This window comes from Quercus suber, unplaced genomic scaffold (genome assembly GCF_002906115.3).
Source record: "Quercus suber isolate HL8 unplaced genomic scaffold, Cork oak 2.0 scaffold_37, whole genome shotgun sequence".
NCBI lineage: Eukaryota > Viridiplantae > Streptophyta > Magnoliopsida > Fagales > Fagaceae > Quercus > Quercus suber.
In genome coordinates this window covers 724,082-787,619 of record NW_027069502.1, presented here as the reverse complement: position 1 = coordinate 787,619, position 63,538 = coordinate 724,082, and the positions used below count along the sequence as shown (strand labels likewise).

General features: G+C 36.4%; 2 protein-coding genes and 1 long non-coding RNA gene across 4 annotated transcripts; 2 read left to right on the top strand and 1 right to left on the bottom strand.

Moving 5' to 3' along the window:
• Window positions 1-13,410: 13,410 nt before the first annotated feature.
• LOC136066494 (uncharacterized) lies at window positions 13,411-13,995 on the bottom strand. Its single transcript, XM_065770858.1, has one exon. It carries the CDS (start codon window positions 13,993-13,995, stop codon window positions 13,411-13,413), a length of 585 nt encoding a protein of 194 aa, XP_065626930.1.
• A 25,129-nt stretch (window positions 13,996-39,124) lies between these two features.
• Window positions 39,125-42,997, top strand: LOC112020978 (protein TRIGALACTOSYLDIACYLGLYCEROL 3, chloroplastic). 2 transcript variants are annotated; one of them, XM_065770898.1, is made up of 6 exons: window positions 39,125-39,888; window positions 41,003-41,131; window positions 42,234-42,329; window positions 42,477-42,554; window positions 42,643-42,704; window positions 42,814-42,997. In XM_065770898.1, the coding sequence occupies exons 1-6, from the start codon at window positions 39,685-39,687 to the stop codon at window positions 42,980-42,982; spliced, it is 738 nt and encodes a 245-aa protein (XP_065626970.1). In that variant the 5' UTR covers window positions 39,125-39,684; the 3' UTR covers window positions 42,983-42,997. The 2 variants fall into 2 exon arrangements, with proteins under 2 accessions (XP_065626970.1, XP_065626971.1); XM_065770899.1 differs by having other exon boundaries at window positions 39,127-39,888; window positions 42,643-42,690; window positions 42,814-42,890.
• A 14,899-nt stretch (window positions 42,998-57,896) lies between these two features.
• On the top strand, window positions 57,897-59,190 carry LOC112013166 (uncharacterized). The gene is made up of 2 exons (XR_002883064.2): window positions 57,897-58,638; window positions 58,736-59,190. It is a non-coding gene; the product is annotated as an uncharacterized LOC112013166 (long non-coding RNA).
• The last annotated feature ends 4,348 nt before the right edge of the window (window positions 59,191-63,538 follow it).

Here is a 63,538-nt window from a genome sequence, read left to right as displayed (position 1 = left end):
TTTGGAGACATCATATCAAAAGGCACCCCCAAATTTGGACCCACAAAGATGCGTGCTCTAGAACCACATTGTTTGCACTCATACCTGTCCTCCACCGAGTGAGCATCAAGAGTTGATTATCGAAAGTCCATGGTCCTCCCCTCAAAATCCGTTCAAGTTCATACTCTGACTGAAACTTGAATTGAAATAGATTGTTTCCAACCTCAGCAATCTGCAGCTCCTTGTCAAGCCCCCACGCTCTTCTTAACGTGTTTTTCGCCGCCCTTCTATTAAAGGGCTTGCACGTTAAGAACTTCCCTATCAAGCTTAGAACACAGCTATCTATCCCCTCCATCCTGCCCTCATCAGAGACTTGTATATCCTCTTCCTCTTCAGACGTTAACTTCAGACTACCCATGCTTTCAATAACATCCTCCGCCATATTCCCTGCTGTACTTACTACAACATACAACCCAAACTATAGTAAAAGCAAAGGTTAGAAAGAATTGTAGAGTTTGGACAAGGTGAGAAGAAAAAACCCTTGGAAGAAATCCAAGGGAGGCAAGACTTGTTTTTCACGAGAGAGAGAGCTCCTACAGGAGGAGAGGTAATCACAATTTATTCACTTTTCATCTCTTTGATTGTTAGCGTATTTGAAAATGGTTTAAGTAATTAAAGTTTGTTATTGTCATATATATATATATATATATTAATTACATAGTTATATTTGATAAAGTAGCATGCGTGACAAAAAAAGGAGTAATAGAAAAAGTGTTAGTAATTTAATGAAGGAAATCATTCATAATTTATGCATATTTTAAATATGAAACTATACTATTTGTCCCTAAAGTTTACCTACTAAGCACTTTTAGTCTCTAAAGTTTCAATTGACCACTATTGAATCCTAAAGTTTCTAAACTAAATACAACTAGTCCCTCCACAAACTTCTGTTAGTGTTTTTTTTTTCTTATGTGTTTAATGGAAAGATGAGTAGGCAAATTTTAAATGATGTGATAACATTGTTTAATTTAAAAATCCCAAAAATCTACCCTCTCTGCTTACCTCCCCCCCCCCCCCCCTCTCATTCTCTCTATCTCTCTGTAACTTTCAGCAAAATCAATGTTAGATCTTCAGAGATTGTAAGACAAGGAGGTCTACAAACTAGATTTCCATACATTGGAGCTAGGGGTGGCAAATGGGCAGGTTGGGTCATAAATGGGTTAGGTCATAAATGGGTTGGGTGTGTAATTACCCATTTATCCATTTATGACCCGTTTATATATAAATTAATTATCCATTACTAACCCAACCCATTTAATTAGTAACCCATCCATTTAACCCAATATGACTTAAATACATTTAAAACTACTTGAATACCCTCTTGACCTCCAAAATTACCAAAATACCCTTAAATACCCCCAAAACCTTAAAAAATGACCAAAATACCTCCAAAACCTAAAAATGACCAAAATACCCCCAAAACCCAAAAAAAAATGACCAAAATACTCCTAAAACCCAAAAATGACCAAAATATCCCTGAAACCTAAAAATGTCCAAAATACTTCCAAAAACCCAAAAAAAATGACCAGAATACTTCCAAAACCCAAAAATGACCAAAGTACCCCCAAAACCCAAAAAATGACCAAAATACTCCCGAACCCCAAAAAATGACCAAAATACTTCCGAAATCTAAAAATGACCAAACTACTTCCAAAACCCAAAAAATGACCAAAATACTCCCGAAACCTAAAAAATGACCAAAATACCCCCAAAACCTAAAAATGACCAAAATACTTCCAAAACCCAAAAAATGACCAAAATACCCCAAAACCTAAAAATGACCAAAATACCCCCAAAACTCAAAAAATGACCAAAATATTCGAAACTCAAAAAATGACCAAAATACCTCTGAAACCCAAAAAACTAGATTTCCATACATTAGAGCACAACCAATTCTAATAACCTACATAGCCCTACGTATATGCAATACCTAGAGCAGATCTCTTATTGTGAGCATTAAAATTAAATTTTTGGAGCAAACTTGTTCTCATGTGGCTGAGTGGGCATTGAGTTATAGGGCAACTGAATTTGATGCAATTCACACCCTATGCATATTATTGGGGACCTTTAATATGGACGTTGGACGAGGTGAGATCCGTATTATTCCATAATTTTTGTTCACCATCGCCTTTTATTATCACCTGAAACTTTGTCTCTACTTTGTGCATCTATAGATCTAGTTGCCTATATGGCTTATACTTTGTAGTTTATTCAATTTGCAAACAAAATGAAAGTTTCTTGGCTTTCTGTTTTATGAGTCTTTGAGTTTGAAGGTGGTGACTGGATCTAACCCGTGTGGGAGAATTAAGATTGTTTAGTTACAAAGTCTTACAGATTAACGTGAAACTTATTTGGTTCAATAGTAATTGCTGAGTTGGCTTGTATTTGTTTATTAAGACATGTCTTATTTTTATTGGGCCATCTCATACATATTGCAGGAATTGCATGTTAAGCAATTGATGTGTTCTGCTCCCTTAAAAATGCTTCCACGTCATTAAAAATATGTCTACTCATTTTTTTGTTAAACACCTAAGCAAAAAAACTAATGGAAGTTAGTAAAGTGACCAATTATGTTTAGTTTTGAAACTTTAGGGACCAACAGTACTCAGTAAGTAAATTTCAAGGACCAATAGTATAGTTTCTCCTATTTTAAAAGGAAAAGTGTTCAAAATTTGGAGGCCATAGCTCAATTCTCTATCCAAAATACTGAAACAGCACAAAGGTGTGAACTTAATAGATATTGTTTCTTTGAACATGATTATAGCTTACAATTATAGACATAAGACATGTCTTAATAAACAAATACAAGAAAAATTTATTGAGTTAAAGTTAATTATATAGTAATACTTTTTTTTAAAAATAAAGAATCTTGTTATAGTATTTTACTTGGCCCTCCCAAGGAAAATTTTCCGCCATTGTAACTAGAACTAAGTGATATCAAATTTGAAATGCCAATGGTATGGTAGATAAGAAATTTGATGCCAAGTGTCCCTATATTTTAAATGAGTCTTAATTTGTGTTAAGTGTCATTTCATTTCATTTGTAAAATTCTGCATGTATAATACTTCTAATTCTATTAAAACTATTTTGTCAATTTTTTTTTCTAGGAAGAAAAATCTTTTATTCAACCAACAAAACAATAAGATCCATATAAAGCTTCCTTTGATTCGACCTGAGGCCCAATGGGTGGATTCGAATAGCTAAGGCGATCAGATTTGGATCTATGCAATTCAAACCCAAATTTCGGGTTGAGTTGTGGTAAGGGTTTTGGAACCTGACAGATCTGACTCGACCAGATTCTCCTGATAAGGTTTTAGATTTTTCCTATGTGTCTTCCTTTCATTAGTGGAAAATCTCACCTTATTTTCAAAAAAAAAAAAAAAAGGAAACAACTATAAAATAGTAAACACTTTATCATGCTCTTTCATTCTCAGATTTGAGAATTCAGATTCTCTCTTTTTGGGAAAAATTCACAAAACACTCCACTAATGATGTATTTGTAAAACTCTAAACCCTAGAAAGTTCCTTAAATTCCCCCATTTTGTCTTTCATGTTTCCTTTCCATGCTTATTTTCTATCCCAAAAAAAAAACTTCACATTTTACTTTTCACGACAAGAGTTCAAAATCAAGAAGACCAACAAAATCAGCAGGTTAAATTTTGGCAACAATCTTTTATAATCTTTGTTGCTCTCTCTCTCTCTCTCTCTCTCTCTCTCTCTCTCTCATTTAATGTACCATTGGAAAATTTTCAAACATTAATATGATTAATATATTATGCATATCAGTACAATCTTTTTTCCTCTTAAATCTGAATGTATTTTGGGAATACTATTGCTCTTTGACTTTGCCATTTGCATGATTAGTGGAGATGCAAGCTTTGATTTTGGTAACTCAATATCCGACCGATACCCTATCGTTAAATTCAAGTCAAGTTTTATATGGTTTACAAGGTTCTATCAGTCGGCAATGGGTGAGATGATTCCCAACCCAAATGATTTAGATCAAGTTGCAGGTGCACCCTAAACCGGATCCGGCCGACTCGTGGACATCCCTAATCACAACTACCAAAATTAACTCCAAGCCTAAAAGAAGAACTAGCCCATCTTAAACATGAAGTTTCTAGTATTATAATAATAATAATAATAATAAGCTAATTAATAAACTCTGAAATATTACCTCCCATCCTAACCAACCAGTTTCAGCCCCCAAATTCTCTCGTGTTCATCCAATCTACTCCAACAGTAACCAATCTTCTCCCCTAACCAAAACTCTTCTCTTATACTCCAAAATCAAATAATGTTTCCCCAAAACGCCGACCTAGAACGATAAGGATTGGAAATAACAATAGTCTATCTGTTTGGTCATATTATTGGAGTTTGTGACAATAAGAATAATCGTTGTTATGCTTCATCCTTCTCCCCCGCAGTCCAAATGGCTGAGGAGGAGGCAGGCCTTATCATGCCCCACCTTTCGCCATAAGGAATTTAGCTTGGAACTGTCGAGGTGCGTATGTTATTTGCAGTCTATGGGCCTCCTAAATCAATTATTGGAATCAGATGATCCCATGTCTTATTATTGGGTATTTAAATTGCATTAGTAGCAGCAAGGATAAATAGGTGGCAAGTCAGTGGGAGGCTGGTCTACAAGACTTCTCAAGATGTTTATATTCAACAATGGTGCTATTGATCTAAAGTATCTTCCTCACTATACTTGGTCAAAACGGTGTTCGGGGCCTGCTATTATAAAAGTGAATCGACCTTTTAGCTTTGAACAATGGATGACTCAAGAACTTTGGTTGTTGAATTAGAATGGAATAATACTGTGGAAGAGTCTTAAAGTTTTATCTAGGCAAGAATGCAGAGGAAGGTGTGCCAAGATTTAAATGTCTAGAATAAAAGATGTTTCATTTATACACAAACTAGGATTGAAGAGTTGAAAAAGATGATAGAGGAAATTTAATCAAAGGAACCTGCACAAGCTAAACTTGGAGAGGGAAGCAGTCCTTACGTTGGAAATAAAGGAATGGCTGGAAAGAGATGATCTCAAATGTCAGCAAAAAGTCAAGGGAGCTTTGGATGAAGGAGGGGGACTGAAACACAAAGTTTTTCTACCTTTCCACAATCATTAGAAGGCAAAGGAATTCCATCAATGAGATAAAGTCCATCTAAAATTACTTGATCAAAACTACTTCTAAATCATTCTATTTAAGTCCTGTAGGGTCAGGATTTGTGGCCCAATCCCAAAAACAATAAAATTTGTAGAGCTTGGGTGATAGAGCAAGATTAACTATGGATCTAACAACAATTGATTATGGCATGCAAGTATAAACCAACACAAAAGTACATGCAAAGACTAAGCGAGTTTGAATCCAAAGAGAATTCTGATTAATTCAATACAAGTTACAGTTCTTTAGGGCCCCCCTCCTTCTAGGAATCCTTCTTCTTTATATAACACCCTCCTCCCTCATCTCTATCATCCACTTGTTCTTCATCTAGGTTCCTACTTAAGTACATGTCATGTCATGTATCTTCTCCAACCTTTTGTGAGTGGCGGTAGATGAGGTTACCTTGTTCAGGGGTCTTCTCCACATAAATGCAGCCAGAAAAGTTGTTGCAGTGTATTTAATACGGTGGTAGCAGCTTTTCCTTTAGATATTTCCTCATTCTTATCGTCTTCAGATATACTCAGAGCTTATCTTGATCAGTAGGAATGCTCGGAAGACCATTCTGACCTTCTACACATTCGATTGATCAATACTATTTGCGTCCGAGGAATAAAATCTCTTCGGACGGATGGCGATCTCTTCGGATTGTACCCATCTTTCTTTTCCAGGTATCCTTCTTCCAGATGGGCCTTGCCCTTACCACCTCCTTCTCTTCGGACGCACAGTAATCCTCACATGGGGCCCTAGGCCCACTACGTTAGATTGGGCCTTTCCCCCCATAACAGCCCCTTAAAATTTTAATTTTTCCCTCGCATCTGAGGTGAAAAAGTAAGATTTTGACCTTCCACGCAATGAAAAGAATGAAAAGTTTGAAAAGAGTACATAAATACCCAAGCTTGTACGTGCGCAGGCATAGATACAAGCGCCTCATCATTGCCGCTGTCATTTCCGTATTCCTAAAGCGCTGTATTAATTACTCCAGGTGGCTTTTTGTCTTTTGCATCCAACAGTGGGTCGTTGATCCAACGGACAGGGCTGTTCTTCGGGATTTGGACGGGATGAACTACATCCTTTCACCTGCCCCCGTATATAAACCCTCAAAGGAGGTTATTTTTCCTCACTTTACGCATCCTTAGAATACCCAGCGAACTCGCTCATTCAAAATCCTTCAAGCTTCTTCGATTTTCTGTCTTATTTCTTCCCAGAATTTACTAAAAGTCCACTTTGAGTTTAGAGATCATTCTCTATTCCCGTCTGTATAAGTTTCAGCATCCTTAATCCCTTATTTTCTTCTCGGCTGGGATTTTCAACCTTCGAAACCCCCATTTCTTGGTTACTGCTTCAATTATTCCTTAAAAATGGGTAGATTCCAATACCTCGTTGATAGTCCGACGTCGATAGAGGAATTTAAGCGGACTTATGGTATACCGCGGGGGGCAAATCTGAGGTATTGCCCTCCGGAGCGGATGCTAACGGACCGAAGAAAGGGGGAGGTCATAATCCCAATGATAGCCTTCATCGAAGGGGGAATGACCCTCCCAATGGGTTCCATCACCCTGAACTATCTTCGCAACCATAGACTCTCTCCTGAGCAATGCGCGCCCAATACCTTTAAGATCCTAGGAGTCATCGATGCCTTGAACCTACAATTAGGATTAGGGTTGACCTGGCGTGACCTGGTACATATGTACGAGTGTCATAGCCAAAAGGGGGCGGGATATTACCTTAAATCTCGATTCGACACCGTTAGACTTCTCTCCTGCCTTCCCAAGTCAAATAAAGGGATGAAAGACGACTATTTAATCGTCTCGGGCGCATGGCATGACGGTCTACACTGTCCAACTCAGCCAGGAGAGCCAGGTGTGACTTCCTAGACTAAGGATTTCTAATAGTAGGCTTAGGATCTTCACTCTTCATAATCTGTTTTTTTTTTTTTTTCTTTATGCCATCATCTTTCAATTTTCTGATCAAATTTGTTTTTTTTTTTTATTATTATTATTATCTTTTTTTTTTTTACAGACAAAGCGCATACTACTCCTCGGCTTAGCCTCACCAACATCGCCGCACTTAACTATTTATTACGCTCGGAGATTTTTGTGAACGAAGACGGACAGCTCCGGTCCGTCCCCCTCATACTTGGCTACACACCAAAAGCAACCGATATTCAACCGGTCGGCAACGCCATTACTCAAGGTGATCACCGGCTTTGGCGAATAGACGTCGCTCGGCATGGTTTCTTAGCGCCCTACGATCTTGAGCCCGTTCCACACCCAAATCCACAGGCTGTTCCATTACTGATCCAAGTAGTCCAACAAGTCCCCCTTGAGCCGGCGGTTGTAGGCGAGAGGGTCGGCTCTTCGTCCTCTTCACTAGAGGAATAGATAGACAAGTTCAAATTTGAAGGAGAAGCTTCAAGGGGGGTGCAGGTGATACCCTACTCAGATTCCGAGGAGGAGATTGACAGGCAGTCCAGTGTCCATCCCCCAATTCTAATAACCACTCTTCTAGAGGACTCTTCGACAGAAGAAGAAATGTCAGACTTAAAAGCTCTACTGAAGACGAGGGGCAAGAAGGCTAAGCCCAAAGGGACTGGGACTTCCCGACCAGTGGTGAACTTGCCCCCACCACCACCTCAGGTTCCTGATCCAGGCTTAAAGCCAGTACCGGACTTGAAGAAAAGGAAACCTCTCGAACCTGAGGAGAGGGAGGTGGTGGTGCCACCAAAGACCACAAAGCAACAAAAGGTGGTGAGGGACCACCGGAGCAAGAGGGCCTCATCCGTAGAGAGTTGGGAGGAGCCTCCTGCGGTTGACGTAGGCTGAGGGCAACGCACGTGGTCTCCCAGATTGGAGCTGAATGGCGTTCCTTTTTCTTGGGAGACCTCCATTAGAAACTACGATGGGGGAAGAGCAGGGCTGGTAGCTGAAGCCTTAGAGCAACCACTGCTCCTCCCCCGAGACATGGAGTCATACAGGCGCTTCAGCCAGTATGAACTCTTCATGTCCCTGAAGAGGGACCTGGCCATGGTAAGTGAGCTTATCCAGCTCTTCAGTTGGCATACTAGTTTTCTGTCTGTTTTATGCTAACATTTTTACTTCACTGTGCAAATTACCCAGCAAGTCTTCGTGGTCGAAGAGTGGAACAGAAAAGCCTATGTCGAAGCCCAAGCAGAGGCCCACTCTCGGTTTGAGGCAGAAAAAACTTTGGGCAGCTTAAAAGAGGAGTTCTCTCAGATCTCCGAGCTGCTAGGTGTAACCCAGGAAAGGGATAGTCTCAATGCTGGCCTTCAAAACGCTGAGAGCCAGGCCGAAGCCTAACACAAGCTGCTAAATCAGACTCAGAATAATTTGGCCTCTGAGAAAGCGCTTGTGAAGGAACTTCGCGCCAAACTCCAAAAGGCTAGGGAGACTATTAAGCTGGCTCAGAGGGAGGCTCAGCTGGCCAAGGAGGCGACCGAGGCTGAAAAGAAAGCAGCATACAAGCTGGAAGTCGATGTGACCGAAAAAGGTTTAATGGAGCAGTTCGCCTCGGTCAACCGAGATTACTGCGACATAACCTGGGGCAAAGCATTGGATGCTGCCAGGGTGCCTGCTGACTCGGAATTGAGGCTGCCTGGGAGCATATACTACGATCCTGACATCCGAGAGCTCCCAGAGTCTGATCCTCCTCCTCCAACACAACTCCTAGAGGCTTCGAAGCAATCCTTGGTCAGCCAAGTTCCTCTAACCACGCTTGAGATCTCCAAGGAGTCTGGTCAGCCAGGTGATCAGAGCAAACCAGCTGAACCATCCAAGGACAAGGGCAAGAACTCGGAAAAAGAGAAGACTTCTTTAAAGCCCAAGGATCAGATCTCAACAGCTGCTGTTACTCAGACGAGCCAGGCTGCCGACCCTATGGTCCCTCAAACTAAGACTTAGATACTTAGGGTTTTTCTTTTGTACCATTGTTATTATTATTATTTTTTATCTATTTTTGTTTTTTTTTTTTTTTTTTTTTTTTTTTTTATATAAGGGATTGTAGACTAATCTCTTTTGGTTAATGAAACGGTTCCTTTTTTACTTTTGGTGTATATCATATGACTTACTCTTGCTACAAATAACTGGACTTTATAATTATGGTAATGTAGATAAACATAATCACCATATCCTGCTGGTAATATACATAACTAAAATTGGTTCCAGAAAGAACAGTGTTTAAAAATTACTATTAAGTAATGAATACAACAAATGTTGTAAAAGTTTCATAGATCTTTTCGCACATATACAAAGAAGGCTAGCATAAGTTAGAGTCGATTATAAATACCTTTGAGAGTGTCAGTCAAGACTCATTCTAGAGTTAAACTTCACTAGTAATAACAACACATAAGTATTAACTAACCCCAATCATCTGGTTCGAGAACTACAGGCATGATTGGATTTAAGTTTACACACTTAGAGAAGCGTTAGGGAGTGTTAACCCAAATCATCTAGTCCGAGGACTACAGGCATGATTGGATTTAAGTCTAAACACTTAAAAGAACCGTTAAGGAGTGTTAACTAACCCAAATCATCTGGTTCGAGGACTATAGGCATGATTAGATTTAAGTTTAAACACTTAGAGAACCGTTAAGGAGTGTTAACTAACCCAAATCATCTGGTCTGAAGACTACAGGCATGATTGGATTTAAGTTTAAACACTTAGAGAACCATTAAGGAGTGTTAACTAACCCAAATCATCTGGTCTGAGGATTACAGGCATGATTGGATTTAAGTTTAAACACTTAGAGAACCGTTAAAGAGTGTTAACTAGCCCAAATCATCTGATCCGAGGACTACAGGCATGATTGGATTTAAGTTTAAACACTTAGAGAACCGTTAAGGAGTGTTAACTAACCCAAATCATCTGGTCCGAGGACTACAGGCATGATTGGATTTAAGTTTAAACACTTAGAGAACCGTTAAGGACGACCAATTATCATAGTAACTAAAGAAATGATTCGATTAATAATAGTACCTTTTGAGGTTATTTACATTCCAAGGGCGCGGAATTACATGACTATCTAAGTCTTCCAGGAAATATGCCCTAATGCCAGCCCCTAAAGTGATACGATACGGTCCTTCCCAATTTGGTCCTAGCTTCCCCCAGGTTGGGTTTTTCGCAGTGCCCACAATTTTTCTGAGTACCAAATCACCAGGTTCTAGGGGCCTTAGCTTTACGTTGGCATCATAGACTTGCCTGAGCTTTTGCTAGTAATGTGCCAGTCGAACCATTGCATTTTCTCTCCTCTCTTCGATCAAATCCAAACTTCTTTCTAGAAGTTCATCATTGCTGGTCGGACTAAATAAACTGGTTTTCAGAGTTGGGAATCCAGTTTCCAAAGGAATGACAGCTTCAGCCCCATAAGTAATTGAGAAAGAGGTTTCTCCAGTAGATCTGCAAGGCGTAGTTTTGTAAGCCAAAGTACGTGTGGCAACTCTTCCACCCATTTTCCCTTCGCATCGTCTAATCTCTTCTTCAATCTATTAACTATGACCTTGTTAATTGCTTTTGCTTGTCCATTCCCCTAGGAATAGGCAGGGGTAGAGTATCTATTCGTGATCCCCAGTTCGCTACAATAACTCCGAAATGCCTTACTGTCGAACTGTAGACCGTTGTCCGAGATGAGAGTATGAGGAACTCCGAAACGAATAATAATATTCTTCCACACAAATCTTTACACGTCTACGTCTCGGATATTGGCCAGAGGTTCAGCTTCAACCCATTTGGTGAAATAGTCTGTGTCGACCAGGAGATACTTCCTGTTTCCGGCGGCCTTTGGGAATGGACCCATTATATCCAAGCCCCATTGAGCAAACGGCCATGGACTAGACAGTGGGTTGAGGACTCCACTCGGTTGGTGTATGTTCGGCGCAAACCGTTGACATTGATCGCACTTCTTGACATAGTCATGGGCTTCTTTTTGCATGTTCGGCCACCAATAACCTTGAGTAATGGCTCGGTGAGCTAAAGACCTACCTCCAGTGTGACTTCCACAAATTCCTTCATGCAACTCTTCTAATAGCAACTCAGCCGCTTCAGGATGAATACATAACAGGTACGGTCTTGAATAGGATCGTTTGTATAATTTCTAGTCTTCAGACAGCCAGAATCTGGTCGCCTTCCTCTAAATTTTGTCAGCTTCCCCCTTTTCTTCAGGCAGAGTATCTTCTTTCAAGAATTTGACTATAGGGTCCATCCAGCAGAGGCCGGTTCCGATTTGGTGAACTTGTACTGCATCTCTCCCTGCCTCAGTAGGCCCATGCAAGTCCTCGATGACGATAACCCTCAGCAAGTTTTGCGCCGAAGAGGTAGCGAGTGTGGCCAGAGAATCAGCATATGCGTTACCACTTCTAGGAACATGTAGCAAGCTGAAAAATTCGAATTTTGACTGCAGACGTTTAACTCGACTCAAGTATCTATGCATCCTTTCATCCTTCGCTTCAAACTCCCCCTGTACTTGGCCCACAACTAATCTTTAGTCCGAGAACAACTCCACTGCCTTCCCATCAATAGGGCTTCGTACTCTGCCTCATTATTTGTTGCCACGAAATTCAACCTTAAGGATTTTTCAATGATGATTCTCTCTAGAGATATCAGTACTAGCCCTACTCCAGAACCTTTTTGGTTCGCAGCGCCGTCCACATACACTTCCCAGCGGGCAGGACCTTGTTGAGAAATCATTCCAACCAATTTTCCATCCATGTCCTTTTCTGACGTTATTTCTTCTAAACTAGGTTCTGTGAACTCGGCCACCAAATCTGCAAGGATTTGCCCCTTGACTGAAGTGCGAGGCATGTACTTGATATCAAAAGCCCCCAAGATAATGCCCCACTTGGCTATCCTCCCCGTGTAGTTGGCACTTTGAAGTACGGTTTTAAGCAGGAGTTGCGTGAGCACGACGACCGTATGTACTTGGAAGTAATGGGGCAATTTTCGTGTTCCGAGTACTACTGCCAAAATAGCTTTCTCCAGTGGCAAGTATCTGATCTCGGCCTCATGTAGAGATTTACTCATAAGGAACCACCGCAATATAGATAAACAGGACCTTATCTGGCTTAGGGCTAGACATAATCGGTGGCCGAGCCAAGTAGTCTTTAAGTTGTTGAAAAGATGAGGCACATTCTTCAGTCCATTCAAATCCCTTCCACTTGTTGATCAGTGAGAAGAAAGGTTTACACCTATCCGCGGACCTAGAGATGAATCGGTTCAGAGCAGCTGTCATCCCTGTTAACTTCTGAACCTCTTTCGGATTCCGAGGAGGCTCTAAATTTTGAATAGCCTTTATCTGATCGGGATTAACCTCAATTCCCCTGTGTGTTACCATGTAACCCAAAAACTTGCCTGACCCTACACCAAATGAGCATTTGGAGGCGTTCAAGCGCAACTTATGTCTTCTTAGGATTTCAAAAGTGCTATCAAGGTCCTTCACATACTCAGAAATAACTTTTCTTTTTACCACCATGTTGTCTATATAGACCTCAATGCTTTTGCCTAACTGTGACTCAAACATCCTTGTCATCATTCGCTGATAAGTAGAACCTGCATTTTTCAGACTGAATGGGATCACTTTATAGTGGTAATTACTAGTAGGGGTAACAAAAGCAGTTTTCTCCTGGTCATCTAGGGCTAACGGTATTTGATGGTAACCTTGAAAAGCATCCAAGAAACTCATCTGAGGATGGCCGACAGTAGCATCTACTAGCTGATCAATTTTTGGCATGGGGAAGGGATCTTTAGGACAAGCCTTGTTTAAGTCCGTGAAGTCTACACAAACTCACCACTTTTCGCTCTTCTTCTTCACTACCACAGTATTTGCCAACCATTCGGGATAAAAAGCTTCTTTGATAACTCCAGCCTGTTTGAGCTTCGTTACTTCTTCTTTAACTGCATCTGCATGCTCTTTAGACGGCCACCGAAGAGGTTGCTTCCTAGGGACAATCAGTGGGTTGACCCTCAAATGGTGGCAAATGAACTCTGGATCTATTCCTGGGGCTTCATAAGCACTCCAGGCGAATACTTCAATATTTCTTTTGAGGAAATCAATTAGCTCTTCTTTTTCTGGTTGAGGCATCTGAGATCCGACTTGAAAGTACCTCTCAGGGCTGTCCTCAATTAAAACTTTTACTAAATCCTCGCATCTAATGCCTTCATCAAGATCCTCAACGAGTGACACCCGATTTTTTAACTGCTATAAGTCTCCCTCAGTCCTGACCGAGGACTCAGTTTCAGGCTTGTGTTGGATAGCAGCCACCAAGCATTGCCTGGTCGAGGATTGATCTCTACAGATTTCACAAACCCGCCTTTCGGATGGATATTTAACATTTTGATGTAGAGTGGAGGAAATAGCCCCTAGCGTATGCAACCAAGGTCTGGCTACAATTGCCGTATAAGGGGAATAAACATCTATGACAATGAAGTCCACTTCCACTACTTTTGAGCCAGTCTGTACAGGTAGCCGTATCTGGCCTTTCGGGGTGACAATTCTTCCCTCGAAGCTAACCAAGAAAGAACAGTATCGTGTTAAGTCATCAAGCTTGAGGTTCAAGCCCTTGTAGAGGTCAGGATACATTATCTCCACCGCGCTACCCTGGTCCACCATTACCCTTTTCACATCATATCCTCCGATTCTAAGGGTGACTATCAAAGCGTCGTCATGAGGTTGAATGGTTCCAACTTTATCTTCGTCCGAAAAGCCTAAAACTGGCTGGACAGCCAGTCTAGCGCTCCTCGGATCTTGACCAATGTCCTCTGTTGGTAACTGAGCTACTGACATAAGGACCCTGTTCTTCCTAGTGCAGCGAAAATGACGTTAATAGTTCCTAATGGAGGTTTCGCAGAATCACTCCTCCCAGACTCAAAATTCATTTGACCTCCTCCGCCACTAGAGTGATGCAAGAGATGCCTTAACCTACCTTCGCGGACCAACTGGTCCAAATGGTCCTACAAACTTCTGCAGTCTTCAGTGGTATGCCCATGGTCTTGGTGGTATTGACAATAGAGATTGTGACTGCGCCTCTCAGGATTCCCTACCATCTTACTCGGCCACCTAAAGAATGATTCATTCTTGATCTTTTCCAAAACTTGGTGGACTGGCTCCTTGAACACTGTATTGACTGCTTGAGCATTTGTTGACCCCGACTGCCCAACGAAATCTCTCTGTGGCTTATTGTTGTTGTAACGGTCCGACCTGAAATCCTTCCTCTCCTGGGGGGTTACCTTGTCCTTACCCTTCCCTTGCTGTTGATCTTCTTCAACCCTTTTATATTTTTCAATACGGTTCATGAGCTGACGCATGTTAGTAACAGGTTTACCAGACAAGGACGTCCTTAAACCATGGTCAGTAGGTAGGCCAAGCTTGAACGTATCTAGGGCCATTGCATCAAAGTTACCCTCCATATCATTAAACATTTCGCAATACCGATCTGAGTACACCTTCAGGGTCTCACCCTCATGCATGCTTAAGGATAGCAGAGAAGACAAGGGCCTAGTCACTCTTCGGCAGGTGACAAAACGTGAACCAAAAGCTTGAGTGAGCTCTTGGTAGGAATTGATGGAATCTACTTTCAGGCTGTCAAACGACCTCATTGCAACTGGTCCAAGACTAGAGGGGAAGACCTTACACATCAGAGCTTCATTTCTGGAATAGACAGCCATCCTTTGATTAAAGTGGCTCACATGCTCCACAGGGTCCGTTTTACCATTATAAATGGTAAAGGTTGGTTGGTTAAAACGCCGAGGAAGTCTCGCTCTTTCGATCCTGTGCGTGAAGGGTGACCTAGAGATTTGATTCAGAGCCCTGCCCATAGCATCATTTCCCACCCCTCCACGTGATGGGCTTTGAGGTTGCTTTTTGTGACGGTGCTCTTCTTCACATGAAAAGGATTCACTGATTTGTGTTTGAGACCTTTGCTCATAAGTGACATCCTGCTCGTCATCCCAATCCTCATCAGAGTACGAAGGAACACGTTTTCTTTTTGCATGGCGCAACTCCCTCCTTAACCTCTCAATTTCTATTTGCATGCTATTCTTCTCCGCATGAGACACGTGACTTCCTCTATGAGGTTGACTTCGCTCAGGGTGCGTAGTATGCACACTGCCTTCACGATCTTGTCTCTGCTCCAAATTGAGAAAAGGGTCTATGTGCTGGGACGCCCCAGATTCTGTCGATTGTTGCCTTGATTCTGCCATTACTAACTATTGTTGCTTCCACTTATATTCAAGCTCTCCCCACAAACAGCGCCAATTATAGGGTCAGGATTTGTGGCCCAATTCCAAAAATAATAAAATTTGTAGAGCGTGGGTGATAGAGCAAGATTAACTATGGATCTAACAACAATTGATTATGGCATGCAAGTATAAACCAACACAAAAGTACATGCAAAGACTAAGCGAGTTTGAATCCGAAGAGAATTCTGAATAATTCAATACAAGTTACCGTTCTTTAGGGTCCCCCTCCTTCTAGGAATCCTTCTTCTTTATATAACACCCTCCTCCCTCATCTCTATCATCCACTTGTTCTTCATCTAGGTTCCTACTTGAGTACATGTCATGTCATGTATCTTCTCCAACCTTTTGTGAGTGGCGATAGATGAGGTTATCCTGTTCAGGGGTCTTCTCCACATAAATGCGGCCATAAAAGTTGTTGCAGTGCATTTAATACGGTAGTAGCAACTTTTCCTTTAGATATTTTCTCATTCTTATCGTCTCCAGATATACTCAGAGCTTATCTTGATCAGTAGGAATGCTCGAAAGACCATTCTGACCTTCTACACATTCGATTGATCAATACTATTCGCGTCCGAGGAATAAAATCTCTTCGGACGGATGGCGATCTCTTCGGATTGTACCATCTTTCTTTTCCAGGTATCCTTCTTCCAGATGGGCCTTGCCCTTACCACCTCCTTCTCTTCGGACGCACAGTAATCCTCACATAGGGCCCTAGGCCCACTACGTTAGATTGGGTCTTTCCCCCCACAAGTCCCATTTGAAATTACTTCAAATCTATTTAAAACTTAAATTTTCATACAAAAACTTATTATTAGTTAAAATATAAATTTCAATGAAAAAGCATATTCTTCTAGAAGTTAATTATTCATATCTTATTTAAAAAATGCACAATGAAATAAATTTATTGCATTATAATAATAAAAAAGTTAATAAGTAAAATAATATATATTTTTATATAAAATAATATACATAAGTATGAACAATTGGCTCTATTAAAGAATATTCTTACAAAGCTTTTTTAGGAGTTAACAAAATATAATAATGACCATATTTAGCATGTAGGAATTATAAATTGCATCTAATTGCATATTTTAAAATGTACTCATGTATCTAAATGGGGTTACAATTTAATTGTATTTATGATATATAAACCTCCATAAACTCAAACTTAACTACCTTCATTAGTAGTAAACAAGGATGCAATGAAGAATTAAGTAATTAAACCAAGTGTTTCTAAGAAAAAATTAATTAAACCAGCTAACAACGATACGACAAAGCATCCTCTTTATTTTAATTAATATTTAATAGTAAAAATTTAAAAAAATTATTTTTGGGTAACGAGAAATATGTTTTTATCAAAATTAAAAACATACCTTCTATTACATAACCTCTGCATGCATCACAGGCACTTCAAAAAGGCACCCTATTTTTAAAAAAATAGAGACCTCTAATGAATATTTTTTTTATATCTTCAAATTTTGATAATTGAGTTTGTGAGGGTCCCTTTTTGGACAATTTCCAGGCCCAAGTGGAAACGAGGACCCTGGGCCTTTTAGTTATTGTTTAAAGGGACTGGACTTGATTCACCATAGCTAAGTGAGCTATTTACAAACCAAGTGGTACATAGAGCAAGGATCCTACAATACGTACATACTACCAAGCAAGAATATATATATATGTGTGTGTGTGTGTGTGTGTGTGTGTGTGTGTGTGTGTGTATTGAACAGCAAGAAACAATAAATGAGCAATGTATAAAGACAGACACAAAATAGACGTTAAGGATCCTCAAAACAATATGGAATATCTCATTACTTTTCTTAATTTGTGAATTCCAATGTGCTCACTAAGACGTGTTACAAGGTCCAAATAAGCTCAAAATTTACAAACTTAGATGGCTCTCTAAGCCTCTAAGACTTGCAAAGTTTGAATCCTTTTGAATCCAAGTATGTTCTATAGTGGCTATTTTGGGATACCGGGCAATATTTCTATTTCTCTTTCTTTTACTACTTTCTTTGAGTTTTATGATAGAGTTTTCTCATTGATTCTATTCTGATTCACTATTGCTGAATGCCCCTTCACTGTTGGATGCTTCCCTTTTTATAGTGTCATCCTAGGGTTCCGGGGTACCACTAATTCCCCTCTTTTGCTCCACTAGGTACCAGATCGAATGTTGTGCCAGTAACTTTGGTGGCTGGCCCTTTCCTTGTTTCTTATAGTTTTCTTCTTTTGGTGTTTTCTCCCTAAAAAACCTTTTGCTGACTTTTCGTTCTGGAGCATCCCTAGAGAGTTGACCTCTAATCTTTCATCCTTTAACGTTTTCTTACCTTTTCAGACTCAGTTTTCTGGCTGCCTCTCCTTTTATCATTTTTCCAAAATGAGCCGATTCCATCCCTGCCAGGTTGAAAGTTCTCCCAGCTTCTTCCCTTCATGGTTCTTCTTTTTGGGTTCCTTAAGGTACCAGCCCTTTGTTCATGAATTGCTAGTCTCCAAGTTTTCTGATTCCTTTCTACATTATTAGGTGGCTATTAAGGACGTATATGCCCTTCATTTCTTGTGTTTCTTGGCACTTCTTTTGAGTTGTCTTAATCTCATCCTGCCTTTGCTGCACATCTCGAAGACCCCAAGCTCTTGGCAGTCCCTGGGTATCCTGGCCCAGTTCTTATTACTGAATTCCCTATTAATCTTTTGATCTTGGCAGGCCAAGCTTTCTTCTTTCTTCCCTTCATTTCATAGGCCCTAAGGCCTATCCCTTCACGAGTCTTGGGTTTTAAATCTTTTTTAATGGACTTGGGCCTACCATCCTTTTTTTATGGTGAGCTCAGCCCTTTTATTATTACTTTCCATGGAGTGCACTGTGCTATTACTTTCCATGTATTCATGTGGGACCGTTCTTCTGTTACTTTGGCAAAGTGTAGAAATTTGAAGTTCGTAAAAGATAAATTCCAGGGATTTTATGATGTAATTAAGGGTTTGTGTGGTAGTTCTACTGACAGCCACCCCATTATTTTTCATTGGGCTAACTTGAAAAGTTGCAGCCTCAATCTGGTTGAGTTATTTGATCAGGCAGGGCACTTAAGTTGGCGTTCTCCCCGGGAGTTCAGCCCCGAGTTCGCTTGTGACTCTGTATTGGCTTCTTTTCTCAATTCTCCGAGAAATACCTTTGATCTACACCGTGGTGATGAAGGCAATTTGGCCTACTTGGCTTGTATTAGTCCCTCATGGCTTCCAGTGCCCTCCTTTAGCGGCCCTGGTACGTCCATTACTCAGCACATCAGGTATTCCAGCAATTTGGCTTTGATTAGGACATCCCGCCAGTGTTTAAAGATGTAGTACCTTCTCTCCCTCCTCTGGACCTGTTCTTGAGGCTTTAGGGCTTCTCTTATTGGTCATGGAGGAGTTCTTAATTTGTTGTGCCTAATTCCCAGAGGGGAGTCTTTGCTTCCAGTGGCTTTGCTGGCTACTGGAGGAGAGTTCAGAAGGCCTTCTTTGATTATGTTGGTTCTGGCAAGATTGGGAGAGTACCCAATCCAAATATTCTCTCTGCTCCTACCTCCAACAGGTGCTTATCTCTCCCTACTACTGGCATTGTATCCGCTGCCATAAGCAGCAAGACAGGGTTCGCGGAGTGGCATGCTTCTAGGGGTGGTTGGGTAAATTGTCCACTAGATTTTCTGAAGACTTGGTCAGAGTGTGACCTTATTGTTGGTACCTCTTCTGGTGTGCCGATTAAGAGAGGGGCAGTATAGGCAATTAGTGCTGCCACTCCCTATAAGCAAAGGTAAAGAAAAGAAGATTAAACAAGAAAAGGTTAAAAGAGTTGAGCTTGAAGAAAGTGTTGAGGGTACTAAGGCTGCCCTTGAGACTAAGAAGAGGAAGACCACAAGATCTCAGAAGTAGTTAGTAATTTCTAAGGAACCCGAGAGAGTGAGCCCCCTTACAGTAAGAAATGAAGTTGGTGATGAGAATGCAAAATGTCATATTTTTCTCCCTTAATATTTAGTCTTTTATATTTATTTGGTACCTAAATGTACTCATTATTCTTATATTTTGATTTAGGATGCAAATGGAGGCATTAAGTGCAAAACGTAGTTAATTGGGTGATTCTGGACAGCTTTGACATCGCTTCATAATCTGGGTATAACTCTCTCATTCGAGCTCCGATTGAGATTATTCAAGATGCTATGAAATTCCAAGACAAAGCTCTACAACTTTCACGTTTTGAGTTTTGAGAGATACGGGATGAATCAAGGTCGAAATTGGGCTTGAAGTGGCTGCACCTGCACTATTGACGTTCTGGAATGCACTGTTGACATTCTGGAATGTTCCTGGGCATAACTCTCTCATCTGAGCTCAGATTGAGATGATTCAAGATGCTATGGAACGTCAAGAAAAAGATCTACAACTTTCATGCTTTGAGTTTTGAGAGATACAGGATGAATCAAGGTCGAAATCAGGTTTGAAGTTACTGCACCTGCACTGTTGACATTCTGGAATGTTCCTTTGCTTGAAATTCTAATATGCAGATTTGATGTGGTTTATTTTTGGAAGCTTCCAGATCTGATGCACGAAAATTCCAGTTGAAAAACACCACTTTCCTAGTTATATTAGGATTTTGTTTTATTTTTAATCTTTTTCCTTGATTAGTCAGATTTGGATATTATTATTTAGAATATTTTTAGGAGATTTTGTAGGCTTAGAAAAGGGGGAATTAACGTGTAAAAGGGGGAGGAGAAATCAGATTTGGACACACACACGCCTCTCTCTCTCTCCCCCTCTTCTCTAATTTTCTCCTTTGAGTTTTTTGTCATTGTTCTGCATGGCTAAAACTTTTATACTTGGTCGAAGGAAATTAAAGCCTCAGAATCAATAAAACTGTGAGATCTAATTTGTTTTTATTGTTCAATTTATGCTTTGAATATCAGATGTTCTTCTGTGCCTATTTTCATGATTGTCTCGTTTAATTACAAAGAGGCCTACTAGTTTATTATTCGTTGCAATCTACTGCTAGGTTAGATATCAAATCTGTAATTGTTCGATCTCTTTAACTTATGAAGCAACCAAGATTTAATGATGTGCTACGTCAAAAATTATTAGATCTTAGGAAGAACGCTCGACTAAATTAAATGCAACCGCTTGTGTTTGTGTTGTTTAGCTTCATCGATCTCTCTAGTTCTTAAGGCTACTATTAGATTAATCTTTAGCGCTTGTCTTGGGTTGTTTAGTAGTTAGGGTTTACTAGATCACCTGTTTTCTAGTTAACTACGACTAAGGAGAGATAGGAAAATAATTCCAACGGTGAATATTCAAAGTGTGAATTGATATATACTTGCATCGATGATCAGTTGTAAAATTTCGATAGTGGATGTTGACTTGGACCAAGGTTTGTTCTCTTGATTGATTTCGATACTTTAATTTGCATTGTTCCTTAGTTGTTTTTCTTAAAATTGTTTTCATTATACTCAAACCCCCCCCCTCCTTGTTCACGTAGCATAAAATTAGGCTAGATACTCTCTGTGGGAACGATCCTTACTCGCTCTACTACATATATTTTTAGGAGTATAGGTTTTATTTCTGGTTGCCTGCGACAGCACTCCAAATTTTGGCGCCGTTGCCGGGGAGTGATTCTAGTTGATTTTTTGTGCTTCTTGTGAACCTTATTTCGTTCTTGAAATTTTCAACCAAAAAAAAAAAATTCGTTAGTTTTTTTATAGTTACGATTTTAGCAGAATTCTAATTGCGATAGAATTAGGCCTTGATAGTATAGTTTTTTTGAAGGTAAACAACATTTTGAGCAAGACAAGTTAATCCTTGGGATTACTATCCCTACCCTCTCAAGGCCAGATTCTGCTGTTTTCTAGGGTTTTTAGGCATTTTTGTGTTTTAGCGTAGAATTTTTATTTCTTTTCATTACTCTAGATTTTTCCTAAATTTTTTTTATGGTTTATTAGAGTTTCCTTGATTGTTTATGATTGTAACTCAATCTTCTAATCAAGGTGATTTGCAGTATGATCCAGAAATAGAGAGAACTTTGCGCAGGTTAAGGAGGGAAGCTAGGAAAAATTCTGAAAAGCACGATCTAGCTCTTGATTCCTTGTTTGCTAGCGATTTTGATTTAGAAAAGGAGGAAGTCATGGCTAGAAATCAAACTTTGAAAGAGCTGGCTACCCCTGATTTGAATCAACAAGCCTTATGCATAACATTCCCTACTTTAGATGCTACTACTACTTTTGAATTAAAATCTGGACTAATACATCTCTTCCCCACTTTTCATGGCCTTGTAGATGAAGATCCTCACAAGCATCTAAAGGAGCTTCATGTGGTATGCACGAGTATGAAGCCCACGGGGGTGACTGAAGATCAAATTAAATTAAGAGCCTTTCCGTTTTCTTTGAAGGATTTGGCTAAGGATTGGCTCTATTATCTACCCTTTGGGAGTATTAAAACATGGAACGAGATGAAGATGTTGTTTTTGGAGAAATATTTCTCAGCTTCAAGGGCAGCTAACATTCGAAAAGAAATTTGTGGAGTAAGACAGCACAACGAAGAGTCCCTACATGAATATTGGGAACGTTTCAAGAAATTATGTGCAAGCTGCCCCATCATCAAATTAATGAGCAACTACTTATCCAATATTTCTATAAGGGCCTTCTACCCATTGATAGGAGCACGATTGATGTCGCTAGTGGAGGAGCTTTGGTGGATAAAACTCCCGAGGCCGTGAAGTTGATTGCAAACATGGCGGCCAATTCTCAACAATTTGGCACTAGGCTTGACCCTCCATCTAAGCATGTTAATGAGTTAAATATTTCCTCCCTTGAACAACAAATTGCGAGTCTAACTTCTCTTGTTCGTCAAATGGCTGTAGGTAATATGCAAACGGTGAAGGCTTGTGGGATTTGTTCGGTAGTAGGACATCTAACTGATATCCCAACTCTTCAAGAGGAGCCTATTGAGCAAGTGAATGTGGCAGGTGGTTTTCCCGGACAACTGCAAAGGAAGTACGATCCCTATTCAAGCACATATAACCCAGGATGGAGGGATCACCCTAATCTTAGCTATGGGAATCCATAAGTAAATCAGCTCGCGACTCAAAACCGCCCAATTTGCCAGCAATATAAGCAGCAATACCCCCCTAGACAACAACAAGGCCAACCTTCTAATTCTGGTATGTCTTTAGAAGATATTGTTAAGTCTCTTGCCACTAATACTTTGCAATTTCAACAGGAGATGAAACAATTTCAACAAGAGGCGAGGGCCAATATTCAAAGTTTAGACAATCAGATGGGCTAGATGGCAACTGCAATTAGTCGGCTAGAGGCGCAAAGTTCGGGGAAATCACCTACTCAAACGGTAGTAAATCCAAGAGAAAATGCAAGTGCAATCGTTTTGAGAAGTGGTAAAGAGGTTAAGATTCCAGTAAAGGTAGCCCCTGCATTGTTAAAGCAAAAAAATGAGCAAAATGTCGTTGCAGACAAGAATGTTCCCAATGACAGTGAGGTACCTAAGCGTAAGTTTCCACCTCTTTCTGATTATAAACTAGTACCTCCGTTTCCTCAGGCTTTAGTAGAATCAAGAAAATATGAGCAAAATAAAGATTTATGTGAGACTTTTCATAGATGCAAGGTAAATATTCCACTTTTAGATGCCATTAAACAAGTACCTCGTTATGTTAAATTCCTAAAAGAACTGTGTACAATTCAGAGTTAGTCTTCTGGTGATGATATGGTATGACCCTCTTTTATTCATACCTTTTTTTGTTTGCTTTCACTCTTTTCCAATGTTGTGTACTTATGTATTTTTGTGATGTTTTGCCACTTGCTTTTCTTTTCCTTTTGTAGGTAGAGATCTCCTCCCATGACTAGTGGGACCCTGGTGGAAAAAGTGATTACAGCTCCCTCTGCTATTCCTCTAGGGGTGGAAGATGAGCCCCCTAGTGGTGGTGTGGCTGAGGAGGTTGGGCAGCCAATGCAGGATGTCCAATCCGAAGCCTTCTGTTCCCCTAGCTGCTGAGGACCCTGAAGCTTCCCAGCCTCCTATTCCCTAAGATCCCCAGCCTATGCAAACTTTCAGTCCTACTAAAACTGTGTCACTTGAACCTGTGTCTAAGCCTGTGTTAGGCAAAAAGTCCTTGGGGGGCGTGTCGTCATCCATACAAGCAGGTGAGCCTCATTCACCCCCTATAAATATGCTTAACCTTATCTTTTATTTTTTTTTTTAGAGTTCTCATTTTCCCTTCTTCTTTTAGGTTAAAACAGTGCTCAATATGCCCCTGAGGCTGCCCTTTCCTTGGAATCAAAGGGTTCTGAAGGTGCGAGTTGTTCACCTTTATTGTGCTTCCTTTTCTTCCCCTTTTTTTTTTAATTTTTAATTTTTTATATACTTTTTCCCTGCCTTTTCCTTCTATGGCAAAGCCCCCTGTATCCTTTCCTTCCTTTAGCCATTTTGCCAAAGTTTCCCCACCCTTCCTCCAACATGCTGTGTGTCCTTTCACAGAGTCTCCCAGGGAATTGAAGGGGTAAGAGGAGGAAGCTCTGCCACAGAGAGCTAACACTGTTTTTTTTTTTTTTAGCTTTCTCTTGCTTTCCCACTTTACATTTCTTCCTTGGTTCTTTCCCCCTTTTCTGAATTTTGTCTACTTTTGCAGGTGTTGACACAAGTGTCAAAGGTCTTGAGCTCGTGGTTCTTGGGGTAGCTATGGAATCTGCTCTTGACATCCAAGTTGCTGAATCTCAGGTAGGGACCCCCCAAATCATCCTGAGGGTTGACAGCTCCTTCATTCTCACGAGTGGAGACATAACAATGGGGAAGGCTCCAGAGGTGACTGTTTCAGATCTTGGCTTCGGGCTCCCTGCTTTCATGGCCCGCTTTGATCTCCTAGAGTTTAAAAGTCTCCCTACAAGCCACTTTCATCACTTTGAGCCTCCCTTTGGTAACTTCCTATGCTTCTCTATGCCTATGGAGGGTCTACCATTGCTGGAAGGGTTGTTTAAGATCCATGGAGACTTCCCAGTAGGTTCAAGGGAGGTGTATTTTTAGGCAATATTCTGATGGAGCTATTATGTGCTGTGCTGATCTCTTTAAGGGATTCCTCTCTTGACTTCTAATATGAATAAAAGCTTTTAGAATGGAGGGGAGTGGTGCAGGATCTCATAGAAGCAAAATTCAATATGTCATTCTTGCTGGAGCATTTGTGTTCACTAGCCCATATGCTATTCTAGAGGTAGGCTTCCAGGAGCCTAAATGCTAAAATTGTTTCTGCTGAGGAGGCTTTAGCTCATGCTCACAAAGTTTTGCAGGACTTAAAGGTTAAAAGGCAACGGGTTCTCTCTTCCCCAGCTATTCCTGCTATTTCCCCAAATAGTTCTTTGCTAGCTGACCTTATTCCTTAGCTTTTTTCCTTTTAGTGAGTTCAGATGCTTTTTTTTCCAGACAATTTGGGTTGTATAAGTTCTATCTCTTCCTGTTGAACACTATTTCTGACTTTCCCTCCCCATTTTCTGCGACATGGATCTATTTTTTTTTTTTTTAAAAAAAAAAAACTGCTTCTAATTTTTAGTAACATATGGATCTGTTCTTCTTTTTTCTGTTTACTACTTTTTTTTTTATTGCTTGCACTGAGTCCTGCGCCATGGCCCCTACAAATTTTGCTGCAGGTCTTGCATCAGGTACTCTGGTGTTGTTTTGCTACACAAGTACTAAACTGGGTACATTGGATGCTTTCTTTCTCTTTTTTTTTTTTTTTTCCAAGTCCCAGGTCATGAACCAGGCAGATCCCTTTTGTCAAGTACTAGACTAGGTATCCTGGGCACTTGCTTCTGCCAATGGTCCTAGGTCATGTACTTTGAACTAATTATGGTGTGAGTCCTGGGTCATGTGTCAAAGTTTTTTTTTTCTTTTTTCTTTTTTTTTTTTTTTTGCACTGTCCCAGGTACCCCCCCCCCCCAAAAAAATCTGCCCATATTTGGGTTTTGTAACATTTAATTTAGCTATAGCTTAAAGGAAAATAAAAGTAAATTTTGTTGAATCAAAGAAAAGTTATCATCTAAGGAACACAAAAGGGTTGTCAAAGATAGTAAGGATCATAGAATGTCCTTCTACCATGGGTTCCTAAACAAAAGGTACTTAAACAAAATTCATAACAAAAAGTAAAGAATGATGAAACACTTAGCAAAAAGGTCTCGGTGTACTGAGGCCTCTCCCTTTTCATACGTAGTATTGTTTCAGCCACTTCCCATTTATGGGATCTATCAGAACTATCCCATCTTCCTTTGTGAGGTAGTAATACCTACTATCATGGGCTTCTCTGATGATGTAGGGTCCTTCCCATTTTGGGGCAAATTTGGAGGGCCCTAAGAGGTTTTTCCTTACATGCTCTGCTGTTCTCAACACCAGCTGCCCTCAGTGAAGGCCCTTAGGTGTATAGTCTGTGCATATAGCCATCCTTTGCTGGTACCTCTGGCCACTTCTCTTTTTTCCTCGGGCTAAATTTGTGCTTCCCTGACTGGGTCATCTAGGATTTCTTCTTGAACCATCAGACAATCTGGTGGTCCGAGACCCTCTTGCATGATGCATTCAGGCCTCGCACACCTTCATAAATGATAGATTAACCTTCCTCCAAGTTCTCGTACCACCACACATTCTCGAGATTCTGAGGAGCTGGGCTCCTTCTTTTGCCTTTTCTCTCTAAGAGGTTTCTCAGTCGCAGGTACCCTCCTTCTTCTTCTTTTAGGATAGGTGCTCTTGAGGTCCCTAGCGTAGGGCTTTCATCATCTGGTTTTAACTCATTGTAAAACATTGTTTCCACAAAGTTCACTTCTCCTTGGCTGAAAGGGTTATGGTTGGCAGGGATCCTTACAGGCCTCCTATTTAATCTCCCCTTAACACATTGGTGGTACGTGGAATGAATAAGGCGGTGCTTATGGAGCCACGGGCACCCCAACAGCACATAGTAAGAAACATTTGAGTTGATCATATGAAATCTAGTTAGGACTACTATTGGGCCTACCCTTAAGGCCAGTTACACATATCCTTCAGTTGATTCCGCTGATCCTCTAAATCCTGTTATCTCTATGGGAGCCTCCAGGATGATCCTGCCAGTTAAGCCCACGGCCTTCAGGGTACTCAGGGTTATGAGGTTAAGTGATGCCCATGTATCTACTAATGCTCTCCTAACTTGAACACCGTTTATGGTGGCCATCAAATAAAGGGGTCTACAATGGTCTGGATGCTCAACCTCCATGTCCTCATTAGTGAAGGTTATTGCATTGGTTGTCTCCAGGTAAGCTCGACTAGCATGGGATTCTTCTGTAAAATATTCCATTCCCAAATCTACTGCTATACTCAGGAGGGACTCTATAGCCACCCTTCTTGCTTCTGGCCCAAATCCCAATTGGTTGAATAGTGATCTGAACTTGGGGTTCTTCTGAAAGGTCCTAACTGTGATTGGATGGAAGGATCCTTTAGATTCTTCTACTTTCGTCGAGTTTCCATGGATCACTATAGCCACCACTCCTTTTCCCTTATGGTTGGGTAGAGGGTTCCTTTTGAGTGAGCTCTAGGGTTCCCTCCCGAAGCTTATTGTGAAAAAGCCTACGAAGGGTCCAACAGTCCTTGGTAGAGTCCTTAACATAGTTATGTATCCTACAAAATAAGGGATTCTTCCTTTCTTCCTTAGTTGGTGGCCTGGACATAGTAAATGGCCTGACAATTCCATCTCCAATCCACTTGTCTAAGACATGATTCAATTCCTTTGCAGTACATGGAATCACGGGTGGCTCCTCTACCATTTTCCCTTCAGGCCTCTTCCTTTTTTTCCAACTGACGCTGTCATGGCCTGGGGTACTGGCACCCTCTTTGTTCTCATAGTCTGCGCTGTCCTTCTAGTTCTTTGCAGTAGGTTAGCAAGTTGGGTTATACATAAATTTTCGAGGTTGAGCCTGTAATCAAAGAGCATGTTTGATATGCAGGTCTCCATGAGCTCTTTTTCTTCATGGTCTCCATAACAGTCTAAAGAAACATCTTCAAATCTTTTGATGAACTGGACAGGATCCTCTCCAAACCTTTGTCTTACCATCTGGAGGCTTTGGAAGGTGACCTTATCCTCACCTAGGTAATATTTTGCACAGAACCTCTCCATCATTTCGTCTCAGGTCTTAATGGACCCAAGCTTCAAGGTGGTGTACTACGTATATGATCTGTCCACTAGGGACTTAACAAACTCCCTTAGGCACAACTCTTTGTCTCTTGTGTAAAGGCCCATAGTGTGAATAAACCTACTCACGTATTCCACAACACTTCCATTTCTTCCATCAAAGGGATGGAACTTCGGGGGTTCATATCCTTTGGGATACGGCTTGCCAAGGAGTTTTGGCGGAAATGGGGATCCCGAGAAAATTACTTGGGGATCTCCGAGAGTTTTTCCCTCTCCTACTCCAAAAAGGCATTGACATTTGCTAGTGTTAGATACTGGGGTTAGCTTCCCCTCCTACTGCTAACCCTCCCTCTGGTTGGGCTCTGTCCTGGTTGACCACAGGGGGAACGTTATCCTTGATTTCCTGAGTCCTGCCCTCCTTGAGAAGGCGAATCTCTTGCTGCAAATCTTTCAGCATTTTTGTCATTTGAGCCATAAGGTCTGTCTCCTATCCTGCACGCCTTTGCCTTGTTTCGATCTCTTGTTCTACTAGAGGCACTTCGTTCCTCTATCTGAAGACCACTTCATTTTCTCCCACAGGCTCAAAGGCCGCAGGTGGCGCATTGGTACCTTTGCTATTCCTTGATCTTAGAGCCATGCTTTGTGAAGGGACTACTTCTTCCCTCTTCTTTACCCAATCCCCAGCAGAGTCGCCAAAATGTGAGGGTCCCTTTCTGGACAATGTCCAAGCCCAAATGGAAATGAGGACCCTGACCGTTTTAGTTGTTGTTGTTTAAAGGGACTAGGCTTGGTTCACCGCAGCTAAGTGAGCTGTTTACAAACCAAGTGGTGCACAGAGCAAGGATCTTACAATATGTACATACTAGCAAGCAAGAATATATATATATATATATATATGCTTTGAATAGCAAGAAAGAGTAAAGGAGCAATGTATAAAGACAGACACAAAATAAATGTTAAGGATCCTCAAAACAATATGGAATATCTCATTACTTTTCTTAATTTGTGAATTACAATGTGCTCACTAAGACGTGTTAGAAGGTCCAAATAAGCTCAAAAATTATATACTTAGATGGCTCTCTAAGCTTCTAAGCCTTACAAAGTTTGAATCCCTTTGAATCCAAGTATGTTCTATAATGGTTGTTTTGGGATACTAGACAATATTTCTCTTTCTTTTACTACTTTCTTTGAGTTTTTTGACAGATTTTTCTTAATGATTCAATTCTGATTCACTATTGCGAAATGCCCTTCACTGTTGGATGCTTCCCTTTTATAGTATCATCTAGGGTTTCGAGGTACCACTGATTCCCCTCCTTTGCTCCCCTGGGTACTAGAGCCAATGTTGTGCCAGCAACTTTGGTGGCTGGCCCTTCCTTATTTCTCATAATTTTCTTCTTTTGGTGCTTTCTCCCCAAAAAGCCTCTTGTTGACTTTCCGTTCTGTGGCGTCCCTAGAAAGCTGACCTCTAATCTTTCTTCCTTCAAGGTTTACTCACCTTTTTAGACTTAGCTTTTTGGCTGCCTTTCCTTTTGTCATTTTTCCAAAATGAGCCGATTCCATCCCTGCCAGGTTGAAAGTTCTCCCAGCTTCTTCCCTTCATGGTTCTTCTTTCTGGGTTCCCCGAGGTACCAACCCTTTGTTCATGAATTGTTAGTCTTCAAGCTTTTTGATTCCTTTCTGCATCATTGGGTGGCTAATAAGGATGTATTTGCCCTTCGTTTCTTGTGTTTCTTGGCACTTCTTTTGAGCTGTCTTAATCTCATCCTGCCTTTGCTGCACATCCTGAGAACCCAAGCTCCTGGCAGTCCCTAGGTATCTTGGCCCAGTTCTTATTACTGAATTCCCTATTGATCTTCTGATCTTGGTAGGCTGAGTTTCTTCTTTCTTCCCTTCATTTCATGGGCCCTAAGGCCTATCCCTTAATAAGCCTTGGGCTTTAAATCTTTTTTAATGGACTTGGGTCTACCATCCTTTTTTTGTGGTGAACTCAGCCCTTTTATTATTACTTTCCATGGAGTGCATTCTGCTATTTGGGCCTTAGTGCTATAACTTTTCAGACCTCACCAGAGTTTTAATTAAAAAAATAGTATTTTAATATTTAAAACTTTAATAATAGAGTTTTAAAATAAATTTTGATTTCAATGTACTTATAAGAAGTCAAAAGATGGAATTATGTCGTACTTCTAATATTTAGTTTTTACATTAAGTTACACAGTACAAGCAACTTTTATTATTAAAACAAAAGGTTAATATACATCATACTTGTACCATGTAACGCAATGTAAAAATTAAAATATTTGTATCACAGGCGCTTCAAAGATGCATCCTGTATTTTTCAAAGAAAGACCTCTAATGAAATTTATTTTAAAAATCTTGAAATTTTGTTAATTAAGATTTAACGGAAGAAATAGTATTTTAATTTATAAAACTTTAATAATAGAGTTTCAAAGTAAACTCTGTTAATGATTTCAATGTACTTATGAATATGAGGAGCCACACGGTGAAAGTATGTCGTACTTGTAATATTTAGTTTATATATATATATATATATATATATTTTTTTTTTGAGAATCAAGGCTTTGAACTTTATTAAATAATAGGCAAAATTGCTTGATAAGTAGCAATGGTGTGCGATGGGTTCCATCCACACTTGAAAACCAGTGACATGTCGTGAAAACCTAATACAATGAAATAAATTTGCAAAACATTTAAAATCTTGACTAAATAAACCAAAGGATGCCAAAGAATACGAGTCTGCATTCAAAACGTTTATAACAATCTCTGAATCTCTCTCTAGGATGACATCAATCAAACTTAGATCAACAGCAAACTGTAGAGACTTTGATGTAGTCAAAGTTTCAAGCTCCACGACAGTTAGGGGGAGAGAGATGATTTCGACCTTGTGCCAAGCCCTTCCTTGGCAATCTCGAATAATCATTCCAATCCCTGCCCTATTTTTTTCTTGAAACAGTGCCTCGGTGTAATTTTTGCTTGAAACCTCCACAATTACATCAATAGTCGATCTCTAAAACAACATTGATCCACCTCCCCTATTTGATCTTGGGGCAATGAATATTTTCTCGCACCTTATCTTCCTTATCATATTTTTTTGCCTAGATTCATTTGCCCATGTTCTGGCCAAAAACACGACAGAGGGATCTTTTGCCTACACCAAATCTGCAAGCTTTTTCTCTGTACATGGGTTCCTAAGCCCACGACAGTCCCACACAAGGCCCCTCATGGCGATTGGCGAGGCTGACACATAGCCATCATCCTTTGAAACCAATCTGCTTTTGCCTGGTAACTCTAGATGATCCTCCCCACCCCTCTTTCTGCATACTAATTTTGTTGCCCCATTTTTTTTCACCACCCTTGCACATGCTTGATATTTTCTTCCCCCTTTGGTATAAGTTTTTTTAAGGAGAGGTTGTGTTAAATTTATGTTGGATAGATTGTGCATACAGACGGGCAGACCATTGAAGTTGCCCACGTGCTTGTACCAACCCTACCTCACGTGCTCCACTCCCTTCCTTTGCTTCATCACATTGATTCTGAGGAGTAATTTCAGCATTGTTTGCCTTTTTTGCCTTTATTTCCCCATCTGTTTGTTTTCCAACCTTGATTAGGGCCTCATTGATTTCCCTTATTTGGATATCAAACAGCACAACAGACGAGATTGATTTGGGAAGTAATATCTCTAAATTAATATTTTCCTCACCTGGAATCTAGTTCGGATTTGGTTTGGATTCATTTGAGACTGACATCCCGTTTGGAGTAAATACAGCATCTGTTTGTAATGTCTTCCCCATACTCACGGTTTCAGCATTTAATGTCTCTTTACATTTATTACTTCCTCTGCCGTTACCTTCATGTCTAACTGGTTATTTTTTGGTGAACCCGCTCCTAGGCTAGCCACCATCAGAACTAGGCATGGACTGACTTCTTTTGCTCCTCTGAAACTGGATTTTTTACCTTCATCGAAAGCTGGAACAAAAATTACATCTTCTCCCTTTGCCAAATATGGTGCTGCTTTTAGACTAGAACTGAACTATTGTTGGTCACCGAAAAATACATCTGTTTCCATGTCCGCCTGAAAATCTGCTATTTGGCTGACCTCCATACCTAATTCCCTTGCTGCCGGTTTCCACCTTGCATCACGAAAGGCTTTCCATGGGAGTGGAAAATTCCTTTCGTAAAAACCAGGCGCACTAATTTTAGGCATAAAACCCGTATCCAACTGCATGCCTGAATTCCTCCATATTAGTCGACGTAGAAAGTGTAGTAGACTCCTCTTAAAAGGAAAAGTGTTTCCCCAGCCCCATAACAAATAAACCCCACTAGCTCCATAGATACGCTTGATATCCACAAAGAGACAAAATAACAAACAAGACAAACCCCAATACAAAACCCTCCTTTGTGTAGAAGGGACAAACATCTTCCATATTAGTTTTTATATTGATATAGTACAATCATGATGTATATGCCTCAACTTTTATTATTAAAACAAAAGCTTAAGGTAGGTTATGAAATTAAAATTTTAAAAATGCTTGGTAGTAAAATCTTAACCAAAGTAATATTTTTTAAACGTTTTGAAAATTGAAACCATTGGAAATTAAGTTTTAATTAGAGCAAATATGTTAATAAATATACTTATAATAATTCACATAACTTAAAAATGAACAAAAATGGGGGAAATTCTTTTTTTTTTTTTTAAAGAGGGTGTCTACTTGGTGCAACCACAATGTGTAAGCCATGGCTCTTATATATATGTGTATATATATATATATGCACACACGTTGGAGAGCGTACGGTTTCTCCAAAAAAAAAAAAAAAAAGGAGTGCATACAATTTTATTGTGCAAGTTTTGGTGTGAATTTAAACAATAATTCAAATATTTTAAAATCTTAGGTTTAGTTTGAAAATATACCAAATTATGGAGGAATTGTGTAATTTATTCAAGTTTTTAAGACCTACTTGGAGGAAAAAGGAATAGTTGTTAATTAAGGGACTCTATAATTGGCTTGCATAGATATTGCTCACATTTTTTAGATAGTAACAATTATCTGGGACGAGAGAATTTGAACCCTAATTCTCTTAATAAAGAAATGCAATCTATTCTACTTAATTGCAAAAATCTTGGTATATATTGTTCACATTTAAAGAAGTCTCCTCATGCACTACAACTGGGTGCAATAGTACAGTTGGAGTGAGAGTTCATCTCTTATGAATCTTCTTTTAGAGACCATTCGAGATTTTTTTTTTTTTGATAAACAAACATTCCATTTCATTAACTAGCCAAAGAAATAGAATTTACCAGAAACATGTCTCTTTCCTAAGCTTCCCACTCATCAAAAGGGAGAGAGTAATTATTACACCTGAGAACAAGAGAAAAGGGAGAAATAATCTTAACTAGAGCATGAGCTACATCATTACATTCTCTCTTAGCCCAACAAAAATAACAATTAGCAAAATAAGCCTTGAGCTCCACAGCATTAGACAACAAGGTCTTTGCAATTGGAGTATTACTCTGAGTAGGTTTTTGATTGGTTCAAGGAAGTATGAATGACATCTTAGGAAATAGGGTCTAGCTTACCTCCAGTAAAAATTTAATAGGATATCTTCTTTTGTTTTAAACAGAAGTTGCCACATCACTCATTAATAAATCAACAGCAAAGATTAAAACTCAATGCCACCTCATTAAATTTTAAGCAAAAACTAATAGAGCCCAACCAAGACTAATGTTGCCACTTCTTCTCACGTTAACAACGTTAACATTTTCACTAACGTTTTTTTTTTTTTTTTTTTATGAACTTTTCACCTATTAAAAAAAAAAAAAAAAAGATTATTCACAGTAATTTTGAATGGACAGTCTTGTAATTTTGTAGTTTTTCATGATTACTACCTTAATTGTTTGTAATGAGGAGGCGTGCTCTTTGAATGGATAGTTTTTATTTTGGGTTTAAAAAAATGTATGCCAAGTGCTTGAGAAAAGTTTCCAAAGAATTTCAAATAGGGCCAGGGCCAACTAGTATATACTATGAAGGAAGCATTGTATTTGAAGGAATCATGCTAAGGCCAACTAGCAAACTAAAGTAGCTATAGCACTGCACCAGTTATGTAGCAGCCACAACATTGCATCAGTTATGTAGCAGCCACAGCACTGCATCAATTATGCAGCAGCTACTGCACCAGTTATGCAGCAGCTACAACACTGCACTAGGCACCTATTAGAGATTTTATAACCACAACAACATAGATTTATATATATATATATATTCTTCCTGCAAGCCAATAGCACAGCAACATACTATTCTTCCATTAAAAAAAGATACTATTCTTCTAATTTGCATAAATTGTTTGCTAAAAAAGTACAAAGTAGCATTAAAGATAAAAAGAACTTTGACCATTACAAACTTTGAGCTCCAACAAAATAGCATAAACTAAGAGTTCCACAATTACAATCTTCAAGTTCCAAAAAAAACATAAATCATGAGCTCTAACAATTACAAACTTTGATCTCCAAAATGTAGTATAAATTGTTAGCTCCAACAATTAAAAACAATGGTTATTTACAATCATTTAAAACTAAGAATTCGCTGCATCCATTCGAAGATAGGTCTAAAAAGCTTCAATTTTACCAGTTGTAAACTTTGTAAGCAATGAACTGATATCATCTCCTTCAAGATCACTAGGTTTCTTAGAACATGGAAGAGGAACATGAGGATTTGTCATTCCAGCTCGACACATTACAACTATTAGCCAAATATTAACTATTAGAAAATCCACATAAGTCTCTTGAAAATTCTTCATTTCTTTTCTTACCATAAAAATTTACTAAATTCTCAAAAGTTCCAAATGAACTTTGTTCTTAATCATTTCTAAAACTCTTTCCCTGTATATAGTAGAAACATAATAGTTAAAAATGATGATTAATCTTATAGTATAAAACTAGTTGTTATCAAATAAAATCCAAATAATTCTTATTTATGCACTCAAAGTAAACTCTAATACAATGGTACCTGAGATAACGACGAAGGATTACAAGGTTCACCAACACTTGAAAAATAAGGAATGTACAAATCCTATATTTATTAGTGATCAATAATAGTGTACAATTTATGAAATCAAAATCACCTAAAATGAAGGGGAAAAAAGAGATTAAACAACATGGATGAAGTTCTCTAAACTGAGTGATCTATGTATGGCAGGGGATTATAACTAATGGCCCCATTAACTTGCATAGATGAAGTTAAATGCTTATCCTACGTAATGTGTAATGTTTAGTAAATTATTATGTCATTAAATAAAGAACCTAGAATATTTGTAAAGCAGTATAAATGTTAAAAATTATAATGGTGAGACTAGTACCTGTAAACATTAATTTGTTTGTAAGGGTTGATGGATGCTTCTTTTTTTCTTCTTTTTGGGCTTTTCAAGACAACTTTTAATCCAGTGTCTTCCTTTACAGTCTTTCTTCTTCTTGAGACCCTTAGCAAAAATGGTTGTCATCTTGTCTGATGAATTTCCTTGGTTAATATCAACTTGACAGGGATTAGATTTTTTTTCTAAGGATATCTTCAATTTTTTTGCTCAACTCATTATATAGCTACCCAATGCTAGCTCGTATGCTTCCTCACATTCACTTGCTTGAGTGATAAGCTTGAAATACATTGGACCCAAAACTTATATCAAGTTGTAACTTCCAACTTGGTGTCAGCTTTGATATCATGTCCAAAGTCTTGCACAATCTCATTTGTTGCATCTTTTGTCCATCTCTTAAGGATGTATTTCTCTAGAAGAACCTTAATATCCATAACATCAAGAATTTTTAAAGCATGACTACACAAAATTCCACCTCTTTCAAACTTTCTACAACTACCTAAAACAATCTTTTCAAAAGGATTCCAAATTGCTCGACGATCTTTTGGCTTACCATATATTGAAACTATGTACTCATGAGTTGCATTTCTTTCAACACGCTCCTTCACAAAAGCTCCTTGGAACTCTTCATATTGCTCTCGAAACTTCAAAAATAATTTAGTTGTATAAATCTGTGCTGCTTAAATCAGCATAGGTGACACAATCTTAACTTTTGGCAACTTTTGCCTTAAATTGTAGTCACCCTTCAACTCCTTGTAACGTTTAGCATCAAGTAGTCTCAAAATGTATAAAGAATTTTACAATATCTAGTTTGACTGTAAATAATCCTTCAAATCAGAGTTTATACTCTCACTCAATTGAGTTGTAGTCATTCTTGCAGAAAATGACATCTTGACATATGCTTTAGCCAATTTCTCTTTCACTTCAAATCTACTTTGAAGCCAAGAATTATCAAAAGCATTGTACTTATGAAGTATAGCATCCCAAGCACTAAGAAACTCTTCCTCCTCTTCCCAAATTTTAAAACATGCATCGAGATCACTTCTAAATTCATCCTCACCTCGTAATAAATGGTTGGCACCCTTGAGAGCATTTTGCATTAAATGTCATTTACATAATCGATGATAAGTATTCGGCATCACCATTGAGATGGCTTTTGCCATTGCCGGATCTTGATCGATAAAAATTGTATTTGGTTTCTTCCCAAACATTGCTTCAAAAAATGCTTCAAATAACCACTGAAATGTATCAATAGTTTCATCATATAAAGGGCAGCCCCAAATATTGTAAACTCACTATTATGATTAAACCCAACAAACATTGCAAGGGGTCGATACTCCTTATTAGTTCTGTATGTTGTATCAAAAGAAACCACATCACCAAATAACTTATAATCAACAATCATTTGCGCATTTGCCCAAAAAATATTTGTTATTAGTTTTGAAGCATCTAACTGTATTGCATAGTAAAAGGAAGGATTCTCTTTCCTTTGTTTCTAAAAGTATTTAAATAAACTCCTTGCCTCATTACATTTTTGTTCTTTTTTCCGTTTACTATAATGGTAATTCTTTTGAACTTGCTTGGTGTAACCAAGAGCATCTCTACCACCAACTTGCCTGGCCATGAACTCATACGAATCCTTCAATTTTATACCACTATCATAAGCCAAATCAATTTCCATTGCTTGTGCTTTTGAGACCTTTCATTGGGATGGCATCATGTGAGCACATTGTGGAATATGGAGAATATGATTATGGTTGAGCTCAAGGCTATGTATAAAATATTTCCCCTTCTTTTTTATCAAGCCGAATTATCATATAAGCATTGCAACCTGTCCTTGTTTCAGCCCGTTCATACTTATTTTCACCATCTCTCTCCCATGGGGCTTTATTTCCCTCTTTACAACAAGTAAACTTTCTTGAAGTCACCACGCCATCTTTTTTTCTTTTATTGCACCATTCTTTTAGAATAATAAATCCAGAATTTCTTCCACGCTCATTATAAAAGTCATATGCTTCTTGTTCAAAACCAAATTCAATGCCAAGTTTTGGAATATAATCAGTATCCAATTTTTGACTATCATCATTGTTTTCCTCTTCCATGTAACTGTTAAATATAAATCAAAATGTACAAGAAACGTGAATTACCACTGAAAAATTAAAATAAATGAATGAATGATGGCAAAACTTTTGTAATCTTATACATTATTTGCCTAAATTTATTAACAATGACAGAAAAACCCATAGATTTAATAATATTTAGCCTAAACTTAATCTTTTAATTATTTTGACATCTCATAAACATAGGATTAAATAAGAAATCAAAAGTAAAGATGGAAATACCTTCTCTGTTACTCTAACAGTTTGCAAAGAAATTTCTTCTTCTTCTTCTTCACCCTTTTTCTAAAGATTATACCAAATAGTTCTAAAATCTGATTTGGTAGGCTGGAAAAATGAAAAATAAATAAAAAGAGAGGGAGAACTTGGGGGGGCAAAACATATTTTTCTTTTTGCTATTTTTTGTATTTTGGTGCTGAGTTTTGAAATTGAAGAGTTGATGAAGTTAATTAAAAAAAACAACATTAACGTTAACGTGAGAAGAAGCACCAACGTTAGTCTTGGGTGGGCTCTGTTAGCTTTTGCTTAAAATTTAATGAGATGGCATTGAGTTTTTAATCTCCACCGTTGGTTTATTAGTGAGTGACATGGCAACTTCTATTTAAAACAAAAGGAGATATCCTGTTAAATTTTTACTGGAGGTAAGCCAGACCCTAGAAAATATACCAATCACAAATAAAAAGATTCTAATAATTGGTCGCAATTCCATATACCTTACACAATTCCCACACCTGATCACTACCTCGTAAGCACAAGTAGTGTTAGAGAATTAGGATAACAGAGAGAGAAACCCAAAAAATATATATGAATGGTTGTTTGCACAAGTACATTTGGTCAAGTATGCAATGTTGACAACTATGAGGGTAAATTATATTTTTGCTCCCTACGGGCCAATTTATTTCAAGAACAAAATTTAGTTATAAAATTGATTGTAATCTAAGGCTACAACCTTACTCAATATCATTAACATTACTACGTTTTTTCAAAAAAACAACTGTTGGATTACATGTTCTTTATTATCTTAATACACATATTAAATTTTGTGCTAATTGAATATTATATTTTCCGTATAATTTTAAACTACAAAAATTTGCAATTTAAACAATTTATTGGTAACATAGCTATTGATCTTTAATTTTCTAGAAATTTTGCAAGCGTGGAAGATATAAGAAGAAAATATAATCTAATAATGGATTTATCAAAATTCACTTCTAATAAAAAAATATTAAGTGAGATTATAGTCTTAGGTTACAACCAATTTTATAACTAAATTTTATCCTTATTTCAATTCCTCAATTTTAAAACTTTTGATTTGGGCACTAAAATTTAAAAATGGAACAATTTGGTTATTTTTGAGGGGTCAAATTGAACCAACCATGTGTATAAGGGGAGTAAAAGTAAACAAACCTAAAATTGAGCTTAACACATTTCTAAGATAAAATTATTTCCTTTTCTAAATTTTAGGGATCAAATCCAAACTATTTAAATTTGATGGAACAAAAGTCAACTTACCTTAAATTTCAAGAATAGAAATGCTATTTACTGTGCATTTGAGATAATACAAATTTTACTTTGTAATCTTTGAGTAATTCTTAGGTAATTTTAAAGTATAGATAATGGTGTTCTATCGTCTCACATTCATGGTAAGGTCTGCTCATTAAATTCATGGTAGAGTCTACCATGAATGTGAAAAGAGGGGCACCATTTCTCCGTGCTCCGGAAGTACCTAAAAATTTTCCGTAATCTTTACATAACGTATCATTAATCAAATTTATTATTATATTTTTAGAACTTCTTATTCATTTATCTTGTAAAACTAAAAGTAGATGTATATCTTGAAAAATATGATTTGTCTAAAGAGTTTTTTTTTTTTTGGGAGGAAAGTTTATCTAAAAGAGTTTAACTTTCTTTTTTTAGGATCAAAATGAAACCAAACACGCTAACCATAATGTTGTTATCGGATACTTTCAAACAATTCGTATTAATATTTAATATTTCTGTCTGGGATAAATATTTTTTCAAAAGCACGTTTTACAGGAGCTCCATACCAAACACAAGCTTGATTCGATTCCTCAGAAAAGTGAAGGTGCTTCCACTCTCCAAAGAAAAGCATCAGCTAATAAGGAAAGAAAAGAACCAGCTGCTGAAGTAACAGTCACTTAAGAGACATCGTCCTACAAAGGCTACAATAAGCATACAGCCGCCAACATTTCAACAAAAGGTCACTGATACTGATAAACACGCTTTCTCTTTGAAAATTCAACCAATTGACCCTTTTTTTTTCCCTCATCATTCTATAATAATAATAATCTATCTATATACTTTTCTCTTCTTTCTTTCACTCTTTTGTTTATTCTACTTTCAAAGGCTCTCTTTCATATTGAAAACCCATTTCCAGTTCACCTTCTGTGGTGAGATTCAATTGGTATGCTTCAAATTCTCCATGCTCCATTACCCAGATCTTAAATTTTCTTCCAAATTGCCTTTTGCCCAATAAACACCCATCTGGGTCTGCTTCAAAATCCAAAATTTTCAATACCCAGATCCTGAATTTTCTTCCAAAGGTTTCGATCGCCTTTGAAAAAGTATGGTTTTGCTGTCTGGTTCGGCTCTTTTTCCTCTGACTATACCAAATGGGGATTCTCGGTCCGCTAGATTCGCAGTTTTAGGTGGGAAGAGGATCAATTCGTTTTGTTATAAGCGAAGGAAGGAGCAGAGAAAGGTTGTTTGTGCTTGCGTGGCGTCTCCACAGAACTTGAGAAGTGATGAATCCTCAGCCACCAAATTCAATGTATTTCTTTGCATTTGTGATTACTCAATTTCGTAAATGTATTGAATTTTATTGGTTACTTGGTTTTTTTTTTTTTTTTTAATTGGCTCATATGCAAAAGCAATTTGTTTTATCTGTCAGTTGTGAATGCTAACTATCACATTGGGTTTCATTTCTATCATTATGTTGTTTTCTTTAGACATGTCATTATTTGTGTAAACACCTTCCTTGTGTAGTTTAGACTTTTAAAAGTTATTTTGAAATTTTTAGTTTTCTGTTTCTTGCTAAGAAGCATGAACTCATACACTGATCCAAACACAACACAGGACACGGAAATTCTTCAAAAATCAAAATTAGGACACAACATGGAGGGGATACTACAATGAACTAATTAAAACATATCTTTAGGTATATCTGATTTATGTATAGGCATAATTTATGTTTACTTTTAAGTTTTCAAAATAAATAACAACTATTATAGCTTTGAAAACATATCTAAAAATCAAAGGAATTTTTTAAAATAAATTCTAATAAAAATTTTCTCCCAAAACAATAAGGACACAAGTGTCCCTGGCATGCTTGTGTCGGACAAACTGAGGATTTTGTAGTGTCCATGCTTCTTAGGTTTTTTTGCTTGTGCTCTTGTGATTTTTTTTTTTTGGTTATGGGTAAATATCAAATTCTTTCACTTTTTTTCCAAATCCATGAGCAATTTGAATTATTGGATTTAGAATACATGTGGCCGACTCTAACTAATTTGTTGAGGATCAATAGCCACCCCAAAAATTTTGGACTAAGGCTTTGTTTTTGTTGTTGTAGACTTAATTGATGACAACCAAATTGCATTTTATTAATTTCAATTGCAGTCAGATTTAGTTATATTGTCTCTTATTAGTTTGTATTGTAATCAGATACAGATGTCTTCAATTAACTTCCTATATTTAGCAATCATATAAATTTTAAATTTCTAGTTTTCTTGATGAACATATACAGTTCCTACGTTCATAGTTGGATTCGTGACTTATGGGTAATATAATGACTTGCTTTTGTGTTCAACTGCCAGAATTCACTATGCATTCTGTTCTTTTTCTTTGTAAACTTTGGATTTTATTTTCATTTTGTGTTGGCTGACTAGGATTCATTTAAATCGGAGAATTTAAGCACAGTATGGGAGCCTGAGGACGATTCAGATGTTCTTATTGAGTGCAGAAATGTCTATAAGTCATTTGGTGAGAAGCATATATTGAGAGGTGTGAGCTTCAAGGTGAATCTTAATATATTTAATTTCATGTTATTATGTGCATTTCCAGTAATGTAGACCAAACTAAATGACGGTGATGTTGGGGCCTGGATACTGATATGAAAGTTCCACATTAAATATTCAATTTTTCTATGAGCAGCATCTATGGGTGGCTCTTAATGGTTTTATATTGAGAGAAATACTTATACCCCCGGTCTGTGTGTGTTTATGGGTGGGTGGGTTGATGTGTGATATGTGTTATATATATATATATATATATATTTTGATTATCATTATTGTCTGTTTTTTATTTATTATTTATTATTTATTATTTTACCCTTTTAGTTGTTTTTAATCGCCTAAAAATTATTATCCTAAAGATGAAATCTAGATTTATATCGCAGGCTTAATTTTCATGATGATTCTAGTGTTTCAATTGCTTGGTAATTAGCCAATGAGCTTGTTCAAAATGCATTTCCTCTCCCTAAAAAAATGGGTGAAGGGTGAAGTCGTGGATCTTGAAGTTTAAGATCCATTGCGTGCAACAAATTACCTGAAGGAAATTTAGAAAAAAGAATTCAAGTGATAATCACTTATCAAAAAAAAAATTTCTGGTGATTAACTATCTAAACTAGTGTGTGCATGTGCATGAGGGCATGGTTTGTTAATTAGAAATATGCAGCATATTATGCTGAAAAAATTGTTATTTATTATTACGACATATTAGGCATGGGATTCTGTAGAAAACGTCATCCCCAAAAATGCTACATATAATGATACTATTTTTAATAATAATGTTGCCAATCTGTTTTGTTAGTCTCATTATCATCACCCCCCACCCCCTGAAATGTATCCATGCAATATCCATGTTCTTCCTCTCTTATCATCCTAGATTCATGATAAAAGTTAAATTTCAAATTTACAGATTTGTATCCAATACGTATCCAATATACCGTTGTATAACAGCATATATGGTATGGATTTGTATCAAATTTAGATACAATGGATATTTGACGTATCCATACCTCCTAGCTAGGGAAGGATTCTTTGCTTGATTAATTTAATTTCTGATTCTCTTGATTTTTGGTTTATGTTGCATTAATTCCGTTTTATTTCCAATGTATAGATTAGACATGGCGAAGCTGTTGGAATAATTGGGCCCTCTGGCACTGGAAAATCTACAGTTCTAAAAATCATTGCTGGACTACTGGCTCCGGACAAGGTATATGATTGGATCTGTCATCCATATGCTCTTAAAATTGCTTAATTAGTTTATTTTGATCCATGTAGTAAGCTTTTAGCATTATACTTTAATCTGTTGCTCCTCAGGTACTCTCGTGTAGACTGATATTCATTGTTTAATAAACAGGGTGAGGTTTACATACGAGGTAGAAGGAGAGCTGGTTTAATCAGTGATGAGGAAATAACCGGTCTACGAATTGGACTTGTAAATTTCGCATTTAAGCTTTATATAATTATAGTTATATTGACTTAAGCTATTGGCCCTTCTAAGTTATTTACTATATTTCTTACAGGTGTTTCAAAGTGCAGCACTTTTTGATTCTTTGACTGTTCGTGAAAATGTTGGTTTCCTTTTGTAAGAGGCTGTCTAGATTATCTTTAGAAATGTAGTGTTGTCTTGTATATTTTCTCCTTGGGACTTATTTTTTAAAGCAAGAAATGACCAATTTCTGTGAATTGCTTAGATATGAAAACTCAAGCATGCCTGACGACAAAATTGCAGAGCTTGTGACGGAAACCTTAGCTGCTGTTGGCTTAAAGGTATGCTTCAAATATCAAGTTATCACTCTCGATAGAATCAATCGTGGCTATCTTTCCAAACTTCAAAGATTTGGCTTGAGTGATTGTGACTAGATCAGCAGTTTATCAGTTTTAAGATACTGCTCAATTTCCATCCTTTATTTTATTTTTTTTGGGGTGAGGGGGGTTTTGTGGGGAGGTCATACATAGTTCAACCTATATGAATACTTTCTCTTAAAAAAAAAAAAAAAAAAAAAAAAACACCTATATGAATAAGTCTCATCTTCAATTCAATCTAGCCTAGACTAAGAAAACATCTTATAGACATGATGGAGGAGATGCTAACTTTAAGAGAAAAAGATAACTTTAGTTGAAAAATTGAATGTTTGTTTCCTTTGGTTCCTAGTCCGGCTAACTTGGATGCAGAAGGACTTGGACTCTTGAAGTAATTGTTGGCAACAAGGTGCCCCCTAGGTCCCTTTTGGTCCTAGAGGAGTGTATTGTTTCCTATTTTGAGCTTACAAGGAAAATTTGAACAAAAATTTTCGTATGGATTATGATAAGTAGAATTCATAACAATTGTCTTAAATGTTTTATGCTTGTCTTAAAGTTTTATGCTTGTCTAAGTAGCAATTGTTTTAAAGTTTTGTGCTTATCTTGAACTTGATATAGATATTGACGTAGTCATTTATTGTGTTGAATTAGTAGCAATTGTGTTAAAATTTTGTACTTGTAAATTGTTTGATATGAATAATGGTGTAGAATATGATATGTAAAATTAATAGTAATTGTACTTATCTTGAACTTGATATGGAGATTGATATGGTCATTTGTTGTGTTGAGTTAGTAGCAATTGTGTTCAAATTTTGCACTTGTGAATTGCTTAATATGGATAATGGTGTGGAATATGATATGTAAAGTTAGTAGTAATTGTACTTATCTATTTTGTGATTGAAAATCTATGAATTGCTTGAAAATCTATATTTGCTTTCTACAACTTATACATTAGGAGTTGTGATTTTAATTCATTGGTGTGGCTACTCTTAATGCATTGTTAGAAATGTTTCTTAAAACATAGTTAATGTTTTTACTTTACAATTTTAATGTAGTATTGTTTTTATATTTGTGCAGATTTCTTATTGGTGACTTTTAGGGGATTTACTTTTGGCATTACTTGAAGACATATGAGGACATCTTCCGTTAGTTTTAATTATATTATGCTACACTTTTTGTATTGTTATAAAGCATCTTGAGTTATTGTATGTGTTGCAAACAATTATTGTATGGAAGGAGTTTGAATTGGATACTTGTTTTATTTTTTACTTGTGGAATATATGGATCTTTTTTTTTTTTTTATATAAATGTGTTGTTGAAATAAATGTGTTATTCAAATGTCAGGTTTTAATAATGTAATGACAGGTTACAGGTTAATATCAAAGCCATGAAAAAAATAAAAACAGAAAATAAGTTTTAGCGATGAATTTTTCCATCACAAATATAGCTACAAAAAATTGTTTTAGTGACGAAATATTTCGTCGTTAAATGTAGCAAAATTTTGTAAAAAATGGTTTTAGTGACGAAAATTTTCGTCGCTATATGTGCCTAGATTTTCTTAAAAATAGTTTTAGTAACGAACTTTTTCGTCATTATATGTACTCGAAAAGAGTTTTAGTGACAAAATTGTTCGTCACTAAATATGATTTAATAAACTAAAGTGTTTTTAGTGACGAAATATTTTCGTCACTGAATAGTGTTTTTAGCGAAGAAAACATTTAGCAACGAAATGTTTTCATCACTAAAAGTTTTTTTTTTTTAAACAAATCGAACTTTTAGTGACGAAATTTTTCGTCACCAGGACTTTTAGTGATGAGGTTTCAGCAACAAAATGAGTTTCATAACTAAAAGTCCGATTTCGTCGCTAAAGGTTCTTAGTGACGAAAAACTGGACTTTTAGTGACAAATTTTTTCATCACTAGAAATACATTTTGTTGTAGTGTCACCTCCAAAATCCTGGTGAATAGGTTAAAACCTCTCATGGATAAACTTATCTCACCCTTCCAATATGCCTTTATCCAAGGTAGGAGTATCACTGACAATATTCTACTTACTCATGAAATCTTTGATACCCTAAAAATGAAGGAAAAAAGGGTTTGGGGCTTTGAAAATTGATATGTGCAAAGCATATGATAGAATTAATTGGAACTTCCTTAAAGCTATCATGCTAGCCATGAATTTCAGCAACACATGAGTGAATTGGATCATGGAATGTGTCACTACTGTCAAGTATACCTTGCTTATTAATGGCAGTCCCACACAAACCATCCACCTAACTAGGAGTATCAGACAAGGTGATCCCATTTCCTCTAACTTTTTCTTCTTTGTGCCAACATTCTCTCAATTGCACTCACTCAAGCTGAAAACAAAAAACAAATCAAGGGTATTTCCATTGGTAGATAGGATGTCTCTTTCACTCACCTCTTTTTGCAGATGATTCCCTTTTCTTCTTCCGAAAAGACAAATCCTCCCTTACCAACTTAGTAAAAATAATTTTGTGGTATTGCTCTATTTCTGGTCAATGCATAAACTTCACTAAATCAGACATGTATTGCTCTCCTAACATTCCTCAAAATGAACAAGAAAACATAGCAAGTTCCTTACAGGTCAACCTTGTTCAGAATCCTAGTAGGTACCTAGGCATTAACTTCAAACTTCGAGTTAGGAGAGTGGTCGACTTTTAGGATCTAGTAGATAGAGTCCAAGCTAAACTAAAAGGATGGAAAGCCAAACTCGTCTCAAGCAAGTAGAGCAACATTAATCTCATCTATTCTTCAATCTATGCCCTTGTATACCTTTTCCTACTTCAGAGTCCCTGAATCTGTGTGCAACAAGTTGGATGCCGTAATAAGAGCATTTTGGCGGGGGCATGATCTTGGAACTAGGAAGTTACACTTGGTGAATTAGGAAAAAATCTGCAAACCAAAGAGAATGGGAGGCCTTGAGATCAAAAAATTTAGCTACATCAACCAAGCAATGATGTCAAAACAATATTGAAGAATCCTGAACAGTCCTAACTCTTTGGTGGCTAGGACATTCAAAACCAAATATTTCTTTAGAACTTCCTTAAGAGAGTACAAACCTAAACCTCATCATTCATGGATCTGGAAAAACACCACAGAAACCCAATTTACTCCCCTTCATCAAGGTCGTAGTCTGATTTGAAATGGTCGCCAAATCCTCCTCTCTCATCCTGATTGGTTTCACTGCCTAAACCAAACCCTTAGGAAGCACAGACTCACCAATGGAACAATGGCTAATCTTTTTGATAATCAAACAAAATCATGGAATTGTGACTTGGTAAGGAAGCTTTACCATCCATCCACTGCTAAGGAGATTCTGCAGATTCCAATACCTAAAACTCAAGGCAATGATGACAAGCTAATTTGGAAACACTCTACTTTTGGTGACTACAAAGTTAACAAGGCTTACAACTTAATCCATCAATACTAGAGCCATTCATGTACAACACCACAGAATGATTCTACCTTAGCCCCTTCTGTTTGGAGTTTCTTTTGGAAAGTTAAATTACCCTTGAAAATACTCATTTTTATATGAAAACTCCTACACAATAGCTTACCTACTTTTGAGAATCTGAGCAGAAGAGGTATCCAGGTTATAAATAGATGCTTTATGTGTGATGAAGAGGAAGAAACAACAGTACATCTATTCTTGAACTACCCCTGTGCAAGAGCTATTTGGCATGGCTCAATCTTGGGACTAAGAACTTCTAAGCCTCAGTGCAATTCTGTAGAACAATGGCTAAGTCAGTGCATAATTTCAAGCAGAGCTTTGGAGCACAACAGAATGAATTACTTACAAGCTCTTTTCACCACCCTTTGGTCAATTTGGAACCATAGGAATATGGTTCTACATCAAGGATAGATTCCTAACCCTGTTGAAGTTATTCTCATCTCTCAATCTCTTACTTGCAAGTATCAGGAAGCTTTCAACCAAAGCCAAGTGCAGGAAATCAGATCAAATCCAAAAAAAAAAAAAAAAAGCATCCCTCATCAGAACTGGCAAATCCTCATCAAAGTGGCAACAGACAGAAACAAAAAGGCTGGGAGATATGGTTTTGCTTTTGAAGCCACTATTTTGGATAGGAGTACTCTTTTCAAAGGTGGAGCCAATAGTGGTAGGCAGTCTATCTACATGCCAACTTAGGAAGCATTGGTGGAATCAATTCTCAAAGCCAAAGATCTAGGATTCTGCAAAATCCTAGTTTTAATGCAACAATAAGAAACTAGTGCAAACCTATAACCAGACCAGCAATCCCTCTTGGCAGAATCAAGCTCTTCTATCAAACCTATATCAGTTGGACAACAAAGTCTAATTATATATGTGTTTTTTATGCCTCGACTTGTTATATCTCATGTACTTAATCTAGCTACTAGAGCTGCTAATTGTCTAGGTCAATTTTGCTACATGGACCCGAGCCCAATATAAGGCTTATCTCTTGTATAGCTCCTTTTTGTTTAAAAAAGGTTTACTAACTTAACAATTGGAACCAAATTAATGTTACATTTTCTAGAGAAATTATACAGTCCTCATAGTGGACCACGTCACTTGTCCACCATTCTACTAAAAGACTCATACTTATTTAAAATTGGTGAGTCAGTAATCAGTTTTTGTTTAAAAAAAAAATTTCTGACTTAGCAATTTTAAACAGGTGGGAGTTTTTAGTGGAATGGTGGACTACGTCACTTGTCCACTATAAAAACCTTATAATTTCTCCATTTTCTAAGTAAGATACCCAAGTTGCAATGATTCATCATTGTTTGATCCTCGTTGAAGTCCTTGTTGCAATTTGGTCTCTTCTTTAAAATTTTAGCCACCTACAAAAACATAATAGCATATTTACATGTGTTTTATGTGTGATTAGAGGGTCTTGAAAAAATTACAAAACTTTAAAATTTTGTAGTAATGCATTATGGAATTATTGAAGTAAAGGCTAAACGTGATTATAAATTGTATACAGTTGTAGACAACTATTTAAGAGATAAGAAATCCTATGAGAGAGAGAGAGAGAGAGAGAGATGATAGGAAAAGGATGTTGACCAACAAAAAGAGTAGTGAAAGTATAAGTTGAAATTTTACTAGAGATCATATGCAAAGTTTTAGGAATTCTGAATTTCTTTTTTTAAAAAACTATTTTAGCCTTAACCGTACATCAAAATTTTTGGCAAGAAATTGCCTCAAACTCCTCTTTTAAATTTTTTTGGGTTTTTTTTTTTCAAAAAAAGAAAATAAAAAAGAACTTTGTTTGGGTTTTGTTAGAGTAGAAAGAAAATCTATTCCTTATTAGGAAAAAAAAAAAAAAAGTAATTTCGTATTCATTGTTCACAAAAATGTTCTCAATCTGACGATGAATATATATTGAAGTTTTATGTATAAGAAATACTGCAAAAGATTTGAGAATAATACTCTTTCAAGAATGTGGAGTACTTTTTATATTATTTTTTTTCTTTCACAAAGGAGTTTATTAGTTCTTTTTTGTGGTAAAATATAATGAATGTCTAAGTTAAGAATTTGTCCATTTTTTTAAGTGAGAGAACACCACTGAGACTTTTGGATTGTGAGTGTCTTGTTCAGTTGTTTGTGAGTATGTTAATTGGCATTGATAGTTTGTTTTATGCGTAATGGGATCTTAGTTGGTTTATATATATATATATATATATATATATATATATCTCTGCAAGCCCTGAAATAAATAAATAACAATAAAATTATCATCAAGGCTTTAATAATTGTTCTTGTTCAAGCCCAAGGTTAGGCTAAGAAATCTTAACTGTGAATGGACTCTCTATATTTTATTTGAAATTTAGAGGATCCTAATTCTCCATGCAACATATGTTGAACACGAACCTTGTCAAACTACTCAAACCAACACAATCTGCATACAAGATATAATATTTTTTCCTTCTTCCTTTGTTCTTATCCAAGCATTGTTTTAAGTGTACAGTTAAATAATTAAATTTACTATTTTTTAATAGGTTAAGCTTTGGGTTGGTTGAAATTGATTATTTTTAGCTAATTTGCTTCTGATTTAATTGGCATCTACCCCTTCCGCGGTCTGTGTGTCACGGTGTTAGAAATTGAGCATTTTTATATTTACTTACTTCTATTTAAATTCTTTATTGGAAAAAATTTAGTTACAAAATTGGTTGTTACCTTATCTTTTTATTGGAGGTGAATTTTGACAAATCCACCATTGGATTACATCTTCTTCTTATATCCTCCATGCTCATATAAAATTTGTAGAAAATTAAAGATCAATAGTTATGTTATCAATAAATTGTTTAAATTGCAAATTTTTGTAGTTTAAAATTATACATAAAATATAAACTTATAGATCATATAGTAAATAATATCCGATTTACACAAAATTTGACATGTGTTTTAAAAGCGTAAAGAACATGCAATTCAACGGTTATATTTTCAAAATATGTAGTAATATTTATTTTATTGAGTAAATTTGTAGTCTTAGGTTACAACCAATTTTGTAGCTAAACTTTATCTTTCTTTATTTACCAACCTTTAAAAAAAAATTGTGTAACTTTTCAATAACATAGTAGAGGAGAATATTTGAAGTAAGAAATGGTTTCTCTCCAAACTAGTTTAGAGAAAAACTCTTCAAACTCTTCTTATATCTTTTTATTAAATGTGAATTTTGAAATTTTAACTGTTGGACTGCATGTTCTTATTATATCCTCCATGTTTGCAAATTTTTAAAAAAAATCAAAGATTAATAATTATATCATCAATTAAATGTTTAAATTTTAAGTTTATAGGATCTAAAATTATGCATGTAAAATAATTTTATGAATCGAATAGTAAATAACATCGAATTTGAACGAAATTTGACAAGTACATTAGGAATATAAAGAACATGCAATCCAACGATTAAATTTTCAAAATTCACATATAATAAAAAGATATAATAGAAATTTGAAAAATTTCTTTCCAAACTAGTTTGAAGAGAAATTTTGTCCATATTTGCTTCAGTATTATTATTATTATTATTAGAATCATATTTGTTTCATTAGGTGGTATCACAGACTGGTTAGAGGTGAAATCGAGCATATCTGCATATGTCTATTGTACCAACATGTGTCTGGTTTGATATTGCCAGACCATGTGTTGGGCTGAAATTGAGCATGTCGGCTCTTGTGTCATCTTGTATAATTGGAATATATTTAGTGAGATGTGGTCGTTGCCAGTCCACACCATGCAACCAAAATAAAAATGATATCATCCCCTCATCCCCTGATTGAAACATAATTTTTGGGGTTTCTTATTATGTAGTGGTTGAGACTTGAGACCGTGAATATAGGAGGAATATGTTACTGAAGAAAAAAGTTTTCTATTTTAACATTATGCATTTACATATCAGTTGTGGAAGCAATCAAACGTCCATTTCAAAGTTCAAACAATTGACAATTTTTAAGGCCAAAAAAAAAAGCCTAACATGTCGGTAACTCTAATTTCTAATTATAGTGAGATAGCATAAACTTTTGAGAAAAAAAAAAAGAGAGAGAGAGAGAGAGAGGAAAGAATCACACAAGAAAGACAATGGTTTACGTGATTCAGGCGTCCCCCCCCCCCCCCCCCCCCCCCCCNTATATATTTTTTTTTGATGAGAAATACATAAACATTTCATTCATCTGGAAAGAGATACAACAGAGAAAGTAGATAACAACTGGGAGAAAAACAACAAACAACTACACATCCCTCTCCTCAATGAACCCGAAAGCCCAGCAATTAACCTGTGTTTGCATATTAAAATTTTGGGATTTCTTTTCTTGGGCTCTAGCAACCTCATTTAAATGCCCACTCTTTGGGCATAAAGGGGTATTGATGGGCTCATTAAAAGGAGAGGGAATACTTGTGGGTTCCGGTTTGGGTGATATTTGGGCCTCAGAGAAAGACAAAGGAAAGCCTAAATCTAAGACTTTGTCAACTACTTCCTTACCCTTCAGTGAGGACCATTGGGAAACACGTGAAAGCACAACAGAAGAGGATGCTGGGCTCAAGGGCATACCAGAGTATCATTGCTCTGGCTCTCTGACAGCACAACGCTGGAGCTAGTGTGATTTGACAACGCCATAGAGTGCCATGCTTGCACCATACCCAGCCACGCTTGACTAGTAGTCACCGGAGTGTGCTGAACATCTGTGATCTCCTCCATTCTTTCCTTCTCCGACCCATCTCTGCTAACAGCACAATGTTTCTCAAAAACCCCCTTAGTAATTGTGAAAGTATACTAGTTTTCTTTGGGCCTTAGTTGATCCAAGCCTATAAGGGCTTTTTACTTATTCTTGGCCCAAACTCTCAAGGCCTTTATAGTTTACGTTGCTAGAACTTTCAGTACATACAACACATAAAGAAAATGAGACAAAACCTAAGATCCCCCTCCCCTCTTTTTGTTACTCTTCAAGGGCTTGACCACCAAAAGAAAACGAATTGTACTTGGAAAAGAGAATTTGGGCCTTGAGGCAATTCCTGATTCTTTAGAGTGGTAATGAACCCGGGCCTGAAAAACCTTTGGGCCCCCATCCGTTTATGAAGTTCCGATAAAGCACTCCATAGAAAATAATAAGAGACATTTTTAACAAATGTGAAAATTAATTTTGTGTCTAATTTATTGTTATTTATTAACATCTCAAGAAGTAAACAAAGTGCTAGTGTTACTGCTACAGCCTACACCAGATCTTGCATTACCCCCCCCCCCCCCCCCCCCTCAAGCCCTTTGAAAAATTCACATTTAGTATAAATATTTATTATTTACACAAAATTTTACTTTTGTCCCTAAAATTATATACTTGGCCCACCCTTTCCCAAAAAATTTACAAGCTTAACCCATAAAATCCCAAAAATGAACATTTCATTTGATTCAACCCTTTTATCTGAAAGTCTTAAGAATATCAAGAAAAATCTTTAGACAAACATTATATAATTTATAAATTTGGACAAAAAGAAAAATCTAAAAAATAATTCTCAATTCCAAATAATAAGAGAAATCTTTGGACAAACAGTATGTGTTATTAATATCTGGATGTCTCAAGAATATCATTCAAATTGTTTTCTGCCCACTGCCTTGGCTAAACTGCAGCCTGAGTACATGCATGTGTTATTAGTTTATTTTGAGAAAGGTGTTATTAGTTTATTGGTAATAAAAGGTATGCCTTAGCTAAATTAATTAAATGGGAAAAACTTTGTTATTTATATATTTAGTTAACCGTCCATCATTCTGTGATTGTTTAATAGCTGTCATATTTTTTTACTATTTTTTCAAACTTGCAATTTTTGAAAGAAAAAGATCCTACATTTTTATGCTACATCACCAATAAATGTCTCACTCTTTTTTTTTTGGTTCAATATTAATGCATGACCTTGGTTAGACATTATTTTAGTTGTTTTATTAATGTAATGTTTGACATGAATTTGAACTTTTATGTTTTAACTATAGTTTTTTTCTAAGAATCTTTTAAGTTTTAACTATAATATTTTGACATGCTAGAGATACTTTTTTTTTTTTTTTTTAACAAAAAAATTTATAAGTTGTTGTAGTTAATTTTTACTGGTTCTCATCTGAACTCTCCACTAACATCACTTTTTCACTTATCAATAATTACTCACTTTTTCACTTACTAATAATTACTTACTGCATTAGTAATTTTTTTGAACAAAAAATTGAATCTCTAGCATTTTCCTTATTTATGTAGCATTATGAAGATGTTAGGAATATAAATATGTGAAAAGAATAAGTAAATTGATTTTTTTATTAAAAAAAATTATAATGTGTAAAGAATAAAGAATCAATTCAACCTTAGTCATTCTAAAAAAAAAAAAAAAAATTCAACCTTAGTCCAACAATGATAAAATCAAAATATGTTGCATTGTTGCCAACCTCTAGTATTAATATTCTAATATTTGAGAATTCTTGAACAAAGAACTTTGCCCCCCCCTAAGTTTGAATCCTGGTTCCGTCCCTGCATTTAGCCTCTTGAAACATATTAGCTTAAATACCGAGTTGTTTTGACTTATATGATTGTTTTAGCCTACTGAAAATTTTCATGGTAATTTTTTAAAACATGAAAGAATAATTTCTTTTGAATCAAGATTATATAGGTTTTTTCTTAATATAACTATGAGTTAGATGAAATTATTTTGAAATTTTGAATATTATAAGCACACAAACACACAATATTATAAGCACACAAACACACACATATACATTCATAAAAATATGTGTGTGTGTGTGATAAGGTAGATGAAGTTGTTTTGAGTATTTTAATATTGGTAATTCTGAAATTATACATAACTGACTGTTTCCGAAATATTTGCTTATCCTAATTAAGCATGTTATATATATGTGTGTGTGTGTGTGTGAGAGAGAGAGAGAGAGAGAGAGAGAGAGAGAGAGATAAGTTAGATGAAGTTGTTTTGAGTATTTGAATATTGGTAATTCCGAAATTATACATTACTGACTGATTCCGAAATATTTTCTTATCCTAATTAAGCATGTGGCTTAAACTTAATGAAGTCCTCATGCCACACTTGTGTGTTCATGTGTGAAAGAGAGAAGAGAAGGTGGCTGGTCATGGCTGATTGAGCATGCTAAGTGCTAACTTAATTAGTACATATCAAGTAGCGTGGAGGAGCAACACATTCACGTGATCTTGTGCCCTCATACCCCCTCCTTAATTTGTCCATTGCATAACGTTCACTACATTACATATCCCCTGATAATCTTAATTGGATGCATCCAAGATTAGTTAGGATAAGAAAACAGAATCTGACATCAAACAAAACCCCAAAGACTAAAACATCATCACAATAATACATTATTATTATTGTTGTGATTGGTACCATCCAATAGTCCAAAAACACCCACATAATAATACAATCAGTCCGTAATTATATTTATACACCATTTAATTAAGAAAAATGACATCCATAAATCATGTGAAATAACAAGAAAATGCCATGCGGAGCTTAATAATGTGAGCTTGTAATCAAGCGCGGGACATTTTGGAGGTTTAAAATATGGTGAAATAAAGTTTGGCTTAGTTGGCCCGTTGGGACTGTGTGGTCTGTTGGTCTGGTGGTGACGTCAGCATGCCCCTCGTACTTGGGTTAATGGACGAACACTTAAGCAAAAAGAAAAAAAAAAAAAAAGGAAAAAGCCAAAGCATGCCATCAAAGTGTTGCACAACACTTAAGCAAAAAGAAAAAAAAAAAAAAAGGAAAAAGCCAAAGCATGCCATCAAAGTGTTGCACCACGTAGCAGACCATGGACTCCTAAACCTTGAATCATATATATGGCATAAATATCGGAGCATGCATACACCACCTTTTCATATAGTACTAATATACTATTTTGAGCCTATTCTAAAAGTGATTTGTGTCTATTCATGTCACCTTCATTGAGGTTTGTGCTCTTCGTTGTCATAATTTGGTAGGGGGCGGCCCCCTTGTAATTTACACTATCCCCATTTTAACTTACTCTTAATTTGATAGCATTACTCGAATGCGCCATTGAGTTAATTAACCATCATATAGCTAGCATAATTAAAGTTCCTTTTAGGGTTTGTCATGCGTAGATGAAAAGGAGGTGATGCTATGTATTTCACTGTGAATGAGAATGACATTAATAGACTCCTTAAGTGAGGCAACACACATTGATGCTCCTTACCACCACTTTTTTTTTTTAGTTTTATGAGTTTTTGCATAAATCTCCTCCTTTTATAGTGCTTCATGACTAGTTTTCTTTTCTGTTGAGGGTGTGGATGTCTGAGTGCTTAGACTGCCTTTGTAGGGGCAAAGAGCTTACCTTGAGCTATGTTGATTTAGTTTTATTTCCTAGTACTTAAGTAGTATTTGGTTTAATGATTCTTTATTCGGAACATACTAATGTCAAGGTAAAACCAATATTTAATGTCAACGCTGTCACTATTAGAAAGGAGAAAGATTGTTAGGAACATTTGATGCTATGAAAACCAACTTGCAACAGTGGGAAGATTGAGGGAAAACAAAGGGAACAAGTCACGCACGCCTAGCTAAAATGGAGCTAACCTCTAGGTTTATGTGTACCAAAGCTGACATGTTAACCAATGAATATGACAGACATATCAACCGGCCACTAGGAAATCACTCCCTTAATTATTTGCCAAACTAGTCTTCCCTTAGTTTTTCTCTTGAGTTTAAAGGTAGAATGGGCATCATGGGCATGAGTTGGATTGTGTTATATGTGATTTCAACGACTCCTTTATCCATGGATGGCTATACATCTTTTTTCCCTGCATTGTTTGTGGCTAAATATAGGTCTATTGGCCATTCAATTAGTCCATATTAGAGATATAAGACCTGTAATTAACTGAAGGGGTTAGGTCTTGCTTGTTCACTGACTTGGGTTTCAACTTTCAAGGTCTAATGTATAATCAGCCTGAAAAGAGCCATTTCGTTTCTATGAAGAAAATGAAAATTGTTATCCAAAGGGCCAGGTCTTGCTCTTCCGCTAATCTAGCTTTAAGGCCTCAATGTAATTACTAACCAACTAAAAAGAGCCACGAGCAAGGATATTTCTAAGAAAATTTTGAAGTGTAAGTGTAGTTATTTTAATGCTAATAATCTACGTATAACCATCCAAAATATTTCAACATATACCAAATTTCCAAAATAGACAAATCCCAAGTTCAATGTATTTGACCATCTATATTGTCCAAATAGCTCAACCTTCTCCACAAGCATGATTCAAAAGTAATAATAGGTTTCCTTATTATTACTTGCCAATGACTACTTCGGTTTTAAAGGAGGAAGATGTTATCCACTCAAAATCCATTATTTTAAGTTGATTTTTCACATAGAACTCATTTTTTCTCAATTCTCATTGACCAAGTTATAAATTTTCCATTAAATCGAGTTTATGGTCACCAAAAAGTCTATGTATACGCATTTTGTCGCACACTTTATTACAACTTATGCATGTGTCAAGTGATTATTAAATTGCTTTTCACTAAATACCAATGATGGTCCCATGCGTAAGTAATGTAATTCAATTATAAGTTGACAAATATACAAGTTGTGGCAAAGTGTGTTATCCTATAAAAATTGATAAGATCATTTTCCACAAAATATTTTTCGTTGAAAGAAAGGGAAAGAGTGAATATGTGAAATTGCACATCAAACGTCTTACTTTAGAGATGAAGTGATTGATATATATATCTCCACATGTACATGTCATCCTCCTTGGTTCTCATCCAAAGTGGGCCAAATTCACCGATGGATTGGATGGTTCAAATTGGTAGCTCAATTGCAGCAGTCAAGGGCCCCTAAACTCTAGTGCATCTTGGCAGTGAAATGCAATGATAAATCATGAAGAAATGCCTTTACACCGAACATAGTGCTCAAAGTGGGTGGGCTATATATGCCTAGCTGAGGTGGCTAATTTTGCTTTTATATGGACCCGACCCATGTACATGTGTAGGCTCATCCATAGGGCTTAATTGGTGTATGCTCTGGGGGCCCGATTGAGGAAAGCCCCGTACCTCGTTTAGTGTACGAAACAGAAAATTTGTAGATAGTGTAATAGCATTGTATAATGCATACTTGCTTAGTTCTCATGTCAGATTTCGATTAGGACCCAAAATCTACTTGGCTTGGTCAAAATAAGAAAAAGAAGAGGGACATTATCTTTGAGTACTCCATAGCTTCTATTAGAGGATGCACAAAGTATAATGGGAAAATTTCAATTTTGGGTTGTAGTACCTCATGATTTTATTTTAAAACAATAACTCCAATGAGCTTGTGATCTGATTTGCATTACAAGGGCTTTTCAAATGATAACAATTTCAATTCTGGGGTAAAGTTATTTAAGGGAGGTCTAGAATGGCAAAGGACTAAGATTTGGTAGTCTTTATTTTAGCACATGGCAAAGAGCAAAAAGCATTGCCCAAGACAATAAACTTTTTTCTCCTTAACATTAGATACTATACATGTGGTTCAAGGAACAATAAGTCAAAGGACATTACTAACATGACTTATTGTGATAGGTACATAATAAAAATAGTATTAGTGGTAAATTTAGGTAGAAGTGATATTTCAATCATAATAAGTTATGTCAGCAATTATGAAAGGTCTTGTATTTTTAACATTACTTATCAAAGAATTGATTCTACTTTGTAGCCTACAAAAAAGAAGGGTTGTACTATAATATCCTCTATGCTTTTTTCTAGTCATTAAAGGTTTATTAAACTTACGTGCTGCACAACAAGAGGTCTCTTTTTCTTTAAACCCTTATTCTAGTGTAAGTGAGATTCAATCTCACTAATAACCAATATAAGAGTTAAAAACACAAAAGTTGTTTTGATGACTTTGGAGATCCACATCAAACTTTAGGGGGGAGGGGGTCGGGCGTCTAAAGATTATAAGAAGAAAATTTGATAGTTAAAAACTTTTAGAGCAAAGAACCATATCAAGCCCTCTTAGTAATTTTACTCCTTTTTTTTGTTTCTCACATTCTCAGCAGCAGTGTCTTTATCTTAAGCCTTAATTGGCAAGATCAATCATGTTAAATGTGTGTGCAACTAGGGACAAGGCAGGGCCACTGGCTACATAATCACCAGCCCATTCACGTGAAATTTTCTACATATCATTGTGATCAACATATCCGAAAGTGATTGAAGCCCCACCAGTCTAGGTCATATCCCTCCAAACATTTAATGCACTGTTTTTTTCATGATTAATCAAGCAAGAAGATATAAATCGGTAAAGAGGTGTGTATGCCAATAGGCTATGATGAAATATATTGTGATGGCACAACTCTAAATACTCCTCTAAGGGGATTTTGCCTTTCGGTATAGCAATGTGCTTGATGAATCAAAATGAGCCATTTGATATATGTTATGAGGGAAATTTCCATGTGCTTTGACAGTAATGTAGGGTCATGGAGGCTGCATTAATCAGGCTGTAGATTGAGTTTGATGTATACCCCACGAATCTTGTCTGTTGAAGGTGTTTTTCTTGGTCCCTATATATATTTATACATCTTTTGTACAACCTCTATTAAATAGAAGCATCCTAAACTAACAAGAAAAATGCAAGGGTCATATCTCATAAGCTACTCTTTTAAATACTTCACGCATTGGCTAGGCTAGGTTCACTACTATGAGGTACTAATCCACCATTTTTGCAGCAAAAGCTCCCCGATGAGTAGATTCTACCACCAGACCCGGGGGGATTATGAAAATTTGTGCTTTAGTCCTAGGATAATGCCCCCAAAAAATTTTCAGAAGAAAAGGTATGGCTTCCATTAGAATACAGTGTGATATAGTGTTTTAGTCCTATAATACTGCCCCCATGAGAAGAAAATTTATGTCTTCCATTACAATACAATGTAATATAACTGGATAACATTGTCAAGGAAAAACAGTAGGAGACATTGATGTTGACCCTATTAGACCAATCTTTTCAGGTAAAATTACACTAACAAATTTATGTCACAGTCACATACATCACATTTCCTAGTATCTAGCAGCAGGGAAGCAAGTACAATTTTATGAGTCTATATAAAGAGAGTAACTTAGATGAAGATGATATGCACAAAAGGAGATTCAATTATATACCAAAAGAGTCTTAAGATATGGCTATATGCAAGCGCATTCTTCTTGTGACTTTTGTGTTGCTTTGCTTCATCACTATCACTGCTGAAGGTAAATCTTTCTATATATATATATATATAGTTCATCTCTTAGCAAATTAATATTTCTAAGTGCAAAATTTGATCTTTTGCACCTTAATTTTCTGCAGCACGAAGTTTGCAAGGCGTGGTTACTAGGGAAGCTCCCAAGGGAAATGATGATTTGTTTACACCAAACCAAGAACATGAAGAGGACAATGATGAATTAGTGTCTGTGGATTACACTCCAACAAAAAAGAATCCTCCAATCCATAACTAAGATGCCAGCTTTTGTTGAGCAAGTACAAGCTTATTAGCTCCTATATCATTCCTACTTTAGTTTTGAGTGTACATATCTTTGTTGAGGGGGGTGGGATACCAAAAATTTGGAAAGTATGGTTAGTAAAACGTAAGCAGAAACAGATAGTCAGACACTATGTAGCTAGGGTCAAAGGTGTTTTGAAGATGGTTATGGCAAGTTTCATAGAGAGAGGGGAAACTTGGCTTCAATGTGCTTGATATGTTAGTATCTATTAGTTTCCTTCTCAAATACATATAATAATAATATTTTTGTGATTTCACTGAATATCAAATGGCTTCCATGGGAATGTGAATGCATGCCTAATTCCTTTTATCAGCCTTTGACCAATGAAAAAATAAACTTGCTTTCATGATTAACGAGGGAGATATTCAAGTTGTTGATAGATTTTATAGTTTAATTATGTTTGTTAATTTTTATGTCACAGTTTTCCAATTTAATAATGAATCCAGAAGCAACCTTAGATCTTTTACCAGAATTTGAAGTTTGGGAAGGTCAGATGTTAATTTATACAATGAGTTTAAGAATATAATATTTTTCACTACTGTTAACATGGCTTTATTATAATTGGTGCATAATAAAAATAGTGTCAATGACGATTCTAAATGAAAGTGATATTGTTTTGAACAAAACAAGCTATGTCAGCGTGAAAAAAAGGAAATGCCAGTTTGTTTGTGCAACTATTACAGCTGCAGATCAACTATGTAGAATCCACCCCATGATAGGGTGTTAATTGGTCTGAACCATACAATTATAACAGCAGATCGATAAGATTGTCAACTAAATTGTCGGCTATTTAGTGTACCAGCTAAAGTCCAAAGTCAAGAATGTGTTTTGAAGAAAAAACTTTTGCAATAGTACATGAAGAATGAAATAAATTGATAAAGGAGCAACTTTAAGGATGGACAGTGTTATGAGCACCATAAGTTCTAACTTTTAAGTAATATCAATAAAAGTCAAAATTGACAGGCACTTAGGGTTCGTTAAAGACCTTATGCAATCAAGAAATTCAACCCCTTGAGTTAAAGTTAGGCTCTACCTCACCTAATATTTGAGTTTCAAGAACTGTGAATGATTGACTACTATAACACTATCTGCAACCGACCTAAATTAAAATGCATCGCTTTTTTGAAATTTTTATTTTGTCGGTCATATTAGACTGTTGAGAACAGTTCTTAATTAAATTGGGGTATTTTGGTTAGTTGATACTCCTTGTGTGCTGAAGTGGTTAATTTCAATATGCTCAAGGTCTCATAATCAAACAATTGTATGACAAACCTGTAAAATTTGATGATTAATTACCATCGGTTTGACAATTAAATCAATCTAAAACCATTGCTCCATTTTGATGCTAAAATATGATCAAAGCTTTTGGGAGGAGATGGAAGGACAAGAAAAGGTAAAAACACTAGTTTGGACTTATATCACTTCTATAATGTTAATAAAAACAAGACATACACCTAATAAATAATATGACAAAATTTCAAAAATTTGGTGAAAAGTAAACTTTTGTATAAGATAACTTGTTATTACTAGTTTAGTATATCATGTTAGTTGTACTCTGGTTACATAATAATTTTCTTAGATTGAAAATTAATGAGACTAGGCATGGCTGCTCCTCTATACAAAGACCTAGTTTTCATAGACACACACAATTTGCATTAACCGGAAACTAAAAGCCTCTTAGCTGAAAATCTCTCAAAGGAAGCCTTCCTTATTGTTTGCTTCCAGCTAAAGAATCTCATTTAACTGATAAGAAAGAAATGATCAAAGACACGAGAAAATGAGTATCAAAAGTGTTTAAAATTAAATTAATTAAAACCTCTGTATATGATGAGCAACCAATATAATCAATTAACTATTATAACTTTTGATTATCTTGTTGGTTTAGCATGCATGCACTCAAGCTTAGGGAATTGCAGCTTCTTATCAAGAAAAATGGTTAGTTTGATAGCTCCATTTTACAGGAAATAACAAATATGGGTGCATCACTTAAACTAAGGGCAATTATGAAGTAGACCATTTTCTCTGCTTGTGTAGCCTATAGCGACATTTCTTTGACATTGACTCTAAGAGACATGAAGGATTTCCCATTTGTGATTTATAGCTCCACATTTAGAGGTTTTTAGGGTCTACAAGTTCCTGGATTAATCATCACCCTTCTCAATAATTAACATTTTCCAACAATAGATTCAAAGCTTTGCAAGACTTACATATAGTGTTCCTCCACAAAAAGGTCTCAAGTAGCATAGGCAATGAATTTTTTAGGTCATAAAAAAAGGGGAAACAATCTTATCATGTACGAGTGGTTTTTGTTTGACTTAGCAATCCTTATCAATGCTAATAATAATAATAATAAATAAATAACTATGATTCTTGTTTACCTTATCTTGCTATAGATCAATGATAGAAAATCATGTTTAAAATAGTCAACCTTATGAAAATTAGTTCATCAAAATAAATAAGTGGGAACTCCACAAAGATACAATAATGGATCATAAGAATATCTTGAATTTTAGTGAACATAAAAAATTAGGTGAAAATATAATTTTTATCCCTAAATTAATTATGTCTTCTATTAATTTCAATTTAGTCATTAAGATTTTAATAAAGTGTTTGTGTGTTATTTTTCCCTTACCTTGCCATCATAGTATCTGAATAATAATTACTTATTTGAGAGACTTTTTTGTACACATATCTTATTATGATCCTAGTGTTCCACATGGATTAAGTATAAACTTAACAATGTATTTATAATCTTTTGGGTACCCTCCCATTGTAAACCGGTTTTCAAAAGTGAATTCTACCCATAGGTTCCTAACATGTCCTTATAATATTGACATGATACAATAGACCATATTCTTGTGTCATAAAATCAAAACATATAAAAACAAGTGAATTTAATATTTAATAAAATAATAACTTAATTTAAAAATAGGAGTCCCTAATGTGCTTATCTTTTTTTCTCCATATATTTTAATTTTGTAAAACCAACATATATGTGACCTAACATGTCATATTTTATTCGTGTGTGTGAAATTAGCAAGTATCATTCACATAGTAATGGTTTTAAAAGGTAGGATAAAAAATAATTGTCTAATTAATAGCACCTTGAACTGTAAAACTAAAAGTCAAGCTTCCCTTTTTTCTAATTAGGGTGGTTTTTAAAATTTAAGGGATTAAATTGAGACATAGTTTAGATTAGAGATCAAACCCATATTTTGAACCCCCTTTTATTTTACAAAATATTTTGAACCTTTTTGTAATTATGTAAACACATGACCAAAAATATGGAGGGGACTTTGGCTTGGTCAAAAGAAAGGGAGACTTAATTATTAAGGGGGGGGGGGGGGGGTGGGGGGGAGTATGCAAATAGAGTAGTAGACTTGAGGTTTTTGTTGTTTAAATTGTCAATATTGCTAATCAAAACCTATAGCTTTATATATATATATATATATAATTATGTAAACACATCACCAAAAATATGGAGGGACTTTGGCTTGGTCAAAAGAAAGGGAGACTTGATTATTAAAGGGGGGGGGGGGGGGGATTATGCAAATAGAGTAGTAGACTTGAGGTTTTTGTTGTTTAAATTGTCAATATTGCTAATCAAAACCTATAGCTTTATATATATATATATATATATATAAAGCTTTGGTTAATTAAGTTCTCTTTCATGGGAGATTTAGATAATACTATCGACACAAAACTCTTTCCTAAACAACACATATGGTTTCTATATGGTAATGTCGCACTCTCCAGCTATATAAGGCTAATTTCATCATATATATGCATATGGGCATGTCAAATTCGCTGCTTCTTCTTCTTCGTTTTTTCCCCCAACTAAATCATATTTTCAAAAACTAATGAAAGATCTACAAAGAGTTACTCGGGGGGCCATCAATACAAGCATTAAAGCGAAACCTTATATCAAAGAAGACATAATAATGATTCAAAAAGAAATTGGGGGCCATGGCTCCCAATTGCCACCCCGAAGCTAGCTAGATAGGCCCCTACTAGTAGAAGCATTTGAGTGAAAATTTTAGTGTTTTCATACTTTTTTCATTAGAAAGGTGACCCTAATGTGCATTAGGAAGGTTCCTCAATATAAGATAAAATAAATAAGTCAAACATTTCAAACCTTGCCCCAGCCAAAAAGAGGAGGAAAAAGAGGTTTTAAATTTAAGATTTTCATATTACGGTTCCAATTGATTCAATGGATAAATTATTTTGATCTTAAATAAAAGACCTTTTATTGAATCTCATTTACACAAGATCTTAGATTAGTGTTTTAATATGATGATTGCTGATAAAAGACAATTCTCATGAAGCAAATATTACAGGTGATATATATGTGTGTGTCATATCAATATTATTATTATTATCAATATATATATATATATAAAAGAAGAAACCTCATGTAAGAGTGCATGAGGTCCTGCCACGTGGCACTTTAATATTGCATTTAACTTTTTTAACTTTTTTTTATTAAGTTTTTTTTTTTTTTCCTGTTATCCAATAAATCATAGTAACTTATTTTTACTATTATATAAATTTAGCATTTTTTTACCTCTTTTTATTAAGTTTTTTTTTTTTTTTTTTTTTTTTTTTTTTT

What these genes read in the sequence shown, in the direction of transcription:
- LOC136066494 (XM_065770858.1), bottom strand. Translation starts at nt 13,995, where the DNA reads ATGTCAGTAGCTCAGTTACCAACAGAGGACATTGGTCAAGATCCGAGG.
- LOC112020978 (XM_065770898.1), top strand. Translation starts at nt 39,685, where the DNA reads ATGGTTTTGCTGTCTGGTTCGGCTCTTTTTCCTCTGACTATACCAAAT. An exon ending in CCTCAGCCACCAAATTCAAT is followed by an intron (nt 39,889 to 41,002) that starts GTATTTCTTTGC and finishes TTGGCTGACTAG; the next exon opens with GATTCATTTAAATCGGAGAA. An exon ending in GACTACTGGCTCCGGACAAG is followed by an intron (nt 42,330 to 42,476) that starts GTATATGATTGG and finishes TTTAATAAACAG; the next exon opens with GGTGAGGTTTACATACGAGG.